The 72,089-nt window shown below is 47.1% G+C and overlaps 1 protein-coding gene across 1 annotated transcript; it reads left to right on the top strand.

Moving 5' to 3' along the window:
* Nucleotides 1–14,004: 14,004 nt before the first annotated feature.
* On the top strand, nucleotides 14,005–42,572 carry LOC123090231 (uncharacterized). Its single transcript, XM_044511635.1, has 7 exons — nucleotides 14,005–14,193; nucleotides 14,436–14,729; nucleotides 15,304–15,495; nucleotides 15,579–15,725; nucleotides 16,005–16,124; nucleotides 22,034–22,044; nucleotides 42,389–42,572. The coding sequence occupies exons 1-7, from the start codon at nucleotides 14,005–14,007 to the stop codon at nucleotides 42,570–42,572; spliced, it is 1,137 nt and encodes a 378-aa protein (XP_044367570.1).
* Nucleotides 42,573–72,089: the final 29,517 nt, after the last annotated feature.

Raw genomic sequence — 72,089 nt, 5'->3', positions numbered from 1 at the left:
CCCAGCATTCTCTGTTAGTGTGGTTCGCAGGTTTCTCGGGCGTGCCGTGGATCTGACATGATTTGTCTAAAATTTTGTTTAGGCTGGACGGTCCATCTCTTCTGCCTTTAAATGGCTTTTTCCGTTGACCGGGTCGACAACCCCTGAATCCGGCATTTATCGCCGTGTTGTCTGGGTTGTCTTCATTATTTTGACGCTTGTTTTTATTGCGTCGTGGTTTCCCATTACCCTCCCTGATTTCGGACGTGCTTGGGTCACTGGTGCCGCTACGGGCCAACCAACTGTCCTCGCCCGTGCAAAAGCAGGTCATAAGGCTTGTTAGGGCCACCATTGTCCTCGGCTTTTCCTAGCCAAGGTGTCTGGCGAGCCATTCATCCCGGATACTGTGTTTGAAAGCCGCTAAGGCTTCGGCATCCGGGCAGTCGACGATTTGGTTCTTCTTGGTGAGAAATCTATTCCAAAGTTTACGGGCTGACTCCCCGGGCTGTTGGACTATGTGACTTAAATCGTTTGCATCCGGAGGTCGGACATATGTCCCTTGAAAATTAGCCCTGAAAGCGTCCTCGAGTTCCTCCCAACTTCCAATGGAATTTTCGAGGAGGCTTTTCAACCAGTGCCGAGCTGATCCTTTCAACTTGAGGGGTAGGTATTTGATGGCATGGAGATCGTCTCCGCGAGCCATATGGATATGAAGAATAAAGTCCTCAATCCAGACTACTGGGTCTGTTGTTCTGTCGTATGCCTCGATGTTCACAGGTTTGAACCCCTCTGGAAATTCATGGTCCAGTACCTCATCAGTGAAGCACAGGGGGTGTGCGGCGCTCCTGTATCTGGATGAGTCGTGGCGTGGGTCCGACAGATGTAGTGTTCGATGTTGATTCCGAGCTGGTGGTTGATCAGTATAGACAGTTTGGTTGTAGTGATCTTGCGTAGGTACACGTTTCCTAGGCCCATAGATGGACCTAGCCATACCATCTCTCTTGCCAATGTGCTCATGTAGATCGTGTGCTGACTTGTCTGCGGCGTCATCAACCGCTCTATCTCAGCCACGGGGTGGTCGGTCTGGCCGATCGGCCGTATTGTTTTTCGGCGGGGTGGGCTCTACAGCCTCGTCGTCGAATTCGGGCAGCAGCTTGCGCTTTGGGTAGCTCTTTGTGTGGCAATCACCACCGTGTTCTTCGTTAGTGTCAAGGACTTTGTTCCATCTGTGGTTGAGTGTATCCTGCGTGGCCTTGAGCCTTTGCTTCTGCTTCTTCAAGCTCCTCGCGGTGGCGATAAGCCTTATGTGGAGGTTCTCTTGTTCCCAATGCTTTTCTGGGCTGGTGCGTGCATCGTCGTCCGGACTGTTCTCCTCTCCGGAGATAGGTTTATAGGTTTTTTCTTCGGCATTGCCGTGATCGGACTGCGGCCCCAGACTGTGTTCGCTGTCCCTGGCTCATCCTGCTCTATTGCTGGGTCTACGGGGTCGTCGTTATCCTTAGAGTCATCTGGGGTATTATTCTTTCTTGTGCCGTCATTGCTGTTTTTGCTGTGGCGGGCTTTGGAGCGGTGCCGCTGACGTTGGCGCTTTGTTTGCCTTTTAAGGGGATTATCCTCCGTTGCATCATCGCCATTGCTTTCTTTGGGTGTGTCCACAATATATATATATATATATATATATATATATATATATATATATATATATATATATATATCATATGATGAGGTGGTTGTCCAGCGCCCTGTGGGCGGTGGTTCCTGTTCTTCTCCGGCATCGTCGTCTATACCGTTGATGTCTTCAGAGTCGAAATCTAGCATGTCGGTTAGATCATCGACAGCGGCTACTAAGTGGGTGGTGGGTGGGTCACAAACTTCTTCATCGTCCGCTTCCCACTCAAGTCGGACATAGTTCGGCCAGGAGTCTCCTGATAGGGAGAGAGACTTTAACGAGGTTAGCACGTCGCCCAAGGGCGAGTGCTGAAAAATATCCGCGGAGGTAAATTCCATGATCACTGCCAAGTCAGATTCAATGGGCACGGATGCGCACGGTTTGGAGCCTGTGGCCGTAGACGAGTCCGAGGGTCCGATGACACAGACCTCGCTGGAGGCGAAGTCTGTGTTCGGCTCTATCGCCGATGAGTATGCGGCCTCCGTGGAGGGGTCTATCCACTTGTCCCCGGATGGCACGATCTGCTCCGGATTTAGAGCCAGAGCAGCTGTAGGTGCGATCTCCTGGACACAGTCCGATGGCAGATCTAGGTCATGCTCACCGTGACTATATGGCGCACCTATCATGGGCTCGAATCCGTCGAAGATCAAGTCTCCGCGAATGTCGGTGGTGTAGTTCAAGCTTCCAAACCTGACCTGATGGCCAGGGGCGTAGCTATCGATCTGCTCCAGATGGCTAGGCAAATTGGCCCGCAGTGCAAAGCCGCCGAATACGAAGATCTGTTCGGGGAGGAAAACCTCACCCTGAATCGCATCATTGTAGATGATTGAAGGAGCCATCGAGCCTTACCGTGACGACACAGTGGAACTCTCAATGAAAGCACCAATGTCGGTGTCAAAACCGGTGGATCTCGGGTAGGGGGTCCCGAACTATGCGTCTAAGACTAATGGTAACAGGAGGTGGGGGAAACAATGTTTACCTAGGTTCGGGCCCTCTCTATGGAGGCAATACCCTACTTCCTGCTTGATTGATCTTGATGATATGAGTATTACAAGAGTTGATCTACCACGAGATCATAGAGGCTAAACCCTAGAAGCTAGCCTATGATTATGATTGTTATTGTCCTACGGACTAAACCCTCCGATTTATATAGACACCGGAGGGGGCTAGGGTTACACAGAGTTGGTTACAGAGAAGGAAATCTACATATCCAAATCGCCAAGCTTGCCTTCCATGCAAAGGAGAGTCCCACCATGACACGGGATGAAGTCTTCAATATTGTATCTTCATAGTTCAACAGTCCGGCATAAGCATATAGTACGACTGTCCGAGGACCCTCTAATCAAGGACTCCCTCAACGGGGTCAGAACGGAGCTCTCTAGCGGCGGCGGCGGGCGGAGCTCGTCGGAGATGGTGGTTCCGGCGAAGCATGGCCACTCTAGCAGCTCCAACAGCACCAGCACGCACCAGTGGGCCACCACAAACACGCCGGAGTGGTCAGTGGAGCTCCAGTGGCTCTGGAAAGGGAGGGGGCCGAGGACAGGGATCACCGGTGAGCTCGAGATAGGGACAGCGGCCAGAGGCCTACCCGGTCGGGCTGCAGCTTCCTACGGTGGTGTGGAGGTGTGTTTAGTGTGTGTGTGCGGAGATAAACGAGCTCAGGGGAGCTATATTTATAGGAGAAGCCGAGGCGGGGATCGAGAGCTTGCCGAAGCTCTCTAGAGTGTCGCTCAGCGATGAATGGCGTCAGTGACAGGGGGATAAGACGCCGGAGATCACGTGGGGGCTGTAGACGAGATGCGACGAGCACAGGAGCACGGTATGCGACGAGCACAGGGGCACGGGCGCATTGTTGCCTTGTCCGCGTCGTGCCCGTGTTCGTTGCGGCAAGGTCCGGCGTCGGCGAGCGCTAGGGTGGAGTTAATGAGGTGCAAACAAGGATGGGGGTGCGGTTTGGCAAGGTGTGGCAGCCTGGGCAGCGAGCACGTGCGAAACAGAGGAGCTGGCGCACTGCAGAGTGTGTCGGCCGCATGCCAACCCCCTTGGACGAACGTGGTTACCGCGTGAACTTTGGCATCAGGCTGAGCTAAGCGCAAACACCATGTCTTCCAGGTAGTCCTTAGTGGTTTTCGTTGTTTTGCACGGTTGGCTGGGTCACAGGTGAACTGTGGGAGTAGCTTTCTTCCTGGCAAGTTCTTGGACAGAAACTTGTGAGCTTCACTAAGAAAAATGTAGTGAGAACTAAAGGCTGTGCTTTGGGGTTTAGCAATCTCTTAGGAGGGTAATCAAGCTCAGAAAAGATCAGCCCCAAAAGATCAAGCAAAAATATACTTGCTGTGCAAAGTGATCATTCTGTCCAAAACAGAAATGATTTTCTGTAGCAAAAATATTCCCAAAAGTTATGCAATATTTTTTCTTAGAAAGGTGCCCTAGGGTTCAAAGAATATTTGTGAATTTATTCAAGATTTTTGGAGCAAGAAATCTAGGGGTTGCTTTGGAGCATACTTCTCTGAAGTGATTTTCAAGGAAGAAAATGAATATTTTTCTTTTATGAAAAATATTCCTTGGGCTTTTGTGGGAGTTTTTCAGAGAAGGAAAGGTGATTTAGAGGTGTATGCGTCACTTGGGTGAAAATCAAGGGTAGGCCCAAGTGTTCAAGTCCATTTGAATTGATTCAAAACTCCAAATCCAAAGGAAATGCAAAAGAAAGTCCGGAAAAAGAGAGAAGGCAAATCCAGGCTGTCACAAACCTCCACCACTTAAGATGAATCTTGTCCTTGAGATTCGGTTACTTGGGAAAACAATTGTGGGTAGGTTGTCCTTAAAAATTCCTCTCTTTCCCAGGTTGCTTCTTATTTGGTGCGATGCTCCCACTGGACCTTGTAAAATTTTATTGCTTTGCTGCGTGTGACCCTTTCTGCCTCATCCAAAATTCTGAACGGTCTCTCCTCATAAGTTAAATCTTTGGCAAGCTCAATTTCTGACATATCAGTCCTCTTCTCGGGTAGTGAAATACACCTTCTCAGCTGTGATACGTGGAACACGTTGTGTACTTCCGACAATTCTGGTGGCAATTCCAACTAATAAGCAATTGTGCCAACTCGTGTCATGACCGGGAACGGACCAAAATAACTTGGTGCCAATTTGCCTCGGGTCTGAAATCTCTTGACTCCCTTCATGGGTGTGACTCGGAGATACACGTGTTCACCAGGTTTAAAACTGACTTGCCGAAGTTTGGCATCATAATAACTTTTCTGTCGTGACTTAGCCAGTTGTAGTCTATCTCAAATTTCCTTGACTTGTTTCTCTGCCTCTAATATCAGATCAGTACCGAAAATACGGTTGTCTTTGGTTTGAGACCAATTTAATGGAGTGCGGCACTTACGGCCGTACAAAGCTTCAAAGGGTGACATTTTTAGACTGGTTTGAAAACTGTTGTTGTATGAGAATTCCGCATATGGCAGACAATCTTCCCATTTGGGTACATGGGCTAAGACACATGCTCGAAGCACATCTTCAAGGATTTGATTTACCCACTCGGTCTGACCATCTGTCTGTGGATGATAGGCGGAGCTATATTTGAGAGCGGTCCCCAAAGCTTGATGGAGTCGGGACCAAAATGTGGAGGTAAACAATGAACCTCGGCCCGAAGTGATTGTTTTGACACTCCATGTGGACTGACAATCTGAGATACGTATAACTGTGCAAGTTGATCAGCACGAAAGGTGGTGCAGATGGGAATAAAGTGAGCCACTTTAGTCAAAGTGTCCACTATGACCCATATAGCATCATTACCTCGGTGAGTCCTGGGAAGACCGGTGATAAAGTCCATGCAGACATCATCCCATTTCCATTGCGAGACAGGTAGAGGTTGGAGAAGTCCGGCGGGTTTCTGGTGTTCTGCCTTTACTTTGTTGCAGATGTCACAACAAGCGACAAAATATGCGATGTCCCTTTTCATCCCAGCCCACCAAAATATTTGTCGAAGGTCTTCGTACATTTTAGTGCCGCCTGGGTGTATCGAATATGAGGATTCGTGTGTTTCTGGCCTTCTGCCAAAATTTTCTTCCTCAAATCTACATGCTCAGGTACGCATATCCTTCCTCGGAACCTGAGTGTACCCAGTGCGTCCTTTCAGAAATCCTAAGTCTTGCCTTCGTGCAGACGTTTGAGATATCCTTGCAGAATCTTGTCGTCAGCCTGTGCCATGCGAATCTCCACTTCTAGAGTAGGAGTTACATCCAAAATATTCGCAAGACCGGCATTTACAATTACCAAGTTGAGCTGAGCGATCTCTTGCTAGAGTTCTAGAGGCAAAGATTCCAGCATGGTGTTTAAACTGGCAGGCTTGCGACTGAGGGCATCATCAACCACGTTGGCTTTTCCCGGATGGTAATTTATTCCCAGATCATAGTCCTTGACCAACTCGAGCCATCTTCACTGTCGAAGGTTTAAGTCTGGCTGGGTAAATATATATTTGAGACTCTTGTGGTCGGTAAATATTTGGCATCTCTTTCCAAGGAGGTAATGTCTCCAAATCTTTAGAGAGTGCACAACAGCGTCCAGTTCCAAACCATGTGTAGGATAATTTCCTTCATGAGGTCGTAGCTGGCAAGATGCATAAGCTACCACCTTGCCATCTTGCATAAGTACGCACCCAATACCCTTTGTAGATGCGTCACAATACACATCAAAGCTGTGGAAAATGTCTGGGAGAGTCAGTACTGGTGCTAATGTCAATCTGGTTTTTAGCTCGTTAAAGCTCTGCTCGCAATCCTTGGTCCATTCAAACTTCTTGTCTTTCTTGAGGAGTTCTATCATTGGCTTGGCAATTTCGGAGAATCCTTCGATGAACCGACGGTAGTATCCGGCTAATCCAAGAAAACTCTGGACTTCGGATACCATTGTGGGTGCCGCCCAATCAAGCACATCTTTCACTTTGCTGGGATCTACTGTGATACCTTCTGTTGATAGAACATGCCCCGGAAATCCGACCTGTTTGAGCCAAAACTCACACTTGCTAAATTTTGCATACAGCTGATGGTCACAGAGTCTCTATAAGACTGCTCGGAGGTTTTCCTTGTGTTCTTCGTCACCTTTAGAGTACATGAGAATATCATCGATGAAAACCACCACAAACTTATCCAAGAATTCCATGAACACCTTATTCATCATATGCATGAAAAAGGCGGGGGCATTTGTCAGACCGAAGGACATCACCGTATATTCATAGAGACCGTAACGGGTAGTGAACGCGGTCTTAGGAATATCTTCCTTCTTGATCTTCAGTTGATGATATCCGGTCCTTAAATCAATCTTGGAAAATACTTTTGCACCACTCAGCTGATCGAACAAATCATCAATCCTTGGTAGCGGGTTTTTGTTCTTGATGGTGACATTGTTCAACTGACGACAGCCCCTGCACATTTTGAGACCACCGTATTTCTTGCCTACATATATTGGAGGTGATCCCCATGGTCATGAGCTTGGGCGGATATATCCTTTCTGCAGCATCTCATCCAACTGCTTCTTTAATTCCATGAGTTTGGAGGAAGGCATCCGATAATACTTTTTGTACAGCGGTGCAGTCCCAGGTACAAGATCAATTGCAAACTCAAGCTCTCTATCAGGGGCATTCCGGGTAATTCCGCAGGGAATACATCGGGAAATTCACTGACCACAGGAATCAGATCCAATTCTTCCGCTACTGCAGTGAAGACCATCTCCCTTTTGGGTATGCTTTTGTGGGCATAAAATTTTATGGCTCGCCCTTCCTGATTTGTCAGGGTGACTTCTCGGGTCACACAATTTATGCATACTTGATATTGAGTCAACCAGTTCATTCCCAAAATAACATCCAGCTTGGCAGACCCGATGACTATCAAAGTGGTTGGAAAACGGACTCCCTTGATTTCAATTTCCAAATTTTTGCAGACCAAATGGCTTTTGATCATGGATCCCGGGGATTTAACCAGCATACTTTTTCCCAAAAGCGAGCAAGGAAATTTGTTTTGGGCAACTCCGAGAAATAAAAGAATGGGAAGCCCCAGAGTCAAATAAAATTATTGCAGGTATGTTATTAACGAGAAACATACCAATGACGACTTCGGGGTTTTCTAGGGCTTCATGTGCTAGAGGTTATGAACTTGCCCTTGGACGATCTTCTGGGTATGATATGGCCCCATGTGATTGACTTGCGGCCAGAATGGAGTATTTGACTTCTTGGGACACTTCCTGGCTTAATGTCCGGTCAGGCCACAATTAAAGCAGGTGTTTTTGCGCTGACGCTCCTCGTGCACTGGGCTGGTCACAACATTCTTGACTTGAGTAGTGGTCTTGTTCACATTCTACTGTCAATTTGGTTTATACTCCACTTGAGTCTGTTGCCAGGTACGGGCCTTCTCTATGGGTTGTCCGTCCTTCTTTGGCTCAAATTTACACTTGTGTTCATTATTTGTGGGTCGGCTGTCTTTCATAGGCTTGTACTCTCTTTCTGCAATGAGGGCCTTGTTCACCAGAGACTGAAAATCTGGAATGTCGAGCATACAGAGAGCACTCCTGAGGTGTTGATTTAATCCTCCAAGGAACCTGTCGATCTTCCTTTCTTCCGTGGCCACATCATAGAGGGAATAACGGGCCAGATGGTTGAACTTGTGCAAATATTCGCTTACTGACAGACTTCCTTGAGTGAGACCAAGTAATTCGCGTTGCTTGACCTTCATGATACCAGCTGGAATATGATACTTGAGAAATTGGTCCTTGCAATTAGCCCACGTAATTACTTCTCCCGCAGGCCTCGGAGCTTTAGCATTATCCCACCATATAGCAGTGACTCCTTCAAGATAGTGGGTAGCAAACGGAACCTTGTCAGCTTCGTCGGTGCGAGCAATCTCAAGTTTCTTCTTGATAGTTCGCAACCAATCATCTGCTTCCAACGGGTCAACCACTTGACCGAAACTGGGAGGCTTGGTCCTTTGAAAATCTGATAGCTTGGAGTGATGACCATTTTGATTTCCATTCTGCCCAACCATAGCTTGCACACTTTTTAATAGCTCAATTGGATCATTGTTCCTTCTTTCCTCAAACATGCGCATAATTTGCTTAGTGGAGGGTGGATTTGGCGGTGGTTGCGGATATGGCTCGGGGGAATGTCCTGCCTGTCTTGCTGAGCGACGAACAGGGACATCCTCACAAGCATGCGTATTGCTGCCTCCCCGCATCATCCTACTGTTTATTTTTTCCAATAAGAGCAATCGTGATGAGAAACATCCAATCATGGGAAGAAAAGCCAGTGGCAAACCCGAAAAAGTAAACGAACGAACCGAGAAACACAACGCTCAAATAAAAAGTTCCAACATAATTATACATAGACTCATACATGAAAGGTAGACATCATGACGGGTGCGACTACTCCCATTCATGCATAATGGCTCATACAACTACATACGTACACATGACCACTGCTGACGCTCAGACGCTCTAGGACTCTGCCGGTGCTGCCGGATCCTCTCCCGAGTCAGACCCAGATCCTCAACCGACATCACCAATCAAAACCTCCGGGTTAAAGGTAATGTGATGACGCTGCCTCGAGGGCTCTCCCTCGGGGGTAGGCACGGGATGAGAAGGGATCATGGGAGCTGCGGGGGTAGCAAGAAGAGACGCCCACTCAGCAGGAGCACTGTGTGGGTTCACAATCGAGGTGCCCGAGCTACTCGGGGGAGTAACTGGAGAAATAGGTGATCTAGAACTGGGCACAATATAAGGAGTAAATCCCATGGGAGGTGGAGAAGGGTAGGATCTAGCAGCGGCTAAAGCAGAGCGAGCACGATTCCTCTCTCGAGCCAACTCGTGAATCAGAAGATAACTGGCAGTGACATATTGAGAAAGGTGGTTAGTGTCACTATCAGACGCCGGATCAACGGAATGAAAACGAACATGACCATCATCGTGCAGAGATGGGTAGAAACGAAAACCTGGGTGGTTCTGCATCCGAGCCTTAGCATAGCGTAACTCAAAAAGAATCTCGAATGCAGCATACTGGACGGCCTGAGCGGCTGTGGATGCATAACCACTCCGAGAGGAACGAGTGTAAGAACCCAATGAAGAACTGGTGCACAGAGTAACCACGACGTGATACTCATACACGGAGTCGGCTAGACGCTCCCAGTACACCCGATATGTTGGGTCCTCACCGTGAGGGTACAGTTGACGCCACACGCTACGAAGGAGATGGGGATAAGTGTAGGGCATCAGCTGCAACTGACATGGATACAGCACTGGAGCCATCTACACTCACAACCATTAACCGGTTAGAAATAACAATAAGTCTAATGCATGCAATGCATCATCCAGATGCAAATACTAATGACACTCAATTAGCAAACTAACTAATGTTTACTTCGCGTATTAGGGTCTAGCGTGTCCTACAGTCAGCGCGGCTATGATACCAAGCGTTGTGGCACCCCGGCTCGGAGCGACCAGTTTACCTTGCATTGCCAACCCAGAGATCATGTCTTCTGGCAATACACAACATCTTGGTACAGAAATCACTGCTTTATTGAAACTCGTGGAAGCATAGTGTGACATTACATCAGATAGTGAGGCCAAGCGGCACACTCAGTGCGGCTGAACAATATGTACATCATTTAGTGAACATAAAGGGGCCTCGAGCACGACATCTACACCAGTGGCGAAGCCATGCATGAGCTGTGTAGTCAAATGACTACACAGTTTTTTGGCAATAACATCATACAGTAAGTATAGATTAAGAATAAAAAGTCATAAATACATACATATGACTACACAAGTTTGAATTGACTACACATGAATGAATTCCTGGCACCGCCACTGATCTACACGGCAGCGAAACAACAACGTAGCGGGACTCCGTAGCACAGGGACACCGATGTGGACACGGTCTAGACACGGCAGCACTCTGATCCAGTTAGACTTTCCTGAAATCTGGCATAACACACCAGGTCAGTACATTGAATGTACTTGCAAGCTCACAACAAACAGAACCATAATGACAAAAATATGATGCATTTAATCAAGTTAAATGCAAACATCAACATGCTACTCATGCAATGAAACCATACTTGTGCATTGAGTCACTCGGACTCTCTCTTACCAACAGGCTGCCTCGCAACCGAACAATGATCACAATGGATCACGAACGGAACCATACTTTGTTCAACGGGTTACCTCGTAACCAAACAGTGATCACTCCCAGATCACAAGTGATACCACAACAGTCAGTCCTACTGACATCATCATGATTCAACCAGTGCAATGCAAATAACTTAGTGTCCAAGATTTATTTATAAAAGTTGATCCATGGTGTGACTTTCTTACGAACTAGGTGCTTATTCGCGGGCACGGCTATTGATAAATTAATACACTCTACAGAGGTAGCGCACTTTACCCACACCACGGAACCCATGGCCTCGCACTCTCATTTGGGTGGACCAACGGCATTCCGACAGAACTCTTCCATTGCCATGACACTCCTACGGCCACTCCGACCAACTCCCCACTGGGATTAGTCATGGGTGACCGAGCCTACCAAAGGCAAAACAACCACCGCTGTAGCAAATAAACAGTCCCAAATAGGGACAAGGTACCGTGACAACAATAGGTCCACAAGGTTATGTCTGCTTACCGGGCCAGAGTAACGCACACCCATAACCTTCCCTCGTTTGAGGTACCGACAAAATGCATGACAATGGCATGACTAACGGCCTCCCCATACTAAGGCAATTGTGGTTGCACTTGTCAGCCTGATTCAGTGGTACCATGACCCGACCAACTTTATGTTCAAGTTCAATTATCATCAGGTTTAACTTGAGAATAAAAATGCTCGAGTCACTATATGCCATGCATATGCAACCATATATCATACATCATATATCACTAAGAAATAACAGATCAACTTTATTCAAAGGTCTACTTGCACAAACTCAACTTTAAACATTTCTGGTTCTTTCTTACTGTTTATTTATACTCATCACTTTAGTTGGCATTTAACAAATAAAACTCATTATGCATATAGGAAAAATAATACTGATGATCATATTATTATAGCCATGACAAACTTACTTAGTTCAACTACTCAAGCGATATCTCACTAGTTCAAGCATTCATTTATGTTAACTAAGCATTTTGATCATGACAAACTAAATAACACAAGCATTCTTTATTTTAATACTATATGCAGTGAATATCATATAAATTTAAGTAGAAAATCATGGATATTGCAGAGACACCATGACAATGTTGTTGGGCTTGCCTTAGTGCAGAGGAGCTTCACACTCCTCCTGGATGCCTTCAAGACAAGCTTCACCTTCTGAAAATAAATCAAATGACAAAAAGAAAATATCGAGAACACTTCTAAAAATTACTAGAAATTCTAGGCAGCAAAGAAAAATCCCATCTTGGGTGTGCTGCTAGGATTTTCCAGTAAGAACAGAATGCAATAAGAATCAACTCATTTGGACTTGTAGAATAAAAGTTACAGCTAGTCAAAGTTTTGGTCAAATTTGAACTAAATTTGAATTAAAAGAAAACCCAGAGGGGTGACGTCGAAGGTGTAAATAAGCTGAGTGCCACCACTCATACCGCTTCGGCCGCGACCTGAGTGACTGATAGCGGGCCCCAACGGTCAGGTCAGAGGGGGAGGGGGAGAGAAGCAGAGTCGGGCAGCACAGCGACAGCGCTTCCTCCGGCGAGGAGTGCCCGGCGACGAGATCTAGGAGGATAGGGTTGTAGAGGAGATTGAGGCGCACGTGCCCGTACCCGTAGCATGGCTAGGGGCGTCCGAACAGGGTCGGAACGGAGCTCTCCAGCAGCGGCGACGGGTAGAGCTCGTCGGAGATGGTGGTTCCAGTGAAGCAGGGCCAGTCCAGCAGCTCCAACGGCACCAACATGCACCAGTGGACCACCACGAACACGCCAGAGTGGTCAGTGGAGCTCAAGTGGCTCTGGAGAGGGAGGGGGCAGAGGACGGGGATCTTCGGCGAGCTTGGGACGGGGACGGCGGCCAGAGGCCTGCCCGACCGGGCTGCGGCTTCCTACGGTGGTGTGGAGGTGTGCTGAGTGTGTGTGCGGAGAGAAACGAGCTCAGGGGAGCTCTATTTATAGGCGAGGCCGAGGTGGGATCGAGAGCTCATCGGAGCTCTCTAGAGTGTCATCAGCGATGAATGGCGTTAGTTAGAGGGGGAGAAGACGCCGGAGATCACGCGAGGGCTGTAGACGAGCTGCGACAAGCACAGGAGGGCGGTACGTGATGAGCATGGGGGCACGGGCGCACTATTTCCTTGGCCGCGTCATGCCGTGCTCGCTGCGGCGAGCTCCGGCATCAGCGAGCGCCAGGGTGGAGTTAATGAGGTGCAAACGAAGATGGGGGCACGATTTGGCAAGGTGTGGAAGCATGCGCAACGAGCACGCGTGAAACAGAGGAGTTGGCGCACCGCATAGCGCGTCGGTCACATGCCAACCCACTTGGATGAACGTGGTCACCACGTGAACTTTGGCATCAACCTGAGCTAAGCGCAAACACCATGTCTGACAGGTAGTTCTTAATGGTTTTGGTTGTTTTGCATGGTTGGCTGGGTCATAGGTGAACTGTGGGAGTGGCTTTCTTCCTGGAAAGTTTCTCGACAGAAAATTGTGAGCTCCGGTGAGAAAAATTTAGTAAGAACTAAAAGGCTGTCCTTTGGGGTTTAGCAATCTCTTAGGAGGGTAATCAAGCTCAGAAAAGATCAGCCCTAAAAGATCAAGCAAAAATATACTTGTTGTGCAAAGTGATCATTCTGTCCAGAACATAAACGATTTTCTGTAGCAAAAATATTCCAAAAAGTTATGAAATATTTTTGCTCAAGAAGGTGCCCTAGGGTTCAAAGAATATTTGTGAATTTATTCAGGATTTTTGGAGCAAGAAATCTAGGGGTTGCTTTGGAGCATACTTCTCTGAAGTGATTTTCAGGGAGAAAATGAATATTTTTCTTTTATGAAAAATATTCCTTGGGCTTTTGTGGGAGTTTTTCAGAGAAGGAAAGGTGAGTTAGAGGTGGATGGGTCACTTGGGTGAAAATCAAGGGTAGGCCCAAGTGTTCAAGTCCATTTGAATTGATTCAAAACTCCAAATCCAAAGCAAATGCAAAAGAAAGTCCGGAAAAGGAGAGAAGGCAAATTCAGGCTATCACACTTGGTCGCACTCGCACCTGGTCGGAGCGACCGCGCACCTGGTCGGCCGCTCGCTTATCCTCTTCTTCTCCTCCCAACGCTAGCCCAACTCTTGTCCCCACCACGGCAGCCATTGCCGACATCGACGCCCTCCGCCGCTGCAGCCATTGCCGATGCCCTCCTCCATCGCCTCTGTCCCCATTGTCATGTCATCTTCCAGCTTCGTCTGCAATGCATTGCGTGGCCGCTCCGTTGTTGTACCATTGATCGGGTGCCCGGATTACGGCGAGCAGGTGAGGTTCTACCGGTCTAGCACCGATGAGCACGATAGATGGACCTTCTACAAGTGTGTCAACCACACTGTAAGTGCCCGTTCCTATATACTTGTTGATTCATGCCATGTCCATTCTTAGCAACAGTAGTACTGAAGTAGAGCACTGATTAAATTAGGCACATTAGTTGGTTAACTAGTCATTGCTCTGATTAATACAGTAGTTTAGACTGTCCTTGGTTGCAAAATTACTCATAGAACTAGTTGGTTAACTAGTCTACCATTGATTCATGCACTATGAACTTTACTGTCACTCTGTTATTTTTTTCTCAGGTCACTTGTGATTTTTGGCGCTGGGAGCTTGAATATGTGGTGCATCTGGTTGAAACAAGGCATCTGGTTGGTGATGCTGCTGTAGATGCAATTGGTGCAGCTGAGGACAGGAGGGAAGAGCTTGAGAGGCAGAGGACTGAATCAATGGCAGGCAGAAGCACTGTTGTAAGGGGCATGGCTAGAAGAGGCATGGCTGGAAGGGGCACTCTAGGCAGAACTAATTATGCCAGCTCCACTAAGAATAAGTATGCTACCAAGCGGCAAGTTGCTATGCTGTTTGGATTAGGTAGAGAGATTTTGCTGCTGCTAAAGCTGCTGATGGCTGTTGTTATAGTGCTTTGTGTGATGTGCTGCACCTTAATTATGAAGAAGTGAAGTGTTGTTAAATGAGTAGGTGTAGGTGTTCTAAGAGGTCTCTTGTTCTAAATTGAGCATACTAAAAGCCATTGTGGTTGTTTGCTCAGTATGAAGTCTTGGTTGTAATGCTTGCTATAATGGATAATATATCAATAATCTGAAGACTTTGTCCTAATGTTTGAACTGTATTTGATGTCAGAAGTGTAGTTAAACTAATTCTGACAGAAGTGTACTTTCTCCTAATTCTGTCAGAATTGTACTTATCCGCATTGCTTTGAAAGTACTGACAGAACTGCTGTCATAACTAATTGCTGACAGAAATGCACTTAACCTAATTGCTGGCATAACTGAACTAACTTATGTTAACTAATTGTTGTCATAACTGTAACTCATGTCAGCCCAGGTCCCCTTTCTCAACACAACTGAACTCAAAAGCAAGCATGTACTTGCACCTGCTGCAAACACCCACCCAGCAACTTGCACTCTACATGTAGCTTTGGTACACCACCACAACCACCACCACCACCACCAGATCCCCTTCTTCTTCCTCATATTTCATCTTCAATTTCATGCACCACCAGATCCCTTCTCTCCTCTGTCCAATAGCACCACCAGATCCCCTTCTCATCTTCATCCAGCAGTAACCATGGTGTCCTGGGATGATCTTCCTAGTTCTTCTGAAGATGACTATGTGACCAGCAAGGTTAGTGTGCTCCCCACCCAGTCTAGGGTTTCCCAGCTAGGGTTTCTCTATCAATTGATTCCAAATGTCTCTCTTTTGTTTAGCCACCTACCACAATTTCCTGTGAGGAATGGATTGGCTTGGCTACAGATCTGCCTAGCTTTAGATGTGGGCATGGATCTTTGTGTGAGAAGCATGTGGCATTTGAATCTGTTGATAGTGGCAGAAGGTTTCTAGCTTGTGCACGGAAGGTTAGTATTTTTTTTGCATTTGGCACTGCTAAACAGGAAGTCATTTGAAGTATGTTTTAAGTTTCATCATCATGCACACAACTGAATATTCCCAGTTAATTGAATTTTTTGTTTGGTCTAAATTGTTAGGGAGTACCTAAATGCAGATATGTTGAGTGGGTTGACCCTGAGTGGCCTGATGCTCTGAAGATGAGCCTAGATAGTTTATGGACCATGTATGAAAAGGAGAAAAAACAGAGGCTCAGACAGAATGTTGTGAGTGCTGAAGAAAATTTGAAGGTTCTTGAAGAGAAGAAGAAGATGGAGAATGAGTTGAGGCATTTCAAGCTTGATTTTGCTAAGATGGTGGCTGAGAAGGAGCAGACAATGAGTCAATTAGGCAGCACACAACTTGCTCTGGCTGATCTAAAGGAAGAACTTGAGAAGAAGAAGATGCCAGACAAGTCAGTAATTGCTACGTCTTGAGCTTGCGTTGGTTTTCCTTGAAGAGGAAAGGGTGATGCAGCAATAGTAGCGTAAGTATTTCCCTCAGTTTTTGAGAACCAAGGTATCAATCTAGTAGGAGGCTCCTCAAAAGTCCCACGCACCTACACAAACAAACAAAGAACTCACAACCAACGCAATAAAGGGGTTGTCAATCCCTTCACGGCCACTTGCGAAAGTGAGATCTCATAGAGATAGTATGATAAGATAAATATATTTTTGGTATTTTATATTATAGATGCAAAAAGTAAAGATGCAAATAAAAGAAGATTGAAAGCAAATATGATAAAAGATAGACCCGGGGGCCATAGGTTTCACTAGAGGCTTCTCTCAAGATAGCATAAGTATTACGGTGGGTGAACAAATTACTGTCGAGCAATTGATAGAAAAACGAATAGTTATGAGATTATCTAGGCATGATCATGTATATAGGCATCACGTACGCAACAAGTAGACCGACTCCTTCCTGCATCTACTACTATTACTCCACACATCGACCGACTCCTGCCTGCATCTAGACTATTAAGTTCATAAAGAACAGAGTAACACATTAAGCAAGATGACATGATGTAGAGGGATAAACTCATGCAATATGATATAAACCCCATCTTTTTATCCTCGATGGCAACAATACAATACGTGCCTTGCAACCCTTTCTGTCACTGGGTAAGGACACCGCAAGATTGAACCTAATGCTAAGCACTTCTCCCATGGCAAGAAAGATCAATCTAGTAGGCCAAACCAAACTGATAATTCGAAGAGACTTGCAAAGATAACTCAATCATACATAAAATAATTCAGAGGAGATTCAAATATTTCTCATAGATAAACTTGATCATAAACCCACAATTCGACGGATCTCGACAAACACACCACAAAAAGAGTTTACATCGAATAGATCTCCACAAGGGAGGGGGAGAACATTGTATTGAGATCCAAAAAGAGAGAAGAATCCATCTAGCTAATAACTATGGACCCGAAGGTCTGTGGTAAACTACTCACAACTCATCGGAAGGGCTATGGTGTTGATGTAGAAGCCCTCCATGGTCGATTCCCCCTCCGGCGGAGCACCGGCGAAGGCTCCAAGATGGAATCTCGCGGATATAGAAGGTTATGGTGGTGGAAATTGTGTTTCGTTGGCTCCCTGGATGTTTTCGGGGTACATAGGCTTATATAGGAGGGAGAAGTACGTCGGTGGCCGCCCGAGGGGCCCACAAGACACGGGGGCGCGCCTAGAGGGGGTGGACGCGCCCTCCTATCTCGTGGACGCCTCGGCTTCTTCTTGTCTTGCACTCCAAGTCCTCTGGATCACATTCATTCCAAGAATCACGCTCCCGAAGGTTTCATTCCGTTTGGACTCCGTTTGATATTCCTTTTCTTCGAAATACTGAAATAGGCAAAAAAACAGCAATACGGGCTGGGCCTCCGGTTAGTAGGTTAGTCCCAAAAATGATATAAATGTGTAAAATAAAGCCCATAAACATCCAAAAGGGGTAATATAATAGCATGGAACAATAAAAAATTATAGATACGTTGGAGACGTATCAAGCATCCCCAAGCTTAATTCCTGCTCGTCCTCGAGTAGGTAAATGATAAAAACAGAATTTTTGATGTGGAATGCTACCTAACATAATTCTCAATGTAATTTTGTTTATTGTGGCATGAATGTTCAGATCCAAATGATTCAAAATAAAAGTTCATATTGATAAAAGAAATAGTAACACTTCAAGCATACTAATCAAAGCAATCATGTCTTCTCAAAATAACATGGCTAAAGAAAGTTCATCCCTACAAAATCATATAGTTAGGCTATGCTTCATTTTCGTCACACAAAGATGTTCCAAAATTCTACACCCCCGATGACAAGCCAAGCAATTGTTTCGTACTTAAATAATCTCAAACTTTGTCAACCTTCACGCAATACATGAGCGTGAGCCATGGATATAGCACTATGGGTGGAATAGAATATGATGATGGGGATTGTGTGGAGAAGACAAAAAAAGAGAAAGTCTCACATTGACGAGGATAATCAACAAGCTATGGAGATGCCCATCAATTGATGTCAACATGAGGAGTAGGGTTTGCCATGCAACGGATGCACTAGAGCTATAAATGAATGCTCAACAAAAGAAAACTAGTGGGTGTGCATCCAACTTGCTTGCTCACGAAGACCTACGGCATTTGAGGAAGCCCATCGTAGGAATATACAAGCCAAGTTCTATAATGAAAAATTCCCACTAGTATATGAAAGTGACAACATATGAGACTCACTATATGGAAAACATGGTGCTACTTTGAAGCACAAGATATGAGACTCACTACATGAAGAACATGGTGCTACTTTGAAGCACAAGTGTGGAAAAAGAGATAGTAGCATTGCCCCTTTTATTTATTTTCTTTTTTTTCTTTTTTTCTTTTTTTCTTTTTTTTTCTTTGGACTATTTTCTTTTCTTTTGGCCTTTCTTTTTTTCTTTTTTTCTTTTTGGGCAATGCTCTAATAATGATGATCATCACACTTTCATTGATTACAACATATGAATTACAACTCGAAACTAGAACAAGATATGACTCTATATGAATGCCTCCGGTGGTGTACCGGGATGATGCAATGAATCAAGAGTGACATGTATGAAAAATTATGCATGGTGGCTTTGCCACAAATACGATGTCAACTACATGATCATGCAATGGCAATATGACAAAAGTAAAGTACGTCATGATAATGATGAACGGAACGGTGGAAAGTTGCATGGCAATATATCTCGGAATGGCTATGGAAATGACATAATAGGTAGGTATGGTGGCTGTTTTGAGGAAGATATAAGGAGGTTTATGTGTGATAGAGCGTATCATATCACGGAGTTTGGATGCACCGGCGAAGTTTGCACCAACTCTCAAGGTGAGAAAGGGCAATGCACGGTATCGAAGAGGCTAGCAATGGTGGAAAGGTAAAAGTGCGTATAATCCATGGACTCAACATTAGTTAAAAGAACTCATATACTTATTGCAAAAATTTAGAAGTCAACAAAAATCAAGCACTACGCGCATGCTCCTAGAGGGATAGATTGGTAGGAAAAGACCATCGCTCGTCCCCGAACGCCACTCATAAGGATGCACAAGCCAGGTACACTCCATGTTTCAAATTTGTTACACAACTTTAACCATACGTGCATGCTACTGGACTTGCTAACTTCAACACAAGCATTCTTTAAATTCATAATCACCCAACTAGCATGACTTCAATATCACTACCTCCATATCTCAAAACAATTATCAAGTATCAAATTGATCATAGCATCCAATTCACTTCCTATGATAGTTTTTATTATACCCAACTTGGATGCCTACCATTCTAGGACCAATTTATAACCATAGCAAATACCATGCCATTCTAAAAGACTCTCAAAATAATATAAGTGAAGCATGAGAGACTAGCAATTTCTATAAAATCAAGCCACCACCGCACTCTAAAAGATATAAGTGAAGCACTAGAGCAAAAACTATCCAGCTCAAAAGATATAAGTGAAGCACATAGCAAATTCTAATAAATTTAATAAAATAGGCTTCTCCCAAAAGGTGTGTACAACAAGGATGATTGTGGTAAACTAAAAAGCAAAGACTAATATAATACATGACGCTCCAAGCAAAACACATATCATGTGGCGAATAAAAATATAGCTCCAAGTAAAGTTACCAATGAACAAAGACGAAAGAGGGGATGCCTTCCCGAGGCATCCCCAAGCTTAGGCTTTTGGCTATTCTTGAATATCTTGGGGTGCCGTGGGTGTCGGTGTCAAAACCGGCAGATCTCGGGTAGGGGGTCCCGAACTGTGCGTCTAGGCGGATGGTAACAGGAGACAAGGGACACGATGTTTTTACCCAGGTTCGGGCCCTCTCGATGGAGGTAAAACCCTAATCCTGCTTGATTAATATTGATGATATGGGTGGTAGAAGAGTAGATCTACCACGAGATCAGAGAGGCTAAACCCTAGAAGCTAGCCTATGGTATGATTGTTGTTCGTCCTACGGACTAAAACCCTCCGGTTTATATAGACACCGGAGAGGGCTAGGGTTACACAGAGTCAGTTACAATGGGAGGAGATCTACATATCCGTATCGCCAAGCTTGCCTTCCACGCCAAGGAAAGTCCCATCTGGACACGGGACGAAGTCTTCAATCTTGTATCTTCATAGTCCAGGAGTCCGGCCAAAGGTTATAGTCCGGTCCTCCGGACACCCCCTGTCGGTGTCAAAACAGGCGGATCTCGGGTAGGGGGTCCCGAACTGTGCGTCTAGGTGGATGGTAACAGGAGACAAGGGACACGATGTTTTTACCTAGGTTTGGGCCCTCTCGATGGAGGTAAAACCCTACTCCTGCTTGATTAATATTGATGATATGGGTAGTACAAGAGTAGATCTACCACGAGATCAAAGAGGCTAAACCCTAGAAGCTAGCCTATGGTATGATTGTTGTTCGTCCTACGGACTAAAACCCTCCGGTTTATATAGACACCGGAGAGGGCTAGGGTTACACAGAGTCGGTTACAATGGGAGGAGATCTACATATCCGTATCGCCAAGCTTGCCTTCCACGCCAAGGAAAGTCCCATCCGGACACGGACGAAGTCTTCAATCTTGTATCTTCATAGTCCGGGAGTCCGGCCAAAGGTCATAGTCCGGCCATCCGGACACCCCCTAATCCAGGACTCCCTCAGTAGCCCCTGAACCAGGCTTCAATGCCGACGAGTCCGGCGCGCAAATTGTCTTATGCATTGCAAGGCGGGTTCCTCCTCCGAATACTTCATAGAAGATGTTGAACCCAAGGATAGTGTCCGGCTCTGAAAATAATTTCCACATACCACCGTAGAGAGAATAATATTCGCAATTCTAATCTGCTGACGTATTCCGTAGCGTGACATCATGCCACAGCCAAGCCTTTATTCGAATCGTTTTACTGTCCCACCTCAGCACGTTTAGCGAGGCGGTTTCCTTGGCACATCTTGTCAAAGCAGAGATCGTGTCCTCTTATTCCGGGATTCTCATCAATACGGGCGTGGGTAATCTAACCACGCCATTAATCACGGCGCTTGGGAGATAAGCGAGTTTTACTAGGCTGGTGGGGGCACATAGTTTCGGCCACCCATATAAGGGGATAAGGATCCACCCTTTCCATCTACGCCTTCCTCCTCCTTCGCTTATCCATTCCTGCGCACTCGAGCTCCAGCGCCCAAGTCCGCACTCCCCACCTCGACCTTCTCCAACCATGTCCGGAGCGGGAGGCAGGTGGATGGCCTCCTCTATCACGGAGGGGCAAATCAAAAAGCTGAGGAAAGCCGGATACTTGTCTAACGACATCACGCACCAGCTCCCAGATGAGGGGCAGCTCATCCCCACCCCCAGGCCCCATGAGAGGGTCGTGTTTCTCCCCCATTTCCTCCGTGGACTGGGCTTTCCTCTTCACCCATTTGTCCCGGGGCTTGTGTTCTACTACGGCCTGGATTTCCATGATCTGGCCCTGAACTTCATCCTCAACATCTCGGCGTTTATCGTCGTGTGTGAGGTCTTCCTCCGCATCCAGCCCCACTTCGTCTTATGGCTGAAGACCTTCAATGTCAAGCCAAAGGTTGTGGGCGGCTGACAAATGGAGTGCGGAGGCGCCATGGTGGGCAAGATGGCCAACGTCACATGGCTCGAGGGCTCCTTCGTGGAAACCATCAAAGGGTGGCAATCGGGGTGGTTCTACATCACCGAGCCGCGTGACCCTGAATGGGCAGCGGCCCCTGAGTTCTGATCTGGCATCCCCACACGGCTCACCACATGGAAAGAGACGGGCCTGTCGTGGGGTAATCTGGAAGAGGCGACTGGACTCCAAACCTGCATCCAGAACCTGATGGACAAGAAGGTTAAACTCGTCAATGTAGTCCAGGTCATGCTCTTCCGCCGAATCCTCCCGTGTCAACGGCGGGCTTTTAATCTGTGGGAATACGACCCGGCCCAGCACCAAACTCTATCCAGGCTCTTCGACACAACGCACGAAGATGCTTGGAAGGTGCTTTTCAAGAGCTCCGAGGTTCACCCTCCCACTACCGAGGATCGCGGATTCTGCGCAAAGCGCCAAGCCAGCGCGGTAAGCTTAGTTTACCCATTACAGGGTACTTGTTTTTCATAGTTTGACTCTATGCGGGATCTAAACTCCCATTCCTTTAACAGGAGTGGCAGAAGAAGGCCGGACAGATCGACTGTCCGGCTCCTTTGCCCGAAGGCCCAGCAGACGCACGCTTGACGAAGTTGCTGGTCTCGCCACCTCACGTGGTGCAGGAGAAGAAGGCCAAGAAGAAGGCCACGAGAACTCGAAGTAGCTCCCGGCGCCTGGTGGTGTCGGACTCATCGCCCGACGACCCTGAAGCGCACTCCTCCTCTGAAGACGAGGAGGAGGAAGAAGAAGCCTCTCCCCCTCCAACGGGGGGAGGAAAGAAAAGGAAGGCCGCCCCAACTTGGGAGGCCAGAGGGTCCAAGAAGGGGAAGACCCTTCTTCCGGACTACGCCTCCGACACCGAAGACGGCGGAGAGGAGTGGCCGTCCAGGGCCAAGCCCCTGGACAATTCGTAAGTATCCGTATACCAGAATAATTCATGGTGTTCCTTTATTTGCACAGTACCTTCTGACACCGAATATAATCATGCAGTCCGCCCAAGGCTCAGCTCGACAAATCGTCGAGCGGCTCCTTGGATTCGTCGGATGTGAATAGTCTTTCACTCCCGACGGCTACCTCCCCCTCCCTACGGACGAAACCGAGGTGGAGTCCCAAAAGGGGCTAAGCCAGGAGGAGGTGGTCCTGGAGGCACAGCAAGGCGACCTCCCGGACTCCAGGCCCAAAGGAGATAAAACCCTGGAAGGATCTAAATCCGTCCCTGAGCCGGACACTGTACCGGAACCTTCAGCAGTTCTGGAGTCCGGCAGGCGGCCCCTTCGTAAGAAGGGCAAGCCTACGACGCCGGCGGCCTCCGTCCAACTGGAGGCGCCGGACAATTTGCTGGAGGTGCTTAACGGCGCCTCCATCAACGAGGGGCACCGCACTGTTATGAGTGCGGTGATCCAGAAGGTTCAGTCTGCCAAAAGCGGGCTGACAGAACCCTATGCCAGCTTTCTAACAGGCTTTGAGGTATGTATTTAAAACATGAAAAAATGTTACCGCATAGACAGTAGCCCCTGATGCTCAGTTTGGTGTTCGGAAAGAAAAGCCGGACTGAGGATCTAAAAAGATATACGCAAGAGTCTAACATAAATATGTCAATATGGGAATGCAGGCTGCGTTGCTGACCTCTGCCGCACTGATTGCAGAGGTCGATGCATTGAAGCAGAGCCTCGAGCGTCCGAGAACGAGCTCGGCCTTGCCAAGAAGCAGCTCGATGACAAGGAAGGTAGGTAGTGCCTTATGTAAGTATATATAAAAATACCTTGTTGCAAATAGTGACAGGACCAACGTGAATGTTATAGGGGCCACAACCGAGGTGGCGACCCTGAAGGAAGCGTTGTCCAAGGCCGAAGATAATGCAGCCATGGAGCGCACCGAGTGAGAGAAACAAGAGGCGTGGGTGGCGGAGGTGCGGCAAGAGCTCAATGCACTCATGAAGAAACACGAGAGTTTAGAGCTTGACTCAAAGACGGGAGAGTCCGAGCTTGCCTCGGCACTTGAAAGCGCCAAATCTGCCAAGGCCGAAGCCCAAAAAGCCCTCCAGGATATTGAGGCGATGAAAAATATAGCGGCGGGTAAGGCATTCTTTATGCAAATCAAGCATGTGAAAGTGAATTACGTGTTACTTACCTGAATCCGGAGCTCTCTAGGAGCATTCGCAGATCTGCCCCGCAGTGTGTCCGACGCCGCCGCATTCTACCGAGCCGAAGAAGGGAGCTCGACGGAGAAGGTGTTCTGGTCCCAGTATGCTGAGGCCGGACACCCGATGCCCTTGAGCGACTAGCTGAAGCAGCTGGTCGAGCTCCATAAGGTAGCCGAACAGGCCATGAAGGGCCTTATAGGCCGGCTGTGGCCTGGGGAGGTCCTGCCTGAGATCTACTTTGGGCTGGTGAGGCGGCTGGTGGATGCCTGTCCGTGGCTTGAAGTCATCAAGCGCTTCGTATGCATTGAAGGCGCCCGTAGGGCCCTTGCCCGTGCCAAGGTGCATTGGGGCAAGCTGAATGCTGAGAAGCTGGTGACGGAAGGACCACCGGAGGGGAAGGAGCATCGTAGGCCCGAGATGTACTATGAGGGCGTCCTGAAGGGTGCCCACCTTGTGGCGAACAAATGTTCCAAGGATTTAATTTTTGAGTAAACTCGCTCGTGTTTTTATCCTGTGCGCTGAAAACTTGTTCATATGTGTGAAGCAACGCTTTTTGAATTTAACATATTACCTTCTGTGCGGCTGTTTATTGAATCTGAGAGGTGCAAGTCGTTGGCTTCTACCCCCATGCCACGAGTGCAGGGGTGTTCGGGATAAACCTGAGCGCTCTTGTTCCCATTCTTGGGTCCTTCGAGGGAGGCGCTCAGCACAACGAACAAGGCAATCAGACTTATAATGCTTTATCACTCTCACTTAGCCATAGAATTCTATAATTTTAAATTTCGGCGAAGCCCCTAGTATTCGGAAGATCGAGTTCGGGGCGCTATCCACGCCTAGGCTGGACAAAGCCAGCTCCTCGCTCTAAGCGGCATCAGTCTTTAAGGACTCAAAAAACCTCTCGAACAGCGACCGGCTCTCGCCCTATCATGACGGTCAGTTTTAGCTTTCTCTACTGAGGTATTAACCCAGCTCAACTGGGGCACAATCGCAGTAGTTCTCCCAGCGCTACCTTAGCCGATATAGCGGAACATAAGGTACCAAAACATGGGAGCCGGTCAAACCCAACTATTGACCCAAGACATGATTCGGAGCCGATGCATATAATGTTATAAGTTCGGGGTGCCGCACTCATGAGAGTGTTCGGTCTTCTCACACCGTATTCTGGGGAACTTAAGCCCCTGGTGTATTGGCCATACCAAAGTGTATGGTTGCATAATGTCATAACTGAACATATGTACATAAAAAATGAATGCAATAATAGACAAGAGCTATGTATTGTTTATTAAAGGGATGCTATGAAAGCAGAATGATACAAATAGTGCGATAAGCAAGAGATGGGATTATTTGACATGTCCCCCTCCAGGGGCAAGCTGCGAGACTTTAAGTAAGACAGGTATTTTAGCTCGTTATAGAGACCACCTGGACGTTCGACGTGGCTTGCTGTCTCCCTGGCTGTTGCATCGTGTGTTCGGCGATTGTACTGCCGGACAGGCCTTCCTGAAAGTGGAGTCCTGAAAGTAAGAAAAGAGAAATTACAAAATCGGGAGCCCCTAGTCGGTTGAGCCGCATTCTGGGCATGCCGTGGTTGTGCCCCTCCCCTTATGCCCATGGTATTTCCAGAGCGTAATTATGTACGCGTGGTACTAGTTTCGCGAGTTTGCGAGGGCTGGGGTTGGGGCCGCACTGCTATGCTAGCTCGGAACATGCCAGACGGTCTTGTTGTAGGTTACTTTGGGCGCGCTTGACGGTGTCCAGACGCTTAACAGCCGGACTGGAGAATTGCCTTGAGAGGCTACTTTGTACTCCGCCGCGAGGGCCGCCGTGTCCTCCTCTGTTGGGACAGAGCGTTCGGTGTTTCCATTGACCGTAATGACTCCTCGAGGGCATGGCATCTTGAGCTTGAGATATGCATAGTGCGGCACCGCATTGAACTTTGCAAATGCAGTTCGTCCGAGCAGGGCGTGATAGCCACTGCGGAACGAGACTATGTCGAAGATTAACTCCTCGCTTCGGAAATTATCCGGGGATCCGAAGACCACTTCGAGTGTAACTGAGCCTGTATAGCTGGCCTCTACACCTGGTATGACGCCTTTAAAGGTCGTCTTTGTGGGTTTAATCCTTGAGGGATCTATGCCCATTTTCTGCACTGTATCCTGATAAAGCAGGTTCAGGCTGCTGCCGCCGTCCATGAGGACTCTAGTGAGGTGAAATCCGTCAATTATTGGGTCTAGGACCAATGCGGCGAATCCGCCGTGACGAATGCTAGTGGGGTGGTCCCTTCAATCAAAAGTGATCGGGCAGGAGGACCATGGGTTGAACTTTGGGGCAACTGGCTCCAACGCATATACGTCCCTGAGCGCACGCTTCCGTTCCCTTTTGGGGATGTGGGTTGCGTATATCATGTTCACCGTTCGCACTTGTGGGGGAAAGCCCTTCTGTCCTCTGTTGTTCGGCGGCCGGGGCTCCTCCTCGTCATTGCTATGTAGCCCCTTGTCTCTGTTTCGGCACTTAACTTGCCCGCCTGCTTGAACACCCAACAATCCCTGTTGGTGTGATTGGCTGGTTGTTCAGGGGTGCCGTGTATCTGGCACGAGCGATCGAGTATCCGGTCTAAACTGGACGGGCCCGGAGTATTTCTTTTGAATGGCTTTTTCCGCTGACCGGGTTTGGAGCCTCTGAATCCGGCATTAACTGACGTATCCTCAGTATTGTCACCGTTAATGCGGCGCTTGTGCTTGTTGTGACGCGACCTGCCATTGTTGTCCTTGGTATCCGAATTACCAGGGCTCTTGGTCATGTTATTGCTACGAGCTAGCCGACTGTCTTCTCCCACGTAAAAGCGGGTCATGAGTGTCGTGAGGGCTGCCATGGATTTCGGCTTTTCCTATCCTAGGTGCCGGGCAAGCCATTCGTCTCGGATGTTATGCTTGAAGGCTGCGAGGGCCTCTGCGTCCGGCAGTCAACTATTTGATTTTTCTTGGTTAGGAACCATGTCCAGAATTGTCTGGCCGATTCCTCTGGCTACTGAATTATGTGGCTTAGGTCATCGGCGTCTGGTGGTTGCACATAGGTGCCCTAGAAATTGTCAAGGAATGCGGATTCCAGGTCCTCCCAGCAACCAATTGACTCTGCTGGCAAGATGTTAATCCAATGTCGAGCTGGTCCTTTAAGCTTGAGTGGGAGGTATTTGATAGCATGTAGATCATCACCGCGGGCCATGTGGATGTGAAGGAGATAATCCTCGATCCATACCGCAGGATCTGTTGTGCCATCGTATGATTCGATGTTTACGGGTTTAAAACCCTCGGGGATTTGATGATCCATTACTTCGTTTGTGAAGCATAGTGGGTGTGCGGCGCCTCTGTACTAGGCTATATCACGATGTAGCTCAGATGAGCTTTGTATGTTGTGTTCGGCTTGGCCATATTTGCCATATCCGGCGTGACGGTTATCGTCACGTGTCGTGGGGCACCCACATGATCCGTAGATCGATCTTGTTTGCCTTGCCTTGTCCTCCAATATGTCTCGCAGGTCTGGTACGTTTCCCCGTGCCTTGGTACTTTTCGAGTGGCGTCGGGGTGCGGCTTGAGTCGATGGCTGAAAGGCCTCTTTGTCGCGGCCACATGGTGGCCGGTCGGCCGCATCATACGCTGGTGATGTAGGTTTAGTTGCTTCCTCCTCTAATTGGGGTAGCAGCCTGCGCTTTGGGTAGCTCTTGGAGGGGCGTTCGAGTTTGTACTCTTCGGCAGCGAGAACTTCAGTCCATCTGTCGGCTAGCAAGTCTTGGTCAGCTCTAAGTTGCTGCTGTTTTTTCTTGAGGCTGCTTGCCGTGGCCATAAGCCTGCATTTGAAACGCTCTTGTTCGACGGGGTCCTCAGGCACGACAAATTCGTCGTCGTCGAGGCTTGCTTCGTCTTCGGAGGGAGGCATGTAATTATCATCCTCGACCTCTCTGTCTGCCGCTCTCTCATGAGGGTTGGCTTCTCCATCCTCCTGCGCTGAATCCTGCTGGAGGGGGTTGTCTTTGGCACTGTCCGGGGTGTTATTGTCTCCGGTGCCGGAATCGCCGTTTTTTCTTTGGCGGGATTTAGAGCGGCGCCGCTGACACCGGCGCTTAGGCTGTTTCTTGGAGGGGTCATCCTCCGTTGTTCCATCGCCATCCCCTTCTTTTGGGGTGTCCACCATGTATATGTCATATGACGAGGTGGCTTTCCAGTGCCCTATAGGCGCTGGTTCTTGGTCGTCTCCTTCATCGGCGTCCATACCGTCGATGTCTTCGGAGTCAAAGTCGAGCATGTCGGTTAAATCATCGACAGTGGCTACGAAGTGGGTGGTGGGTGGGCTTCGAATTTCTTCGTCGTCCGCATCCCAACCTTGCTGACCATAGTCCGTCCAGGGCTCTCCTGACAAAGAGAGAGACTTTAGTGAATTCAGGATGTCGCCAAAGGGCGAGTGCTGAAATATGTCCGCGGCGGTGAACTCCATGATCGGAGCCCAATTGGGTTCGATTGGAAGGGGTGTGGAAGATTCGGAGTCCGGAAAGGAGTCCGGCACCTTGGAGTCATGAGCTTCGTGAAGGACAAGACTGGTGTTCGGCTCGATCGCCATAGAGATTGCAGCCCCCGAGGCGGTGTCCAACCATCCGTCCTTGATTGGCGCAGTCAGCTCCGAGCTAAGGGTTAGAGCAGACACCTGAGCGGCCTTCTGGACACTGTCCGGCGGTAGAGCTAGATCATGCCCCTCATGATAGTGCGGCGTGCTCAGCCGCGGCTTGAATCCGTCGAAGATCAAGTCTCCGCGGATGTCAGCCATGTAGTTCAAACTTCCAAATCTGACCTGATGGCCAGGGCGTAGCTTTCGATCTGCTCCAGATGGCCAAGTGAATTGGCCCGCAGTGCAAAGCCGCCGAATACGAAGATCTGTCCGGGGAGAAAAGTCTCACCCTGGACCGCGTCGTTGTTGATGATCGAAGAAGCCATCGGGCCTAAAGGTGACGACACAGAGGAACTCTGAATGAAAGCACCAAGTCGGTGTCAAAACCGGCGGATCTCGGGTAGGGGGTCCCGAACTGTGCGTCTAGGCGGATGGTAACAGGAGACAAGGGACACAATGTTTTTACTTAGGTTCGGGCCCTCTCGATGGAGGTAAAACCCTACTCCTGCTTGATTAATATTGATGATATGGGTAGTACAAGAGTAGATCTACCACGAGATCAGAGAGGCTAAACCCTAGAAGCTAGCCTATGGTATGATTGTTGTTCGTCCTATGGACTAAAACCCTCCGGTTTATATAGACACCGGAGAGGGCTAGGGTTACACAGAGTCGGTTACAATGGGAGGAGATCTACATATCCGTATCGCCAAGCTTGCCTTCCACGCCAAGGAAAGTCCCATCCGGACACGGGACGAAGTCTTCAATCTTATATCTTCATAGTCCGGGAGTCCGGCCAAAGGTCATAGTCCGGCCATCCGGACACCCCCTAATCCAGGACTCCCTCACCCCCTAATCCAGGACTCCCTCAGTAGCCCCTGAACCAGGCTTCAATGACGACGAGTCCGGCGCACAGATTGTCTTCGGCATTGCAAGGCAGGTTCCTCCTCCGAATACTTCATAGAAGATTTTGAACACAAGGATAGTGTCCGGCTCTGCAAAACAAGTTCCACATACCACCGTAGAGAGAATAATATTTGCACAAATCTAATCTGCTGATGTATTCCGCAGCGTGACATCACGCCACGGCCAAGCCTTTATTCGTTTTACCGTCCCACCTCAGCGCGTTTAGCGAGGCGGTTTCCTTGGCACGTCTTGTCAAAGCAGAGATCGTGTCCCCTTATTCCGGGATTCTCACCAATACGAGCGTGGGTAACCCAATCGTGCCTATTGGTATGTCTCCTCAATCGAAGGCGAGTCCCAAACGGTCACGGGGAGGGCTCTTGGTATTCAACCTCTTTATAAAGAGACCAAGGCTCGACTCCTTTCTTTCAATCTCAATCAAATCCGCCTCTCACCTTGAGTTCCACCACCGAAAGCTCCAGATTCAGGCACTTCGGACCTCCGATGATGTCCGGCTCCGACCTTCAAGGCTGGTGGATGCCTTCCTCCGTTACGGAAGAAGACGTGCTAAAGCTAAGAGATGCCAGGTATCTAACCGGCGAAATCTCGCATAGGCTGCCTGCTCAAGGGCAGATTATTCCCACTCCCAAGCCTTGTGAGAGCATGGTGTTCGCGTCTCACTTCCTTCGGGGGCTAGGCTTCCCGACGGACCCCTTCGTGAGGGGGCTCATGTTTTATTACGGGCTGGAATTTCACGACTTAGCTCCGGAGTCCATCCTCCATATCTCATCATTCATTGTCGTGTTCGAGGCCTTCCTCCATATTACTCCTCACTTCGGATTGTGGCTTAAGACCTTCAAAGTAGAGCCGAAGATGATCGAGGGGTAGCACGCAGAGTGCGGAGGCGCTGTTATAAGCAAGAATGCCGACGCTCCATGGCCCGAGGGCTCTTTTCAAGAGGAGTTCAGCTTATGGCAACGAGAGTGGTTTTATATCACAGCTCCCAGGGGCACCAAATGGGTGGCTCCACCTGCCTTTCGCTCGGGTCCCCCACCACAGCTAGCATCATGGGTCAATAAAGGGCTTAACTGGGGGCCGTCCAAGAACGTGCCTTTGTTGCAGGGCCGCGTTCAAGATCTCCTAGAAAGAGATATCAGTCTGGCTGTAGTGATGCAGGTTATGTTGATTCACCGCATCCTGCCCTGCAAACGTCGCCCCCTCCGCCTGTGGGAGTTTAATCCGGAAGTACCACGAGCCCTCCAACATTTTGTGGGCGTGACGCCCATGGAGATGTACAAATTGTTCTTCGGATCACAAGCAATGTGTCCGGACTCGTACGAGGACGCAGGTCTGAGCTACAATCGCCTGGATACTCAAGTAAGTAGCCCCGTACCTGGACACGCTATCCCTATATTTATCATAAAATTGCCCTTAAAAGAGTTGTCCCTTAAACAGGAGTGGATAGCGAAAGCAAAGCTAATCAGGTGTCCGGCCCCCCTTCCTGAGACTATGCCGGATCCCGTGTTAACCAGGATGCTGGAGGTTGCACCTTTGGAAGAAGGCGAAGAGGGGAACAAGGAAGCTACCGCCTCCCCGAAGGAGGCTATCAGGAAAGGAGGAATCGAGAATTCCTCTAACCAGGGGAAGAAGAGGACCGCCTATGAAGACCCGGAGGCCATGGTCTCAAAGCGGGGGAAGAAATCTTTGTCAGAGGGTCCAGCACCGGGGGGTGCCTCGGTCGCATTGCGCCCCCAAGGGGATCAGCTCTCCACCGAGCCGTAAGTAAAGAGGGGGATTTTTAAATGAGAGACATCCATGTTCTATTTCTGAGGAAGATAACCAAAATTTTACCATGTAGTTCGGATCTCAGCCCTTCTCAGCAGAGCTCATCTTCAGGGGATCTTCGTCCAGAGATGATGGAGAGCGGAACGCCTCCCCCTGCCGTACGGCCTTGCGAGGCGGGCGACCCTGAAGTGTCGTCACGGAGGGTTTCTCCGAATCTGGCAGGGCCGGAAGGCAGTCGTATGCCCCCCCAAGGCCCTCCATGTTTGGCCTTCGAAAAAGGCCATCGGACGAGTCCAGCACCGTCCGGTGCACGGTCGGAGGAGCTGAAGGATCTGCTCGGGTGAGCGTCTATCTCAGAAGAACATCGTGTGTTGATGGATACGGTGATTGGAAGGATTTCATCCATGGAGAGCGGGTTGTATGAGGCCGTCAGGAGTTTACTAACAGGTTTTGAGGTACGCAAAATGATGTACCTTGTGACAGATCCGCATATATAAGATGCGCCCTGTATAGATAGTAGCCCCTGAGACTCTGTGCGTTGTCAAAAATGACATTGAGCTGAGGATCATAATCCCATGTATAATATGTCGCCTTTCCTATGTAGGTGGCGAAGTGTTCGGTGGCTAGCCGGACTTGACGTGGCAGATGCCGACATCGCGCTTGTCAACAAGCGGTTGGACGAGGCACAAGGTATGTAATTTCTTCGAAGACACCTGGTAAGAATAGCTTGATGCTCGTACCTTACAACATGTGTGCTTGATGCAGATGGTGCCGCTGCCATGGAGAACCTTCGGGCGGAACTTGCGCGAGCCAAGGAGCAGGCCAGGAAAAGCGATGCGGCTGCCTTAAAGGCGGCTGAAGAGCTGAAAGCCGAACAGGCTGCTCACTGCCAAAGCAAGAAGGAAATGGCCGAGATGGCTGTAAAGTTGAAGAATGCTGCCGACCGCAGCAAGCTTCTTGAAAAATAAGATCGGGTGGCACAGAAGGACCTAGAGAAGGTCACTACCGAGGCCAAGGATACTCGCTCTGCGATGAGAGCTATGAAGGAGGAGCTACGTCAGGCCGGAGATATCACGGCTGGAAAGCCCTTTATGCTGCGGATGAAGTTCGGGGATCCTAAATATGCTCCGTTGGACCGGCAGTGGAGTGCGGCGAACACTTATCTGGACTTGGCGGCGAGTGCCGCGGACGCGGCCGAACACTTCCGCGATCAAAAGGACCACGAAGTGGAAAAGCTTTTTTGGTCGCAGTTCCACAATCCAGAGCGCCCACTTCCATTAACCGATCGTTTGGCCGCATGGGCGGAGCTGAATAGGTTATCCGGACTCGCCATGAAGTATGTCGTGAGTCATCTGTGGCCGAAAAGGCCCGAGCCGAAGAGTTATTTTAGCTTGGTGCAGCAGTTCCTCGGTGCGGTGCCGCATATTAATGCAATGAAGAGGTCAGCGTGCATAGAGGGTGCGCAGATGGCTCTTGCCCGTGTCAAGACATACTGGGCGGAGATGAAGGCCATTGCTGTTGCATCCCAAGATTCGGACGAGAGCCGAGTACCTGCCGAGCACTATTTTCAGGAAGTTCTGCAGGGCGCTCGTTTAATAGAGACGCAGTGCTCGAAGGATGTTATGTTCGAATAACATGTATTATTGTAAAACAATGTTTCGATGGAATATAAAAGCTTTTTATACTTGTGCCTTCAAGAATTAGAATACCTCCTGTGCGGCCGTTAATGTATATGTGTATATAACCTGAAAGATGGCAGTCTTCGGCTTCAGCCCCCACGCATATAATGCGGGGGTGTTCGCAGAAGGCGCATTTTCACACTTGATCCAACGTCTTGGTCCTATTAAGGAGGTGATAGCGCAGCGAACTAGGCAACCGGACTATAATGCTTTATCACTTTCACTTAGCCATAGGAGTTTGACAGTGGGGCTACTATATAGCCCCTAGGGGCACCGCGCTCACCCGAATTCGGGGCGCGTGTGTGCCTGGCCGGGAAACGGCCCTTCGTTAATGCGGAGGAATCCTAAAGATTCCGGCGGGTCATCGAGTGGTTGACCAGTCTCACGCTATATCATGACAGTCAGTTTTCGGCTTTCTCTACTGAGGTGCTCGCCTGGCCGAACCGGGGCACAATCGCAGTAGTTCTCCTGGTGCCGCCTTAGCCGATAGAGCGGAACGTAAGGCAGCAAAACACAGGAGCCGGGCAAACCCAACATTTGACCAAAGACATGATTCGGAGCTGATGCATATAAGGCCAAACTCGCGACGCCGAACACTCCCTAAGGTATTCGGTCTTTATGAAAACGGGCTGAACAACGCCCTTGGTAAGAAGCCCCTGGTGTCCAGGTACGCGCAAAATTCTGACGTGGCCACATGCCAAGACGCCAGCCTCCTCCTCGGTTATAACAAGAAACCGGGGGATGTGTATCAACAAGAGACAGTGAAAAAGGTTTACGCAGGGTCTTAATCTGAAAAGAATCCTTGGAACGGGTCCCTACTGCACGTCTGCGCCTGTGTCTCCGTTGTGCCGTATCCTGGACGGGTGTAGCACGGTGTTCATCTGTAAAAGAGAGGAACTTAGTTGAAAAAGATCGTGCGAAAATCTATGTTATATTAAATAAACAAAGTATAATTCAGAAAATGGGTAGAATTGAGCTTTATTGTCTCTTGTTGTACACGCGCGGAGCCCCTTGTACGGGGGTATGCGGCTAGTAAGCCCTTGTATGTTTACGCCGGACTCGTCTAGCCATGTCCGGGGTCTGAACGACCTGTTTAGGTGCTTTGATTAGTGAAGCCGGTTTAGTGTGTGGCTGTCAAGGCAGCCGCACAGTCTTCCGCGCTCGAGGAACACTCGATATTTCCCTTTAATGAGATGATGCCTCGCGGACCGGGCATTTTAAGCGTAAGGGATGCATAATGCGGTATTGCGTTAAAGCGGGCGAAAGCTTCGCGTCCCAGTAGTGCTTGATAGCTACTTGTAAATGGGGCGATGTGGAAGGTTAGCTTTTCGCGGCGGAAGTTGTCGGGGGAGCCGAACATAACTTCTAACAGGAGAGAACCCGTACAATGGGTATCTGGGCCTGGCGTTACCCCTTGAAAGGAAGTGTTGCCATGGCGAATTTTTGTTGGGTTTATCCCCATTTTGCGGATTGTGTCCTGATATAGCAGGTTTAGACCACTGCCGCCGTCCATTAGGACTTGTGTAAAGTGGAGTCCGTCAATTATCGGATCTAATATCAAGGCAGTCCAGCCTGCGTTCCGGATACTTCTAGAGTAATCCTGATGGTCGAAGGTGATTGGTTTTAACAACCAGTGGCGGGACTCCTCTGGGACAGGCCGTATGGCGCGTATCTCTATAGGCGCCACTCTGTTTTTCCCTTTTGTCACGTGAAGTGAGTTTACTGTTTTGACTTCTTGTGGGAACTTCTTTTGTTCTCCGGTGCTCTGCTTGTGGGGTTCGTCATCGTCCTCGCTTGGTATGTCGAGCCCCTTGTGTTCGGCGTTGAGTTTGCCGGATTGCTTGAAGACCCAACAATCTCTGTGGGTATGGTTTGCAGGCTTCCCGGGAGTACTGTGGATTTGGCATATTTTGTCCAAGATTTTGTTTAGGTTAGATAGCTCGTCCCTGTTATCCTTGAGGGGCAGCTTTTTCTGATTCTGCCGAGAGCTTTTGAATCCGGCGTTGACTGCCGTGCTCTTCGGGCTGTTTCCCTTGGTCCGGCGCTGGTCCTTGCTACGTCGCGGTTTCCCGTTTCCATCCCTAACTTCGGATGTACTTGGGTCGCTGGTACTGCTTCTTGCCAACCAGCTATCCTCTCCTGCGCAAAAGCGGGTCATGAGGCTTGTTAATGCGGCCATTGTTCTTGGCTTTTCTTGGCCGAGGTGTCTGGCGAGCCATTCGTCTCGAACGCTGTGTTTGAAAGCTGCTAAGGCTTCGGCGTCCGGACAGTCGACTATCTGGTTCTTTTTAGTAAGAAATCTGTTCCAGAGTTTCCGGGCTGACTCTCCGGGTTGTTGAGTTATATGACTTAGATCGTCTGCATCCGGAGGTCGGACATAGGTCCCTTGAAAATTTGCCCGAAAAGCATCCTCGAGCTCTTCCCAACTTCCGATGGTGTTTTCGGGAAGGCTTTTAAGCCAATGCCGGGCTGGCCCTTTGAGCTTGAGGGGTAAGTATTTTATGGCGTGGAGGTCATCTCCTCTAGCCATGTGTATGTGGAGGATATAATCCTCAATCCAGACTCCAGGGTCTGTTGTTCCGTCGTATGCCTCTATGTTTACGGGCTTGAATCCCGCTGGAAATTCATGGTCCAGCACCTCATCGGTGAAACATAGGGGGTGTGCGGCACCCCTATATTTGGGTGTGCCGTGATGTTCGGATACTTGTTGCGTTGCATTGCTTACTAGAGCTTGCTTTCTTGGCCCGTAGATAGATCTGGCTGGGCCGTCTTTTTGATGCGAATCCTTGTGCGGATCGCGTGCCGGCTTGTGTGCGGCGCCATTTGCCGCTCTATGTTGGCCATGGGGTTGTTTATCCGACCGGGTGGCTTCCTTATTTTTTGATTGCGGGGGCTCTAAGGCCTCCTCATCAAATTCCGGCAGTAATTTTCGCTTCGGATAGCTCTTTGTGTGGCGACTGTCGCCGTATTTGTCTGCGGTGTTGAGTACTTTGCCCCATCTAATTCTGAGTGCATCTTCCGCTGTTTTGAGCTTCCGCTTCTGCTTTTTCAGGCTACGCGCAGTGGCGACGAGCCTTTTGTGGAGGTTCTTCTGCTCCAGCAACTTGTCCGGCGTGAGGTCGTCCGGACTATTATCTTCGCCGGGACGGGTTGTTCGGTTTGTTTACCCAAGTTGCCCTGTTCGGACGGTTGCTCGATGGCATGTTCGTCGTCCGCCGGTTCGCCCTGCTCTGTGGCTGGGTCTGTATGGCTCTTGTCTCTATCGAGGTGGGGTTTGGAGCGGCGCTTACGCCGCTGCTTTGACTGCTTTTCGAGGGAACGATCCCTCGTTGCGTCCCTTTGTTCCTCGTCGTCGTTTCTTTTAGGTGTGTCCACCATGTATACATCGTGAGATGAGGTGGTTGTCCAGTGCCCTATAGGCGCTGGTTCCTGTTCGTCTCCTACATCGTCGTCCATACCGTCGATGTCTTCGGAGTCGAAGTCGAGCATGTCGGTTAAATCATCGACAGTGGCTACGAAGTGGGTGGTGGGTGGGCTTTGAATTTCTTCGTCATCCGCATCCCATCCTTGCTGACCATAGTCCGGCCAGGGCTCTCCTGATAAAGAGAGAGACTTTAGTGAATTCAGAATGTCGCCGAAGGGCGAGTGTTGAGAGATGTCCGCGGCGGCGAACTCCATGATCGGCGCCCAATCGGATTCGATCGGCAGGGGCGCGGAAGGTTCGGAGTCCGGGGAGGAGTCCGGCACCTTGGAGTCACGGGCTTCGCAGAGGACAAGGCTGGTGTTCGGCTCGATCGCCGTAGAGATTGCAGCCCCCGAGGCGGTGTCCAACCACCCGTCCTCGATTGGCGCAGTCGGCTCTGAGCTAAGGGTCGGAGCGGACACTGGTGCGGCCTCCTGGGCACTGTTCGGCGGCAGAGCTAGATCATGCCCATCGTGACAGTGCGGCACGCTCGGCTGTGGCTCGAACCCGTCGAAGATCAAGTCTCCGCGGACGTCAGCCGTGTAGTTCAAACTTCCAAATCTGACCTAATGGCCAGGGGCGTAGCTTTTGATCTGCTCCAGATGGCCAAGCGAATTGGCCCGCAGTGCAAAGCCGCCGAATACGAAGATTTGTCCGGGGAGAAAAGTCTCACCCTGGACCGCATCGTTGTTGATGATCGGAGGAGCCATCGGGCCTAAAGATGACGACACAGAGGAACTCTCAATGAAAGCACCAATGTCGGTGTCAAAACCGGCGGATCTCGGGTAGGGGGTCCCGAACTGTGTGTCTAGGCGGATGGTAACAGGAGAGAAGGGACACGATGTTTTTACCCAGGTTCGGGCCCTCCCGATGGAGGTAAAACCCTACTCCTGCTTGATTAATATTGATGATATGGGTGGTACAAGAGTAGATCTACCACGAGATCAGAGAGGCTAAACCCTAGAAGCTAGCCTATGGTATGATTGTTGTTCGTCCTACGGACTAAAACCCTCCGGTTTAAATAGACATCGGAGAGGGCTAGGGTTACACAGAGTCGGTTACAATGGGAGGATATCTACATATCCGTATCGCCAAGCTTGCCTTCCACGCCAAGGAAAGTCCCATCCGGACACGGGACGAAGTCTTCAATCTTGTATCTTCATAGTCCAGGAGTCCGGCCAAAGGTTATAGTACGGTCATCCGGACACCCCCTAATCCAGGACTCCCTCAATGGGCATCCCCAAGCTTAGGCTCTTGCCACTCTTTATTCCATAGTCCATCAAAGCTTTACCCAAAACTTGAAAACTTCAGAACACAAAACTCAACAGGAAATCTTATAAGCTCTGTTAGTGAAAGAAAACAAAACCACCACATAAGGTATTGTAATGAACTCATTCTTTATTTATTTTGGTGTTAAACCTACTGTATTCCAAGTTCTCTATGGTTCATACCCTTACGTACTAGCCATAGATGCATCAAAATAAGCAAACAACACACGAAAAACAGAATCTGTCAAAAACAGAACAGTCTGTAGTAATCTGTAACTAACACAAACTTCTGGAACTCTAAAACTCCCACAAAAATAAGACGTACTGGAAAATTTGTATATTGATCAGCACAAAAAAGAATCAATGCAAAATCACGTTTCTGTGATTTATTGAATTTTTTCTAATGAGCACAAAGTTTCTGTTTTTCAGCAGAATCAAATCAACTATCATCATAGGTTATCCTATAGGTTCTACTTGGCACAAACACTAAATAAAAGATAAAAACACATCTAAACAGAAAGTAGATGCAAAATTTATTACTAAACAGGAACAAAAACAAAAAACACAAAGAAAATTGGGTTGCCTCCCAACTAGCGCTATCGTTTAACGCCCCTAGCTAGGCATAAAAGCGAAGATAGATCTAACTAGTGCCATCTTTGGCACTTAATTCATATGTAGCTCGCATGATAGATTCATAAGATAGTTTGACTTTCTTTATTGGAAAGTGCTCCTTGCCTTTATTTAATGGAAACTGGAATCTAATATTCCCTTCCTTCATATCAATAATCGCATCAATCGTTCTAAGGAAAGGTCTACCAAGAATAATAGGGCAAGAAAGATTGCAATCTATATCAAGAACGATAAAATCTACGGGCACCAGATTTCTATTTGCAACAATGAGAACATCATTGATCCTTCCCATTGGCTTTTTAATGGTGGAATCCGCAAGGTGCAAATTTAAAGAGCAATCATCAAGATCTTGGAAAAACTAGAATATCACATAAAGTTTTCGGAATCGTGGAAACACTAGCACCCAAATCACACAAAGCAAAACACTCATGATCTTTAATTCTAATCTTTATATTAGGTTCCCACTCATGATCTTTAATTCTAATCTTTATAGTAGGTTCCCACTCATCATTAAGTTTTCTAGGTATAGAAACTTCCAAATTAAGTTTTTCATCATAAGATTGCATCAAGGCATCAACGATATGTTTGGTAAAAGTTTTATTTTGACTATAAGCATGTGGAGAATTAACAACGGATTGCAACAAGGAAATACAACCTTCTATAGAACAATTATCATAATCAAATTCCTTGAAATCCGAGATAGTGAGTTCAATGCTATTTAAAGTCATGACCTCTCCAATCCCACTTTTACCAATTTTAGCATCAAGATCTAAAAACTCCGAATTATTGTGATGCCTTCTAACTAAAGTTGACTCATATCCAGTCCCATTATTATCAAGATTCATATTGCAACACAAAGATCTAATAGGAGACACTTCAATAACTTTAAGATCTTCATCATTATTTTCATGGAAACTAGAAGAACACGCCTTTACAAAGCAATCTTTCTTAGCACGCAATCTAGCGGTTCTTTCCTTGCACTCGTCAATGGAAATTCTCATTGCTTTGAGAGACTCATTAATATCATGCTTAGGAGGAGAAGATCTAAGTTTAAGAGAATCAACATCAAGTGAAAGTCTATCAACATTCCTAGCCAAATCATCAACTTTAGCAATTTTTCTTCAAGCAAGGCATTAAAAATCTTTTGAGAAATCATAAATTCTTTCACACTATTCTCAAAATCAGGGGGCATATTATTAAAATTACCATAAGAACTATTGTAGGAATTTCCATAATTATTAGACGAATTACTAGGGAACGGTCTAGAATTAAAGTTTCCTCAATAAGCATTGTTACCGAAAATATTCCTACCAACAAAATTCACATCCATAGATTCATTATTATTCTCAATCAAAGTATACAAAGGCATATCATTGGGATCAAGAGGAGTATTTCTAGTAGCAAACAAATTCATAAGTTCATCCATCTTTCCACTCAAAACATTGATTTCTTCTATAGCATGCACTTTTTTACTAGAAGATCTTTCGGTGTGCCATTGAGAATAATTAGCCATAATATTATCAAGAAGTTTTGTAGCATCTCCTAACGTGATTTCCATAAACGTGCCTCCCTTGGCCGAATCTAAAAGATTTCTAGAAGCAAAATTCAAACCGGCATAAAAAATTTGTATGATCATCCATAAATTCAAACCATGAGTAGGGAAATTGTGAATCATCAATTTCATTCTTTCCCAAGATTGGGCAACATGCTCATGATCAAGTTGTTTAAAATTCATAATATCGTTCCTACGACTGATGATCTTAGCAGGAGGAAAATACTTAGAGATAAAAGCATCTTTGCACTTGTTCCAAGAATCAATACTATTTTTAGGCAAAGACGAGAACCAAACTTTAGCATGATCTCTAAGTGAAAACAGAAATAACTTAAATTTAACAATATGATTATCCATAGCTTTCTTCTTTTGCATATCACACAAATCAACAAAGTTGTTTAGATGAGTAGCGGCATCTTCACTAGGAAGGCCGGCGAATTGATCTTTCATAACAAGATTCAGCAAAGCAATATTGATTTCACAAGACTCAACACCATTAAGAGGAGCAATCGGAGTACTAAGGAAATCATTATTATTGGTATTGGAGAAATCACACAATTTGGTATTATCTTGTGCCATGGCAACAAGTAATCTAACACACAAGCAAACAGAAAAAGGCAAGCGAAAAGAGAGAGAGAGAGAGGTTGGGAAAGAGAGGGCAAATAAAACGGCAAGGGTGAAGTGGGGGAGAGGAAAACGAGAGGCAAATGGCAAATAATGTAAATGCAAGGGAGATGGGTTTGTGATGGGTACTTGGTATGTCTTGACTTGAGCGAAGACCTCCCCGGCAACGGCGCCAGAAATCCTTCTTGCTTCGTCTTGAGGTTGCGTTGGTTTTCCATGAAGAGGAAAGGGTGATGCAGCAATAGTAGCGTAAGTATTTCCCTCAGTTTTTGAGAACCAAGGTATCAATCCAGTAGGAGGCTCCTCAAAAGTCCCATGCACCTACACAAACAAACAAAGAACTCGCAACCAACGCAATAAAGGGGTTGTCAATCCCTTCACGGCCACTTGCGAAAGTGAGATCTCATAGAGATAGTATGATAAGATAAATATATTTTTGGTATTTTATATTATAGATGCAAAAAGTAAAGATGCAAATAAAAGAAGATTGAAAGCAAATATGATAAAAGATAGACCCGGGGGCCATAGGTTTCACTAGAGGCTTCTCTCAATATAGCATAAGTATTACGGTGGGTGAACAAATTACTGTCGAGCAATTGATAGAAAAGCAAATAGTTATGAGATTATCTTGGCATGATCATGTATATAGGCATCACGTCCAACAAGTAGACCGACTCCTGCCTGCATCTACTACTATTACTCCACACATCGACCGACTCCCGCCTGCATCTAGAGTATTAAGTTCATAAAGAACAGAGTGACGCATTAAGAAAGATGACATGATGTAGAGGGATAAACTCATGCAATATGATATAAACCCCATCTTTTTATCCTCGATGGCAACAATACAATACGTGCCTTGCAACCCTTTCTGTCACTGGGTAAGGACACCGCAAGATCGAACCCAAAGCTAAGCACTTCTCCCATGGCAAGAAAGATCAATCTAGTAGGCCAAACCAAACTGATAATTCGAAGAGACTTGCAAAGATAACTAAAATCATATATAAAAGAATTCAGAGGAGATTCAAATATTTCTCATAGATAAACTTGATCTTAAACCCACAATTCATCGGATCTCGAGAAACACACCGCAAAAAGAGTTTACATCGAATAGATCTCCACAAGAGAGGGGGAGAACACTGTATTGAGATCCAAAAAGAGAGAAGAAGCCATCTAGCTAATAACTATGGACCCGTAGGTCTGTGGTAAACTACTCACAACCCATCGGAAGGGCTATGGTGTTGATGTAGAAGCCCTCCACGGTCGATTCCCCCTCCGACGGAGCGCCGGCGAAGGCTCCAAGATGGGATCTCGTGGATACATAAGGTTACGGTGGTGGAAATTGTGTTTCGTTGGCTCCCTGGATGTTTTCGGGGTACGTAGGCTTATATAGGAGGAAGAAGTACGTTGATGGCCGCCCGAGGGGCCCACAAGACAGGGGGCACGCCTAGAGGGGGGTGGGCGCACCCTCCTATCTCGTGGCCGCCTCGGCTGCTTCTTGGCTTGCACTCCAAGTCCTCTGGATCACGCTCGTTCCAAAAATCACGCTCCCGAAGGTTTCATTCTGTTTGGACTCCGTTTGATATTCCTTTTCTTCGAAATACTGAAATAGGCAAAAAAAACAGCAATACGGGCTGGGCCTCCGGCTAGTAGGTTAGTCCCAAAAAAGATATAAATGTGTAAAATAAACCCCATAAACATCTAAAAGGGGTAATATAATAGCATGGAACAATCAAAAATTATAGATACGTTGGAGACGTATCAGTAACCAACATTCATTAGGTCTTCAGGGTTAAAGCAGAGAAACAGAGGGACCAAGCAGTGCAGGAGGGGGGCCAAGTGATTCAAGAGAGGTATGATTTGAAGCATGAGAAAAGGAAGCTTGAATACATGACTGGTGACCTATTCAAACACAAAGAGGCCACTAAGGAGAAGATAAGGAAGCTGAAGGGCATGCTGAATGAATTTGATTGAATTTGTGTCATGTAAAAAATGACTTTGTATCTTTCCTAGAATGTGTATTTTCTGTCAAATGAACATGAACCTCCTCCTGGATTTGTATCTCTTTTCCTCTTATTTGTAACTTAATTTGATTGAATTTGTGTCAGTGTAGTTAACCAAAGGAATTTTTGTTATCAAGCCATTTTTGTTAACTCAATTTCTATCTTTCGTGACATGTGTAGTTAACCTAGGGCATTTTTGCTATCAGGACATTTTTGTTGTTAAGAAGGGCTAGTTACCAAATTTAGTTAAGTTAATATATCTAATAAAATCAGATAAATGTAGTTGCTGCAGTTGTTGCCATTTTTGTTAACTCAAATTGAAGTTATTTGTCAATTAACTAAATTGTATTGCTGAATTTGCTGCAAACTGAACATATGTACCAAATTATGATTGAAGAAAAAAATTAACTGTAGTTATCTGACAAAGTTAAGTTAAGACAAAGTTCAGTTAAGATAACTGAATTTTTACAGTTAACTGAATTTTAATAGTTGATTGAATTTAGTTATCTAAAAAATTCAGTTAAGACAAAGTTCAGTTAAGACAAAATTCAGTTAAGTCAAAGATTCTTCTTTTGGATTGTTGCCTTATATAGCAACAAGACACTTTTGGATTGTTGCCTTATATAGCAACAAGACAGCATCAACTAGACAGCAGCATCAACTAGACAAAGAGGACAAGACATCATTAACAGCCAAAACTACACTATTTTGTAGCACTTCATCAGCATCAACATCAACATCAAAAAGGGACAGCCACTTACTTAGTTCAGCTTACTTAGTTCAGCAAGACAGCATCAACATTGCCAACACATAGTACTTCAACATTGCCAACAGAAATTACAAATAACTTATGTGCTTAATATACAAGCACACCTAACAAACTACACTCTTTTATAACTTATATGCTGAAAATTTGTGTATTTTAGCATACCTAACTAACTGCATCTTCTTCATGTTGGCTACTGCATCTTCAGTTCTTCATCTTCTAGAGGCGCTCCAAGCAGCGAACCTCCATGGCAACTGTCACCTTCCTCTTCTTCTTCCTCTCTGGCTGTACTGTGACGTCAACTTGTGCTTCCAGGCCCAAGACCACCTCCACCTCCTTCTTGACGATGTCAGGAACATAAGGAAGCAGCTCGACGTCAATGGGCCGGTGCTTATCACCCTCCCTGGTGAGGCACGCCACCATCTAGACCTCCGGCTCGTGGACGACAGGCACCGCCACCTTGACCTCCGGCTCATCGTCAGAGAGGACAATCACCTCCGGCTCCTCCCAGCCAGTCGAACAGGACGAGTCAACATCGTAGCCAAAGGTGTCGTCAGAGTCGTACTCTAACTAGGACGAGCCGGTGTCGAAGACATCGTCGCGCAGCAGCAGGTCGGGCTAGAAGCGGTCCCAGTACGCCATGTTGACAGGCGCGGGGAAGACTAGTTCGACATCCTTGACGCGCTCCATCCTGGAGGAAACACGATGTAGATCGAGCTGCCGCGGCGTGGTGGCGGACCGGTACATACACCACCGCGCGTGCTGCCATGGGTCGTCAGAGCGCGTCTCCTGCATCCCGAAATGGAGGACCACACCTGGAGAGATACCTTTGGGGTTGGTGATGGCGCAGTCCAGCTCGTCCTCGGTCATGACCTTGAGGAGGCCACGCGCGTGGTGACGCATCATTCCGATGCTCGGGAACCACCGCCCGATCTCCGTCAGGTCGGCGCGCATGGCCCTGTCATTGCCTGCCAGGTCATCGATGAGCCTCTGCCCGGCGGGGCTGTTCTCCATGGTGTCGACGGCGGTGTGGTGCTCGGCGGCGGGGGTTTCTTGATGGTGGAGTGGGAGTTTGGTAGCGGGGTAACCGAGGCGACGTGAGTGGACTGTGGACTGGAGGTGAGTGGAGAGTGGAGCGGTGGGTGGGTGGGCTTAAATAGTAGAGAAGGAAACCGAAAAGGCATGGGCCATTGGGCCACTAGCAACTACTAAATAGTTAGTTTAGTACCTGCCCTTGATCAAAGCACTAGTACTCAAGCCACTGGCACTGCCCCCAAGGTTCAATACCACAAGTCCTGGGTTCGAGACCCAGGCCACCCTTTTTTGTTTTTATTTTTTTATTTTATGCAGTTAAGTACAAAACCAATGAAGAGATAAATGAACCACTGATTCATTGCAGCATTCATTTTGAATTCAGTGAATAAAGCCACTGATTCTGCACTGAACTCTAACAGTTTTTATTTTGAATTTAGTGAATCAAGCCATTGAATGAATACAAATATTACAAGTGCATTGTAATTTTCATGTTGGCAACATTACTGAATCATCTGAACTCTAACCGTTTCAAAGAGTCTCATTGTAGCTTTTGCCAAAAAATTACAAGTGCAACAACACTGAATTCAGTTTCATTCATCTGAACTCATCAAACATGTTCACTCTCTTCAGCTTCTTGGGCACATGTCCACTTGGCCCTGCTTGCTTCCTCTGCTCAGCTCTTATTATCTTGGCCTCTTCTTGTTGTTTCTTCCTTGCTTCTTGATCTTCTTTTCTCTTCAGTGTTGCCATAGTTCTCTTTGCTTCTTGATCTTCTTTTCTCTTCAGTGTTGCCTCTGCTTTAGCTGCCATTTCTTCAAGGGCTCTGGCCTCCTTCTCTTCTTGCAATGCAGCTTTTCTTGCTGCTACAGCTTCCAACCTTTCTGCAGATTCCACAACTTTCTTCTCTTGTGCTGCTCTTCTTCTTTCCAACTTCTCTGCTTTCCTCCTTGCAATTTCTTTCCTTTTTGCTGTTGCCTACTCCGCTTTCTTCTTCGCCATCTCATTCATGGCCTCAAGTGCTGCATCTCTCCTGGCTGCCATATGTCTTTCTTTCTCTCTTTTCATCTTCATCAACTTCATGGTCTGGTTGCCTTCATTTGTAGCTATTGTTGTCTATGCTGAAGTGTGAGAACTTGCTGCCAGTGAGATGAATGATGAATCTAGCAAAATGCTTTTAGTATCTTCTCTAGGAACAGGTCTGGATTGTTACATCCTATGAAGCATTGTAAATCCAAAGTCCTACACGTGTACAAAAACAATCATCACATGCTAGCATCAGTACAACAAAAAAGGAATGGGCCTGAAAAATACAACTAAAAAGGAAGGGACAAAAGTGGAGAATTTGCCTGAAAAACAATCGGTGTATCTGCTCCATCATCTTGTGTGACAATGACCTCCTCATGTGTATATTAGCCATCAACATGGACCTCCTACTATGTAACTTGACCATCATCTTGTGTGACATGAACCTCCTCCTGCATACCTTGGCCATCATCTTGTTGTGGCAGAACAAGTTCATCGTCTGACCGATCTTCAGGAATGGCCCTTGGACCCCTTCTTATTGTTCTCTATGCTAGATTTGGCAAAATGCCAGCCTTTCTTTGAGTAGATCCTTTGATGTTGTGGCCAGATTCATTGCAGTATGAACATGTTATCGTGATTCCATGTCTGCTCATCACCTTGGTTCCATCTTTCTTTTCAATCTCATAAGGCTCCTTTCTCCTACTCTTGTTTGAAGGCCTCCCTACAGGTGGCTTGATTTCACAACCATTCATCCTCTGTCACTCACTCCTATCTATGCAAGGCTTGATAATGGGTTTGTCTACTAGCTTGAATGCTTCTATACTATAACAGGAGTGCACCAAACTCTTAGGATCAATCCTCTCATGCCTGCAGCATGCAATTGCATGGTGACATGGAACTCCACTAAGATCCCACCTTTTGCATGTATAGCTTTCTTCCTTAATGTCAACAATGTATGTCTTGTTCCTGTTGTCAACCTGAAAGATGCCATCACCAGCCCCTGAAACCATGCATGTAGCTGACAGCTCTATATTCTTCTCAATTCTTTTCCTAATTTTTGGGCATATTGAGCCAGGCCATGTCTCTGCCTCCTTTCTTTTGTTGTAGAATCTGACCATGAGATGTGTTTTGATCTTGTAAATCATTGATCTGAGATGCCTCTCCCTAGACTCAAGAATATATTTGTTGAAAACCTCACAGTTGTTGTTCAGAAGGATATCACACTTGATCGATTCTCTTTGGAAGCCCCTAACCCAAGTGTTGGGTGGTAGCTGCTCAAGCCATTTTTATGCTTCTAGGCTGATTGCCTTCATTTCCTCCATGCTTTTAGCCCACAGTTTTGGTGTTGTGCTCCTTGCACACTTCCACAACTGGTTCTTAAGAACATCTCTTCTGTGAGTTTGCTGAAAATTCTGCCATATATGCATAACACGGTATCTGTGCTTTGCATCAGGAAAGTGTTGCCTCACTCACTTGATCAGCCCCTTTTGCTTGTCTGACATTATAGTTCATGGCTATGTGTTTAGAATTCCCAAGTCACTCTTCAAATTTGACAAAAACCATTTCCATGTGCCAGTGTTCTCTACCTCAACAACTGCAAAAGCTAGAGGGTAAATGTAGTCATTAGGATCCATGCCAACAACACACAGCATAACACTTCCATACTTCGTCTTCAGGTGGCATCCATCCAAACAAATGACAGGCCTACAGGCTTGCATGAAACCCCTTGACGGTGTCCTGGACTAGGGGGTACTCAACGCGTCATCTCCCGATCTGTTAGATTGGGCCGAGGACCCCCATGGCCGTATACTCATGGGCCAGTCCGGACGGCTGCCGCATACAAGGAAGAATCCACAAGACTTGGCGATCAAGACAAGGACACCTCCCCACCGGCGTATTCGGCTAGGACTCTTGTTATCCTAGGCCTCTGGTGCATTATATAAACCGGGGCCAGGCTAGTCGATAGATATACAACAATCATACCATAGGCTAGCTTCTAGGGTTTAGCCTCTCTAATCTCGTGGTAGATCAACTCTTGTACTACCCATATCATCAATATTAATCAAGCGGGAGTAGGGTTTTACCTCCATCGAGAGGGCACGAACCTGGGTAAACATTGTGTCCCTTGCCTCCTGTTATCATTGATCCTAAGACGCACTGCTTGGGACCCCCTACCCAAGATCCGCCGGTTTTGACATCGACATTGGTGCTTTCATTGAAAGTTCCACTGTGTGATCGGCGAAAGGATCAATGGCTCGACTGCAGGTCAAATGCGACGTCGGCTTCTTCGTCACCAGCTCGACTGGTCACCTTGGCTTGACCGAGGACTGCGCCCTACCTCCTATCGTCATGTTCGGATGAGGTCCTTCATCAACACCAACTCCGATCTCTATCAAGATCATGGAGGAGTCCTCCATGGAGCTCGGGGGCTCAACGTCAACATTGCCCTCAGACGACCGTGCTGTTTTTCTGGACAGCAAACTTGTATCCGTCACCACCGCCTCCTCGAGTGTCGCCTAAAGTCTTACTTCTGTGGAATTATGTAGAATTAAGTCTACAACAACCCTGCAAAAATTTCATCGAGTTTCGATGCAGGAATCTCCGGCAATCTCCGATATACCGGAGCCCTGTTGAATCAGGACGAGAATCCGGACAAGTTTAGGGCGTGGTATCCAGCATCTAGCTCGGATGTCCTTTGGAAGATCCAACCGTTGATTTGCTGCGTAATTCCCATATCTACCACCTACCAAAAATTCAGCTAGATCCGACCGTCTAAACTCCGGGAAACTTCCGATTAGTGCGTCACTTTTTGGATCTACTTTCTGCGCGAGAACGAATCCGACCCGAATTCATCTTCTTTATGAACGGGATCTCAGACATCCTTTTTGAAGGAAGTTTTCGTATGGGGTATTGTGTTTTATTCTCAAACACATTCCAGTAGTATTAAAAGTATTCTTGCAATACGAACTTCACCGTCGCGCCGGTGTCAAACCAGCCCGACAACATCACTCCACGACGGCCGACCTGCGTTAGACACGTCGCCGCTTTGTTGAGCCAAGCTCAATTTCTTCGGATCATCATCTCGGCCAGCCGAACAATAGTTCAGCATCGCGAAGGATAAATCGTCACCAACATCGCCGCCCCACGGATTACACGGAGCGGGCAGACCTGCATCGCCGCACGGTCACTTCATCAAGCCGACATCGACCACATCATGACTTGCATCGGCAGGGCCGCACTGTTGTTTTTTCAAGTTGGTGTCCATCACGCCGACCTAATTCGACTCATCGGCTGACACCGAGGCTTCATCACGTTAGCTGGACCGGGGCTTCATCATCTCTTCATCAACCTACTCCAGAGACTTCGGCATCGCTGGCCGACCAGCTCCGTCACGTTAGCTGGACCGAGGGTTTTGCCTCGGCGAGCCAACCTTTGCCAGCATCGCCATGCCCTTGCTTTATCGCCCATCAGGCGATAGGTGTGAGGATCAAGTACCAATTTTGGGAATCACCTTTCTTCGGATTGCTACAACAAATAAGCCAGGTCTATCAAATGGTGGCCGCATTAACGACGGTCGCATGGTGGTTTGGTCAGTTTTCCTACATAGTCCGGCGAACGCCGCATCCGGAACTCGAACCGACCTGTGAATTCAGGCCTCCCCATGCCTTTACCGCATCACGCCGCCGCCCTGCATCGACATTGACTTCAGCGCCAGGCCATATTTCTTTTATTACTCACTTTGCATAAATTATTTGTTATGCAACGGTTTTTTTACTATTATCTCCGGTTTGCACTATTTTTTGTGCACAGGAAAATGATCCAGCCGGACTATATACTTTGGCGTCACCTCGGCTGGATGGGGGGCTTCGTCAACACTTCATTACCCCATGTCGGGGACTTCGGCATCACCCTGTCGTCCTGCATTGACCGTGCTATGTCACCACTTCGGAGTGCCAAGCTCTTTGCTCCGCCACCTCGGGACCGGCTTGGGGGATGGAACCTTGTCCCGCATCAAGCTCGGACCGCGTCATCAATACCGAACACATTAACCAGCTAAGTTGCCTTCATGCTCAAAGTTTTAAATTTTTAACTTGTGTTTGGCTCGACCAAGCATTATACTTTTTTGGAAAAATGTTGCTTGTAAAAAATTTCCTTGTCCAAACTTTGTTTGTGACGCATAAATTCAAATACCCAATTCATTTGGGGGCTTCCTTCATGAAGCTTTTCCTCTTGCATATGATTATACTTGTACGACTTCGTTCCTTGTTCATGTATTACGCCACAATATGCACCATATTGACTTAAGCGATTTGCAAGCTGGGTTGCCTCGCTCCTGTGTTTACCCCTACGTTCTCGATTGTTCGGCTAGGGAGTAAAGGGAGCACCTCTGTGATTGTCACGATCGGGTCATCCGAGCCGGACCTCAGACTGGGTGAAGTCGAAAGCTAGCGCTCTTATAGTTTTCAATGATGGTCGGCACACAACGGAACTCATGAGTACAAAAAATATATTACACAAGTCTCATAATAACAATGAGCAACGAAGAAAGGTATCGGTGGGGGTACTATTTTCTTTGAAGATGCTTCTTTACACTTTGCAGTAATATAGCATAAGTTCCCTGAGCGCGCTTTGTCTGTTATAGCCTTATGGCATGATTGCCTGGTTATTGGAAACACCGTCGATATTCTCGACAGATGGAGTACATAACACTTTTCGGTCCTTGACCGAAGAGGGAGAAGCCGATGGTCGGTTAAGACACGTTTAAAGTTCGGTTGAACATAGATATGATATAAGTACTTCAGTACATGCAATCATTCTTTTACCCAAGTCACTTGGGGGCTCTTAAATTTATATGAGCCATTTTATGATAAGTGTTCTTCTTCTTAGTCGTTGCAAAGTTTTATTATTACTATTATTATCTATCACTCCTTTTTTCGACACGAGCGTGTGGTCACTAGCCGGGGAGCCTAATTTCTCTCTCAAAGCCGCTAGAGTTTAGTTTGCTAAACTGGCCTAATGAGAAGTACTCCACCCTCAGGATAGGAGGTTGAAGCCGTAGGCTGACCCGCTTGAAGTCTTGAGATAAGATGTATCATGTTAAAGCACGACAGAAGCACTTCTTTTGCTAAGGCCAATTTTCGGATTGGCACCGAACACTTGATCTTGTTCGGACGTCAAGTTTTTACTGATGTTTTTCTTGGTTTTCCAAGCTTATGTCACTTTTAAACTATTTGTGTGTTTTCAGCACAAGTCTCGCAGTGCAACGCCGGACACCTTTAGAGATTCGGCAAAAACATTCTCGGATATTGCTATATATGCATCGGTTTCGAATTGTGTCTTCGGTCAATAGTTGGGTTGCCCGAAAGCCGAAAACTGACTAGCACAATAAGCGTAAACTGGTCAGCGATCCGATGACGGTGTTAAACGACGGGCCATTCATAACAATGGCCAAAGTGTTTATGGCTTGACCTCGACTGTCACCGAACACTACCGGGGGCTATTAACTGGCCTCCCAAACTAAATCCTCGATATTTTGCTCTTACATTGGAGCTGAGGTTTCATGATCATGCTTAGCATGACAACCCAAAGAAAGGAATCGATAGCGGGACTATTTTCTTTGGCAGACATTTCTTCTGTTAAACAGTAATATAACATATCTCTCCATGTACCTTTGTTTATAAAACCATATGGCCAGATTGCCTTGTTTGTTGTAAATCTTTCCCCTCATAAAGGCTTTATAAAGTAGGACAAACACTCCTCGGCTATTGGCCGAGGAGGTGGAAGCCGATGGTCGGTCAACAAAGTTTTGTACAATGCGGATCCGAGCATTAATGATGTAAAGTACTTGGATACATAGAGTCATTACACATAATTTGTGATTTTACTATGGATATCGATCCTTAATTCGGCCTCCCGTGCCCGCATTAAGGCTCGGGGGGCTACTAGGCTTCGGGCTTATTATTTACAAATATTAAAGGGGCACATCGATCCCCTAATCTGGTGTTGCCACCCGACCAGTGTCTCGGGGGCTACTGCATTGCATGTTTTATGCAAAAAACTTTAAGTGCAATACAGTTTCCGATGAGATTTTGATCCTCAGGTTGGTCGGCCGCACCCAACCCGAGTCTCGAGGACTGAGCACGCCGCTTTTTGTGTCCCGAAGTATTCTGCCGAGCTAGGACTTGATCCTCAGACCGACTTTGCAAATCAACCTGAGTCTCAGCATCTACGGGGATTAGCGGTCTTATGTCATCCTTCATGTGCATCTCAGGTTTTAGACCGATACCCACCTTGAGGGCTACTGCCTATGTATCTCGGCAGAGAATAAATTGCACCAATCAAAAATATTGACAAAAATCGGCCCACATTCGGGGTGGTGCACCACCTCGGAAGCAGTCCGGCATAAAGCTCGGGCGCTAGTGGCTGGCTCCATAGAGGGCATTTCCGGCATTAAGCTCGGCTAAACTCCTTCAAACTTCTTTGAATCAAGGTGATTTACGACACCTCGGATACAGTCCGGCGTTGGAGCTCGGATACATAGTCCAGCGTTGGAGTTCGGATACATAGTCCGGCGTTGGAGCTCGGATACATAGTCCGACGTTAGAGCTGGGAAGCAGTCCGGCATTGGTGCTCGGCTGCAAAAGATACCTCAAATGCAGTCCGGCGTTGGAGCTCGGACGCAAGAGGACACTGCCTCCCGGGAACAACTTCAAACCCGAGGTGTGGCATAACAAGGCATTGATAAAGGCCAGAAACTTAAAGGGGCTCCTCGGATACCCAACGTGTAAACTCGTCGAATGCATTTCGGCGATCCTCGAGATAGAAGATGAGAAGATTTGTTGAACCAGTTTTCAAGACCGGCAACCGAAGATGAAGAACAGTTCGGAAGAATCGAGGAGCATCCTAACTTGAAGACCGGTTCAGGGGGCTACTGACGGTGTCCTGGACTAGGGGGTACTCAACGCGTCATCTCCCGGTCTGTTAGATTGGGCCGAGGACCCCCATGGCCGTATACTCATGGGCCAGTCCGGACGGCTGCCGCATACAAGAAAGAATCCACAAGACTTGGCGATCAAGACAAGGACTCCTCCCCCACCGGCGTATTCGGCTAGGACTCTTGTTATCCTAGGCCTCTGGTGCATTATATAAACCGGGGCCAGGCTAGTCGATAGATATACAACAATCATACCATAGGCTAGCTTCTAGGGTTTAGCCTCTCTGATCTCGTGGTAGATCAACTCTTGTACTACCCATATCATCAATATTAATCAAGCAGGAGTAGGGTTTTACCTCCATCGAGAGGGCCTGAACCTGGGTAAACATTGTGTCCCTTGCCTCCTGTTACCATTGATCCTAAGATGCACTGCTTGGGACCCCCTACCTGAGATCCGCCGGTTTTGACACCGACACCCCTTTTGCAGGCATCTAGAGAGAAATAACAACTTACAAATATGCCATCACTAACACCCACATAGAAAGAACTACCTGGGTTTGATCTTCTGAATTCTTATGCATAATCCCACATGTTGTTGTACTGCTCCAACTCATCTCCTTCAATGACTTTCTTCACTAGCCTCTTAAGCCTTCTGAGCTTGCTCCTTGTTGCTATCATGTTCCAATCTTTCTGAACCACCCTTGCAAAAAAATTCATATTCATGTTTTCATCTGCTCTGAAAGAATCAACATATTTTCCAGCCATAAAAGGAGCAGTGAATGACTTAACACACCATTTCTTTATGCATGTATGCTTTGAGTTGTATTTCTTGATCATGAAGTAGTTGATTCTCTCATCAAATGATGCAGACAAGGTCCAAGGGCACCCATCTTCACAAATGGCATTGAGTCTTTTCCTATCATTTCTGGGGCATTTAATGTCAACTCTCTCCTGACAACTGTACTCTTGGATAGCTTTCCTCAGGAACTCAACAGATCCAAAGGTCTGGATAACTTGAAATTGTGGTTTAGTCAGGTCTTCCTCTCTAAAATTTTGAAATTTAGCTTCACCTTATCTTCATCAGAAGAAGGCAGACACATATCCACATCTTCAGTAGGATCATCATGTTCTTCTTGCACTGCTTCACCTTTACCTTTCTCACAATCAACATTTCTAGCAAATAATTCATCATCATCTTCAAGATCAACAAGGTGAGGATTGTATTCTTCATCTGAACCATGCATTACTAAATCACCAACTGCATCTGTTGCATCCATGTTCAAAAAGCTACAGGATTTTCTGGCCCTAAACCTAAACTGAGATGAAAGGTAAGTAGTTCCTAGCTGGGGTGGACTTGGTATGAAATCATCTTCCTCTGACTCTGCTCCAATTTCTGACTTTGTTTCATCTTGCTCATGCTCTTGATCATGCTGAGGAAGCTCATGTTCCACTTCAGGGACCTCAACCTGCTCCTGTTCCACTAGAGTGAGCTCAGCCTGCTCCTCTTGTTGTTGTTGTGCTTGATCCTTTTGTTGCTGGTGTGCCTTCTCCTTCTTAGGCCTAATGCCACTAAACCTGGCAATTGGAGGATCCTCATCATCAAAGTGAACAGGAACAGGAGAAATAAATGATCTCATGCTCTCATCATGATCAAGGAAAATCTGTTGGAAGTGGTTGCTATTCAGAGCACAATCCTTCATGTTTTCTGTCATAGTGTTATCCCCTATCTTAATCTCTCTTAATCCATTCTTGTAGACTGTCAACCCAGGAACACACCAATAAGCCCTGATCCTGCCCTCAAACTCATATCCAATTTCCTCCACTAGACTGGCAGCAACATTAGGTGTCCAATTATGTATGTCACGGTAATCATACCAAATGGAGTGACCTTTGTGATAATCCCTATGCTTGCCAGCACAAAGGAAATAGCCATCATGTATGACCTCAATAGAGAAGTGGTTGCTTAAGGGTCTTGCAAAACAATCAAAGTGAAAAAAGTTCAAACATTCAGACAAAGGCAAGTACAAAGAGGTTCAGACAGTACAGAATTCAGAATTTTTCAGAAAGAAAAGCAGAGATTCCTGGCCTCCAATTAACAAATGTATGATCTTACAGTTCATAAAGCAACCATTTTTGGTAAATCAGAGCTAATGTAATTACAAATTAAAATAATTCTACACACCAAGTCAACTCTGACACTAAAATCAACCTTTACTGCTTAAACCCTAGGCCCCTGGACCCATGAAAAATTGGGGGAGAAAGAACCCTAACCACTCCAGGTCTCTGCAAACACTATCACAACTGCGAACCCCCCATCCTAACACAGGACGCATCCCTATTTTTGGCCTGCCACTAAGTTCATCAAGAACTTCTAAAACCCTACCACCCACACCCAATCCGTCAGAAAGTACAACAAAAGCCCAAACCCTAGCTTGTACGTGCAATTGATCCCACCAGGAACTCTTTACCGAAGCTAAATTATACAGATCGAGCACCGGAGCTGCTGGCGACATACCGTACAGGGGCGGCAAGGCATCATCACAACGACACGTAGGAGCAAGAGGGACGTCGCACAGGCCCCTCCCGAACGGCGCAGACAGCAGCGGCTCAGCGTCCGACGACGTGCTCATTGAGCCGTCGTCGACGCCGACGAGCTCGAAGGACCTCGGCAGCGATGACGAGCAGAGAGGGTGCGAGAGAAGAGGGAGACAGCGAGCGGGTGCAGGAGGAGAGGGAGACAGAGAGCTGGTGTGGTCTGACAGGGTGGGCTGGTTTAATGGTCGTGGCGTTTTTGCAACCCCCCCCCCCCGGATCGACTAGTATTCACCCTAGGATCGACTACGTGGTGGTCAAAGCGAGCTGGCGGTCGCTGACTCGGCTAAGTCAGCAAATACATAGACGAAATCATATAAATGGACCAAAGTGAACCCCTTGCGCAAGTACTTGGACCGTTGTTTGGGTATTTTGCATTAGTGGTACAAATTTGTCACCCGGCTCAAGTTTGGTGACGTACAGTGATTTTTTTCTCTTTTTAGGTAGATGCTAGTTTAGTAGTGCCAAAATTGACCGTACGCGCGCAAAATTGACCAAAAGTAAGAAGGGCAACCTAACCCGCACCTCACCCCCAGCCCTGATGCAATCCTCTCCCTCTCCCTCGTCTGCTGGCAAAATTTTGTGTTTTAACCCTTTTCGCATAACATTTCAGGATCTGACCCCGGTTCGATTTTTTTTGGGATTTGACCCTTTCGCTACCGCCAGGGACCCTGTTGGTAGGGTGCAACACCCTACCGCCAAGGTCCCTGGCGGTAGGCTGTATAACCCTACCGCCAGCTCTTGGGTGTGCCAGGGTTTTTGCCTCAAAAATTCTCTATAATGAAATTTGCTAGCGCCCTAGCGATAAGGTCAACCTACCGCCATGGGGGCTGGCGGTAGGCTGTTTGATCCTACCGCCAGGGTCCTTGGCGGTAGGGTCTTGCCTATATCCAAGTTCAGTTTCTTTCTTTTTTTCAAAAACAACAGATCTCAAACAATGATATAGAGTCAAAAACAGCAATGATATAGAGTCAAAATAACAGATCTCAAACAATTAAACTTGGGCATCACATACACATGTCATACGGAGTTCCACATAAACTTGTGCATAATAAGCTAATGAAGTTCAACTACTTAGTTCCACATAGTAAACGGAGTTTCACAAATATCAAACACATAGTTCAAATAGCAAACACACAGTTTCACAACCACTAGAATTCTCAACTACAGCCAAGTATCGAATAACAGAATTTAATACATCCTTCCCCTCTTGCTCTTGGAGGCACAGTCCTCATTCCTCTTTGAACGAGTCTCTTTAGTGTTCTTCTTGGACCATCGAGGAACTGGTCTCTGGAAAGGGTCCGGACTCAGCAAATCCTTCTTCTTCGGATTCCTCCTCGGCAGCTGAGATGGTTGAGATGATTGAGTTGGTGCAGGTCTGTAATCTTCATCGTACTCCTCCTCAGCATCGCTCTCATTCTCCTCTTCCTCATGATAGGCCTCCTCCTCCTCTCCTTCATTTGTGGCCTCCTCATCCTCATCCTCCTCATCCTCCTCCTCCTCAACCAAGCTAGGCGACAAGGGACCATGGCTCGATGAGGCGATGTGACCCTGTGTGGCTCCGGGATGGTAAGCTTCAACCGACCCAGCTCCAGCACACCCAAGCAGGCCTACCAGCTTGCGACAATGCTTCACAAACTTCTGCACTCACAATGAAACAAGGGCATAATAAGTATCAGATTTATGATTGCAAGTGAACAAGATGCATCTGTTCCGAGGAGGCTGAAATTGTACCTTCATCATCCCCCTCAATTTGTTCTTAGATTGTACGCTCCCGTGGATATCACCTAGTGCACCAGAGGCATCAAAGATGCATCTATTCATCTCATCGGACTGTAGAGGCATAAGTCAGTCACGATGACGAATAAAATAATTTAAATACAACTGCCAGTTCAAACTTACCACTCTGTTGATGAGGGGTGCAAACTCCCTAAATCCACTATGCATGTCTCTGATGCCGGTCTGGTAGGCCTCTTCCTCGAGTCATCCCTCTCCAGCTCCGCGATGTCTTCCGCCGTCCACCGAGGCGTAAGACGAATATGTTGCTTACGACCATCATCGTACCACCTCATGTGTTGGTCCTCGTAAGCATTCCAGTCAATCACTCTCCTCTCCACATCTTTACGGGAGTTCCGTTGGTTCCACACCGTCACATGAGATTTATGCTCCTCTCCCCAGTCTGTGATCGACTGATTCTTCTGCCGGCTCATCCTGCAAGGCATTAGCAACAAGAAACATCATAATAAAGTCGAACTCAATGAAATCATGGGCACGAAGAACAAGCGCGGGCACTCACAAGTGGAGCGCGTGGCTGCCAGTATCGGTCGGTTGGCACGGTGGGGTATGCTGATACATCCCAAACTGCGCGGCCATGCGGTGTGGCAAGTGCCACTCGACGGTGTACACACATATCATGGGCACGATGCACCGCCAAAGAGCATGGTCCGCATCGCACATCACGTTCAGATCGAAGTCCCACTCTCGATCATGATACGGCCACCAGTTTACCTATTACATATACATGTGTAAGTCCCCACTCTCGATCAAAAGTGAAATCAAAGATAAAGATGGTGAGAGAGTTCATATACCTGCATAATCATCAAAGCATCGATCTCGTTGGTGTAGGCCTTGTATGAAGTCTTGTTTAGGCCCGTGTAGAGTTTGACAACGTCCCACTCATAAGCTACGGTGGGGTGTCGAGTATCGTCGCCGCCCTCACTATAGGTGAAAGTGCAATCATGCCCTAAATATTATTTTGATGTTGATGACAATATACTCGTAGGGGACTAACAAAGTTTGTCAAGTATATCTCAGGTTTCTATCCCCTCGGAATCAATTGTGTGTGTGGATTATGACTTCGGAAATGTTTAACCTCATCAAGAACGAAGAAACACGACTATCTTATGTTTACTCTTGAGTATAGGACCCCGCACTATTAAGAGGGGAACATGGGGTATCACTAAAGTCTTGCTCAAACAACTTCTTTAATGTCAGTATCTGATCTTCATCCTTGTCCAGAACCAAAACATTGGGCGTCCGGTGTGGACTGGACAACCAACCATTCCTATACAGCACCAAAACATCGGTCGTCCGGTGTGCACCGGACTTCCGACCATTCTCATAAAGAACCAAAACATCGGTCGTCCGGTGTGCACCGGACGTCCGACCACTTCCATACAGAACCAAAACAGCGGTCGTCCAGTCCCTGACGGATGTCCGTTGTGTGAAGAGCCCTTGGTCATCCGATACGCCTCGGACATCCGGTACCCTCTCCACAGAACCTAAACATCGAACGCCCGGAACCTCCAGTCATCTGATAACCAGTAGACCGTAGCAAAACATCGGACATCCGGTGTCTGTTATGCTCTCGGACGTCTGTTGTGCATCGGAAGTCCGACGTTTCTGTGTTGTTTTGAGGACCAACGGCCACTTATGGGAGCACACTATAAATATCCCTCTCCTATTCCATGAGAGGGTTGACCATTCACTTCAAGCATCCTCTAGAACACACCTTCACTCTCTCTCACACACACTCCAACACCAAATCTTAGATCCCTAAGGGATTTGAGAGCATTTGAGAGAAGTTGTCCACCCAAGTGATAGATCCACTTCTTCCCCTTCTTTGCACCAAAGGAATCCGTGATTTGAGCAAGTCTTGAGTTTTTCCCATTGTTTTTGTTACTCTTGGAGGTTGGAGACTCCTAGGCGATAGGAGTCATACGGAGAGGAATCGTTCTTTGTGATTAGCCCCCGGAAAGTTTGTGAGGGTTTGGAGACCACCCCAAGGTCTACCACTAGTGGTTGAGAAACGCCTTCGTGGTGTTGTCTCAAAGAGAGAATAGGGTGGGCCTTCGTGGCGTTTGTGTGCCTTCGTGGTAACATCCACCTCTCTAAACAGTGACGTAGCTTCCCTCCAAGGAAGTGAACTTCGGCATACATCCTCATCTCTCAGAGTTGTGCTTATCCCTAACCCTAACTCCCTACTTGTGGTTACTTGTCTCTTAGTCTTACTTATATCATATTGTACTTGCTTACTCTCCTACTTGTGCACTTGGTTACCTTGCTTAGTTCATAGCATCATACTTGCAATTGTTAGACTAAACTTCATATTCCGCATTATTGACTAAAATTGCTAAGTAACAACTACAATTTGTAATTGCACCTATTAACCCCCATCTAGGTCCATCTCGATCCTTTCAATTGTTATCAGAGTCTCATGCTCTATTCTTGTGGCTTAACCGCCCTAGAGCAAGATGAACCCCGATGGGACTCCCCTTGTTGCAGATCTGAAGAGTACGCGTGCGGCTTCCACGGAAGCCAAGTCCTTCACTTCATAGGATCTGGAACGAGCTCTTGCTAAGAAAAAGGAGGAGCATGATGCCTATCTTGAGGCCTTGGTTCAAATGAGGATAGCCACACTAACCATGATGCTTGCACCACTTTCTAGTGGTGCACCTCGAGGCCAGCTGTGGCTACTCCACCACTTGGACAACAACCTCCTAGTAATGAACACTCTAGTGTTCCTTGGCTTTATGCAAGACCTCAAATAGAGAAACCTAAGTATAACCCTCAAGGCAAACCCCCTCTACTTGATGACACTACCGATTTTGCTTTGTGGAGAGTTGCTATGCAGGATCATCTTCGTTATGGAAATGATGAGATGTTGGAGATCTTGGAGTATGGTTACCAAGATGTTGACCCAAAGAATCTTACTCCAAGAGAGGTTTATGACAAGAATCTCAATGACACAGCAACCATGTGCATAATAATAGGTATGACTGACAAGCAAAGGAGACCATACATACATATCACAAGTGCCAAGGAACTATGGGATAGCATTGTGAGGACCAAGACCGGTACTTCCACTCTCTGGCTTGCTCAATATGAAATTGCCAAGGGCCAATTGCAAAACTTTTGTGTGGAGAAAGGTGAATCTCCCAAGAAACTGCTTGAGCGTCTCATGACTCTCACCGCCGACATTGAGTCATGTGAATGTGACAAGACTCAAGATGGATTCAACTTGACTAAGCAATTTCTCATGGATAAGTTGCTTCATGCTCTTGATCCATATCATCATAAAATGGTGTGGTACATAAGAAAACACCATGGATTCAAGGAAATGACTCTAGATGACATCATATCCACTTTCCAACTATTTGAAGAATCAAAGGCAAATTCCACAAAACATCTTGCCATGCATGGTACCTTAACATCAAAGATCAATCTTGCATTGAAGGCCAAGCATGTATGTGAATAAGAGCAAAGTGAAGAAGAAGAAGATGATGATGACGAGGATGGTGATGAGATTGACTCAAATGAGAGCCCGTCATATGAAGACATTACTCTTTTTGTCAAGAAGTTTAGTGCGGGAAAATTCAAGGGAAGGTTCCAGAAGAAGAAACTGAGGAAATGCTACAACTGTGAAGAAACCAACCACTTCTCCAACGAGTGCCCTTATGAGAAGAGAGAAGATAAACCAAGGTTTCCCAAGAATAAGTTGCCAAATCCTTTGGACTCTAAGCTCAAGAAGAGAGATGGGAAAGCAATGGTTGCTCATGAAGAATCCGATCCGGATGATGTTAGTGGCATTGCCGGAGTTGCTCAAGATTCTCAAAACACCTTGAGGCTAGTGAACAAGAGTGGTGATGTGGTCACCTACAACTACATGAAAGACTACAAGGGCAACGCTCACAAGTGCCTAATGGCAAAGGCAGTGGTAGAAGATGGAGAGGACCAAAGCTCTCCGGATAAGGTCAAGGTAACCCCACAACCAAATCCTCCTCTCTTCACTCCTTCTACTCCTAGTGATGAGTATCTTGATGAGGAGGATAGTTATGAGGATGATGATATAGATGATCCTATGCTTGCTAAACTTAATAAGTTCATGTGCTCCCTCAAAGGAAAGAAGCTCACTATGTTTCGTATGCTTATGGAGATGGTGAGTAAGCACACCATCACCATTAAGGAACTCGAAACCCTCGTCACCGAGGAAAAGGAAAAATATGAAATCCTTGAGCGGAAAGTCCAATATGAGGAAGCACGAAATGATGAATTATGCTTGAAAATTGGTGCAAACATTGATGTTCATGCTAAAGATCTTGCCTCCTTGAAAAAGGCTAAGGACTCTTGTGTAGAGTTGATGAATGATAAAAGTAAGCTTGTGAAGTCTCATGCTTCTCTCTCTAAGGATTTTGAGCTCCTATCTGTGTCCCTCAAGACTAAGGAAGAAGAGCTCACCCTTCTTATAAAGAGTTTTGAGACGCTCAAGCTTACTTATCTTGAAACTCTAGCCAAGGCCTACTCTTTTCCTATTATTAATGTTGAGGCTTGTACTACTAACTCTAGTAGTGATCTAGCATCTATTCTTGAGGAGAATCGCTTTCTCAAAGCTCAAATCGAGAAAGGTCTCATGACATGTGCTCAAGGACAAAAGAACCTTAATGAGGTGTTGAGCCAACACAATGAGGTGTTTGCCTAAGAGGGGCTCGGGTTTGACCCAAGCACAAGTAAGAAGAAGGGATCCTCTCAAAAGTGCACAACCCCTCTAAAGGAGATATTTGTACGAGAAGGGCACAAGGAGAAAGGTAAGGTTGTTAGTGGGAAGGCTACAAGGGGCATGCCCACTCTCAACAAGCCAAAAGAGTTCATGCCTCCATCCTATGTACTTCATAAGACTAACGATGGAGAAGTTTATCCAAAATTAGTTGGTCCTCAAAATGCATTTCGATTCTATGCTATTTGGGTCCCTAAGACCCTTATGACTAACTTGAGAGGTCCCATTGCAAAATGGGTGCCTCTAACCAAGTCATAATTGTGTGTAGGTTGCCTTCTCCGGTGGAGTAAAATGGGTGATTGATAGTGGATGTGCCAATCATATGATCGGAGATAGCAAATTGCTCTACGATTTCATGGAAGCTATTCAACCATTCATGAGCATTATGTTTGGTGGAGGTTCAAAAGGACAGGTACTCGGGTTGGGCAAGGTGGCTATCACAAATGACATGTCTCTAGCAAATGTCATGCTTGTCCAATCCCTTAAATACCACTTGCTTTCCGTTCGCCAATTGGTTCTGTTGGTTATGATACACTCTTTGGACTAACGGATGTGAAAGTCTTTAAGAGAGATACTCTCGAAGTGGCCTTTGTTAGAGAGTTGGATGGCCACCTTTACACGGTTGATTTCTCGAAAGAGAGCACATTCCATGCAACTTGTCTAATGGACAAGGCCGACAAGGGGTGGCTCTGGCATCGCCGGCTAGCCCATGTCGGCATGAGAAATCTTCAAGATCTCTTGAAGGGTAATCACATCCTTGGACTAACCAATGTCTCATTTGAGAAAGATCACGTGTGTAGTGCATGCATAGCCGGGAAGCAACATCAATTAAAGCACCCACCCAAGAATATCGTGTCTACTTCAAGGCCTTTGGCGCTCCTTCATGTGGATATTTTTGGGCCTCCTTCATCGAATAGTCTTGGTGGGAAAAAGTATGGGCTTGTCATTTTTGATGATTACTCAAGGTATACATGGGTGTTTTTCCTCAAGTCCAAGGACAAGACGAAGATCACAATCATTGATTTTGCCAAGCAAGCACAATGCAAGTTTGACAAAGAAATCTTGGCAATAAGAAGTGATAATGGCTCTAAGTTCAAGAACTATACCTTGGAAGAATCTCTTAGTGATGAAGGGATTGAGCATCAATATTCAGCTCCATACACTCCTCAGCAAAATGGTGTAGCCGAAAGGAAGAACCGTACACTTGTGGAGATGGCAAGGTCCATGTTGGATGAATACAAGTCGCCACATAGTTTTTGGGCCGAGGCTATCAACACTACATGCCATGCATCAAACCGGCTCTTCCTCCGCACTATATTGGAAGACTCCATATGAGCTCTTAACTGGGAACAAGCCAAATGTTAAGTACTTTCGTGTATTTGGGTGCAAATGTGTCATCCTCAACAAAAGAGAACGGTTAGGAAAATTTCAATCCAAAACAATTGAGGGCATATTTGTTGGCTATGGATTAAACTCTCGCGCCTATAGACTCTATAACAAATCCAATGGATGTGTTGTAGAAACTTGTGACGTGGTGTTTGATGAATTTAATGGCTCCCATGGGGAGCAAGTTGATCTAAGTGATGTAGGTGAAGAAGATTCTTCTCAAGATATTTTGACTATGGGTGTTGGTGCACTTCTTCCAATGGAACAAGAACCTCATGATGATGAAGAAGAAGATGGAAGCTTCACACATCATCAAACTACTTCAACACCCATACCACCACAAGCTCCTATTGCTCAACCAATGCCCTTAGTCCAAGTACAAGAAGATGATCAAGTCCCTCTTCATGATAATCTTCAAGAACAAGATCACCATCAAGGGCAAGAACAAGAAAGTGCAATCATTGATGATGAACCTCAACAAATGCAATATGAAGAAGAAGATTTTCCACCACACATTAATGATCCATATGTTGAGGACGTGAATGATGGACATGAAGTTGAACCTCGAGAAACCCTAACCTCCATCATGCCTCGAGTGGCCAGCCGTGTTGATGTTGACAAAATTCTCACCGGCATATCGGAAGGTAGAGTCACTCGTAAACATTTGACAAACTTTTGTGCTCACTTCTCGTTTGTGTCTAGTGTTGAGCCTCTCAAGGTACAAGGTGCATTGATGGACAACGATTGGCTCGTTGCTATGCAAGAAGAGTTGAACAGTTTTGAATGCAACCAAGTGTGGTCATTAGTCGAGAGGCCAACTACGGAGCACAATGTCATTGGAACAAAATGGATTTTCAAGAACAAGCAAGATGAGAATGGTGTAGTCATCCGTAACAAGGCAAGGTTAGTGGCACAAGGGTACTCACAAGTTGAAGATTTGGACTTTGGTGAGACCTTTGCCCCCGTTGCCCGTCTTGAATCCATTCGCATCTTACTTGCTTATGCTGCTTTCAATGGTTTTACATTACATCAAATGGATGTGAAGAGTGCTTTCCTTAACGGTCCTCTACAAGAATAAGTATATGTGTCACAACCACCTGGGTTCATTGATCCTGATCACAAAGACTATGTGTATAAAACTTCATAAGGCTTTGTATGGCCTCAAACAAGCACCTCGTGCTTGGTATGATCATCTTAAGAAGTTTTTACTCGATGATGGTTTTGTGAGAGGGGTGATCGATCCCACTCTTTTTACTAAGATTTGATCTTATGCCAAATCTATGTAGATGATATCGTTTTTGGTTCTCCTAACATTCATTTGTGCAAGAAGTTTGCGGCTTCCATGACCAAGAACTTTGAAATGTCACTCAATGCGGATTTGAAGTTCTTTCTCGGATTTCAAATTCAAAAATTTCAAGAAGGAATTTTCTTGTCTCAAGCAAAATACCTCAAGGATATCCTAGAGAAGTTTGGCATGACTGATGCTAGTCCATGTAAGACACCCATGCCAACCAAATTTATACTCACTGAAGACACCAACAGTATTCCTTTTAACCCATCTAAAAACCGCTCTATGATTGGTTCATTGCTTTATCTTTATGTATCTAGACCAGACATCATGTTCAGTGTAGGCATGTGTGCTAGATCTCAAGCTTCCCCTAGGGAAAGTCATCATAAGGCGGTTAAGCATATTCTTAGATACCTTGTTCACACCCCAAAGTTGGGTCTATGGTACCCCAAGGATCCTAAGTTTGATCTCATTGGGTACACGGATGCGGATTGGGCTGGAGACAAAGTGGATCGTAAGTCTACCTCCGGTGCATGTCAATTTCTTGGACGCTCCTTGGTAAGTTGGTCCTCGAAGAAACAAAATTATGTTGCTCTCTCCACCGCCTAAGCTGAATACATTGCAACCACCAGTTATGCAACTCAATTACTATGGTTGAGGCAAACTTTGAAGGATTATGGTATCACCTATAGACATGTGCCTCTTCTATGTGATAATGAAAGTGCCATCAATATTGCTGAGAACCCCAAAGATCATACCCGCACCAAGCACATTGATATTAGGTATCACTTCTTGAGAGATCATGTGGAAAAAGGTGACATTGATATTGCTCATGTTGGCACAGATATGCAACCTGCAGACATTTTCACCAAGCCATTGGATGAAGCAAGGTTTTGTTAACTTAGGCGTGAACTTGGTATCTTGGAGCTTGACAACATTATGTGAAATATAGTACCCATTCATGCATTTTCATCATGTCTTGTTTAGATGTAGGCATATATTTAGGGGGAGACTCTCAACTCATGAGTACTCTCACCCTATATAATGCATAAATAAAACAAACACTCTCAAAGTTACCATGTTCTTTGAACTATGGTACTTTAAAATGATGGAGTCGTGTTATTGAGCCCAAGGACACTAGTTTTTTTTGGCATAATGACACGTACACTCACACATGGTGACCTATCGGTCACCGACTCTCCTCAAAACGAGCGGCTGTCCAATCATGTTTGGGGTATTTAATTTGCATGTCTAGTGGCTCACCATGAGGTATTTTTACATAGTTGTTTGTTCATCACATTTTGACATATACCTACTCCTGGTTTTTGGTTCCTATAGATATGTCATGTGTCATCTGTCGAACTTTTTTTTCCATCGGTCGTTCGACGATTATCGGATGTCCGATGACTCACCGCTTTTCGGTCGACCAACCTTTTTCGGCTATCCGGTTGCTGTGCAGCTTATCTTGCTCAAGCCCAAAAATCAACTCCTCCGCTAGGTCTCGGACGTCTGTGGTTCACCGGTCGTCCGACACCTGGCACGCCCATTAGTGCATGGACGTCCAACACTGGTCGATCGCCCAATGATTGTGTTGGTCACATATAAATTTTGGCATTGGGTCGAACGGTTGCCCTATCCCCACTTTTTTCCCTCGCTCGGGTGAGTCCGCCGCCGCGCCGCCTGGAGGGCCTCGCCGTCGCCCTCTCCTTCTCGTTGTCGCCCTTCCTCCAAATCTGGTACCCCTCCTTTGTTCTGGTCTTCAGTTCCTCCCCCTCTCGATTCCCTCGCCCTAACGTGCCAACGGTTGTGACCCCTATATTCTCTTGGACGATCTCTTAGGAGGGGTTTGTCCCAAGATGGTGAAAGTCAAGCATACCGCCCACAAGGATTCCGGGGGTACCTCTGCCCACGGTAATGATGTCCTTCTTAGTTATCCATTTTCATCATCTCGGTCTCCATTCGGATCTAGGGATCACTATGGTTGTACATGTTCTTTTTTTTCTCCTCTTGTTTTCAGCCTCCCGTCATGGTGGTTCTGATGACTCTCAGGAGGAGTTGCGTCCCCGCAAGCATGCTGGCAAATGTGTCGTGATCTCGGAGTCCTCCTCTTCTAAGGGTTCCGATTATGAAGAAGAGATGTAGGACGGGGAGGAGCATGGTACGCGTGTGACGTTTTCGTCCCGCCCCCGCGGTTCTCACCGGGCCTCTCACATGCCTGCTCCTCCTCCCGATCAGCCGCATGGTGATGGTCTCCACATTCCCCTTGAAGCTCCTCAACTTCATGGATGTATTCTCAAGGGCTTCACCTAAGTGCCCAAGCCAACATATTTTAAGTTCCGACGTGATGTTAATCAATTTGAGGTATTTCAGGATTCTTTGGATCAACGGTTTCACACCAATGTTCAGGCTGACATCTACACCTCTGTTGTCCTTCGTAAGGGCCTGTCTCTGCACCACTTCATTGACTTAGAGTATATTCGGCAACATCCCGTGAAGTATCCGGGTGCCATTGAGCTCATTGAGTCATTTGGTCTTGCTGCTCCGTTTGCCTTTCAGCATGACTTCAATGAGGCTGCAATCCATCAGTTCTATGCCACATGTTTCTTTGCTCCTAACAAGACCATCACCTGGATGACCTCTGACACCGAGCTCACTGCCTCTTATGCTCAATTTGTCGCTGCCCTTAGGTTTCCAGACACTGGATTCAAGATCCATCAAGAGGATCCAAATCACAAACCCAAAGGGGTTGAGGCGTGTGGCTATCTCCTAAAGGGAATTGATGAACTCACGGAGGAGGAAAAGCTGAAGGATCTGAATCAAGTGTCCATTTGGAGATCTCCATACTACATCATCTATCAATGTGTCATTCGCACCATCTATCCTAAGATGGGCGACAAAGGTTCTTGCAACAGCTATTGCATTAATCTCATGTCTTGTCTCTATGAGTCTCCCAAGGGCAAGATTAATGTTCCTCATTTCCTTTGGCATGAAATCCATCTTGCTAGCTTTTAGTATAAGCGTGCCTTTCCTCATGCTCCATTCATTCAGGCTCTTATTGAGAGTGTGGCTCCCTTCTCCCTTGTCTGCACTCATGTGCATGAGAAGTGGATTATTCCTCCTCACATGGCCAAAGATTTTGTTCCTAAAGGTTCCTCCAAGTCTGCTCCTGCTCGTAGGTCTGTCGCTAGTTCCCATCCTGCTCATGCCAGCTCAGAGCCCTTTGGGCGTTATGCTTGCTTTATCGGCAAGGCTCACTCTGCCATGATGAAGGCCTTCTCCTTCAACTGCACACAAAACCATGATGTTGTCACTCGCTTGATCACCTCCAAGAATGCCTTGAAGTCTCGTCTTTGTGACTCTGGGGCTATTGATGTGAGTGAGGATGAGCGCCTCCCAGCTGCTCCTCCCTCTGACTTTAGTTTTCCTTCGGGGCCTGAGTGGTCTGATTTCCTCGACGAAGCTGGTGGGAGTGGAGCTCAAGATGATGATGATGATGACCTGTGATTGTCTGCGGGTTCTCTATACCCCCTTTAGGTAGTTGTTGCCAAGGGGGAGAACTTGTTCTAGTCTAGCCCCTTCTATTATGTTGCTCTTATGTTGAATCATTTACCTTGACTGGGGTATGACTTTATATCTATATCTTATGATGTGATGTTGAACTTATTGAACCTCTATGCTATGATGAGAAACTTTGATATTATGTGGTTGTGCTTATATGATGGTTTCTACCTGGTTCTTGTGATATTGTGATCATATATTCTAGTTTGGTTGTCTCTGTGAGGGAGAGCTCTCCACAAAATGATGCAATTTTGATTTCTGTTGTGCTATGAGTATATTGTCATCAACTACCAAAAAGGGGGAGATTGAAAGTGCAATCATGCCCTAAATATTATTTTGATGTTGATGACAATATACTCATAGGGGACTAAAAAAGTTTGCCAAGTATATCTCAGGTTTCTGTCCCCTCGGAATCAATTGTGTGTGTCGATTATGACTTCAGAAATGTTTAATCTCATCAAGAATGAAGAAACAAGACTATCTTATGTTTACTCTTGAGTATAGGACCCCGCAATATTAAGAGGGGAATATGGGGTATCACTAAAGTGTTGCTCAAACAACTTCTTTAATGTAAGTATCTGATCTTCATCCTTGTCCAGAACCAAAACATCGGTCGTTCGGTGTGGACCGGACGACCGACATTCCTATACAGAACCAAAACATCGGTCGTCCGGTGTGCACCATACGTCTGACCATTCTCATACAGAACAAAAACATCGGTCGTCCGGTGTGCACCGGACGTCCGACCACTTCCATACAGAACCAAAACAACGGTCGTCCGGCCCCTGTCAGACGTCCGTTGTCTAAAGAGCCCTCGGTTGTCCGATACGCCTCGGACGTCCGGTACCCTCTCCATAGAACCTAAAAATCGGTCGTCCGATAACTAGTAGACCGTAGCAAAACATCGGATGTCCGGTCCCTATCAGACGTCCGGTGTCTGTTATGCTCTCAGTCATCCATTGTGCATCGGACGTCCGACGTTTTTGTGCTGTTTTGAGGACCAACGGCCACTTATTGGAGCACACTATAAATATACCTCTCCTATTATGTGAGAGGGTTGACCATTCACTTCAAGCATCCTCTAGAACACACCTTCACTCTCTCTCTCACACACACTCCAACACCAAATCTTTGATCCCTAAGGGATTTGAGAGCATTTGAGAGAAGTTGTCCACCCAAGTGATAGATCCACTTCTTCCCCTTCTTTGCACCAAAGGAATCCGTGATTTGAGCAAGTCTTGAGTTTTTCCCATTGTTCTTGTTACTCTTCGAGGTTGGAGACTCCTAGGCGGTAGGAGTCATTTGGAGAGGAATCGTTCTTTGTGATTACCCCCCAGAAAGTTTGTGAGGGTTTGGAGACCACCCCAAGGTCTACCACTAGTGGTTGAGAAACGCCTTCGTGGTGTTGTCTCAAAGAGAGAATAGGGTGAGCCTTCATGGCGTTGGTGTGCCTTCGTGGTAACATCCACCTCTCTAAACGGTGACGTAGCTTCCCTCCAAATATCGGCATACATCCTCGTCTCTCGGAGTTGTGGTTATCCCTAACCCTAACTCCCTACTTGTGGTTACTTGTCTCTTAGTCTTACTTATATCATATTGTACTTGCTTACTCTCCTACTTGTGTTACTTGGTTACCTTGCTTAGTTCATAGCATCATACTTGCAATTGTTAGGCTAAACTTCATATTCCGCATTATTGCCTAAAATTGCTAAGTAAAAACTAAAATTTGTAATTGTACCTATTCACCCCCCCCCTCTAGGTCCATCTCGATCCTTTCAATAGGCACCCCATGGGTGTCTTGGCAGCTTCTCCGGACGCCCCACCGGCAGCCGCTCCCACATCCAAATGGAGAGGCCCCAGACAAAGCCACCCATATTGGACTTGTCTCCCGTCCTCTGGGTTGCGTCGTCAAGCTGCAAAACATCAAATGAGGATCAGATATAACAAAATGTGATGGACATACTTTCGCAGGTAGGCAATGAGATACTCTCTTACCGAACGGTATCACTACAAAAAAAAGACACATCCGTGACATTTTGGGCCGAACAAAAAAATTTCTGTCATACATATGACACTTCTATGACGATAGTTGTGACAAAACCTGGTATCATCATAGATGTGGTGGGCTCCTACTTCTATGACAAAAAATCATGACAGAAAATGGGCTTTTCGTCCTGGGCGGGCCGGAGACGCAGCTGCATGACATTCTTTGGGCCGTCCATGATGGAAAAAACCGTGGTAGAAGCGAGGGGAAGGAAAATTTCTGGGAGTTGCCGGTTACGGTGGGAGGTCAGGGGCCGAGCGATGCGCGTTTCTCTCGTACACGTACGCGCGTGAGTGCGAGGCGTTGGCTCTAACTGAACCGGAGCGAGGCGTTGGGCTCTAACTGAACCCGAGCGATTGCACTGCAGGCTACGCGTTAGTGAACCCGAGCGATCGATCGATGGCTGTTAACTGAACCCGATGGAGCGATTCCTTCGCTACTACTGCTAACTGAAGCTGATCGATTGGATGAATAGTGAGTGTTGCAGGGGGGGTGGATGAACATGACCCCGTGGTGTGGAGGGCTGGATGAACAGTAGATGGTGGAGGGGTGGCCGTGGAGGGGTGGTTGAACAGGACCCTGTGGTGTGGAGGGCTGGATGAACAGTAGACGGTGGAGGGATGGTTGAACAGGACCCCGTGGTGTGGAGGGCTAGATGAACAGTAGACGGTGGAGGGCTGGATGAACAGTAGACGGTGGAGGGGTGGTTGAACAGTAGCCGGTGGAGTAGCACGCGGTGGAGGCTGGATGAACAGGAGCCCGTGGAGGCTAGAGGAGGTCGACGGTAGCCCGTGGAGGCTGGAGGAGGTCGACGGTGGAGATGAACAGTATCCCGTGGAGTCTCGTTTTGCGGTACACCACACCCCTCCCAATGAACAGGACCCCCGTTTCAACCGTAGCGCTCCAACACAAGTCCGTTTCGTCCATTTTGCAGTACACCACACCCCTCCGGATCAACAGGACCCCCGTTTCGACCGTAGCGCTCCAACACAAGTTAGTTTCGTCCGTTTTGCGGTACGCCACACCCCTCCCGATCAACAGGACCCCCGTTTCGACCGTAGGAGGTCTGTTTTGTCCGTTTTGCAGTACGCCACACCCCTCCCGATCAACAGGACCCCCGTTTCGACCGTAGGAGGTCTGTTTCCTCCATTTTGCGGTACGCCACACCCCTCCCAATCAAAGGACCCCGTTCTGAATGTAGGAGGTCCGTTTCCTTCGTTGTGCGGTACGCCAGGCCTCGTTTCCATCGCCTGTTCCGTCCAAGCCCTACCGATGAACACGACCACGCATTCCGTTCGGACCCAGTCAGTTAGCTCCCCATGAACACGATGACGACGTTGTTTCTCCGTTCCGACCCAACCGTGTACGTATGTGCGAGTAGGCGTTCGAGACCCTGCCCGTATGTACGTACGTGGCCGTATTTTCTTTCTTGCACCCTCGCCGCTGTACGTACGTGTAAATGCTACGTGCGCGCCTCTACTACGACACGTGTGCACCTCTACATCGACTAGTATGTACGTACACGTTCGCGACCAGAATGACAATGCTACGTACGCTTCGACCAGGTGGGTCCCGACTGTCAGGCACTTCCTTGCCTGCGAAGATGTAGCTGGTGGGTCCCAGCAGTCAGGGGGTCGAATCATTTTGTTTTTTTTTTGCCCGGACGCACTTCCTTGCATGCGAAGATGTAGCTGGTGGGTCCCAGCAGTCAGGGGGGCGAATCGTTTTTTTTTGCCCGGACGCACTTCCTTGTGTGCGAAGATGTAGTTGGTGGGTCCCAGCAGTCAGGGGGGCGAATCGTTTTTTTCGGACGCACTTCCTTGCGTGCGAAGATGTAGCTGGTGGGTCCCAGCAAACAAGGGGGAACGTTTTTTCACGAAATACGGTGGCCCGTCCGGTGGGTCCCCGCTGTCAGGTGGAGGAATAATTATTTTGCGTGTAATAAGGAGGCACTTCCTTGTTGCGGCCGTGGACCTAGCTGTCAGCCTCTCCACGTACAGTCCACGTCCGATGGAAGCCATTCCTTGACCATGTTGACCACGCCGCGCCGAGAGCACCAGGGTGGTGGACGATAGCGAGGCCTAGGAAGGGGACGACACGGAGCCGGGGAAGATGCGGCAGTGGATGCCCACGCATAGAGGAGTATGAGGGTTCACTCGTTTGGCTGCGGTGTGAGGCTGCCGTCGCCGCAGAATAACAGGGGGTGTGGGTGCATAGAGGGATGGCCTGGCCAGCGGTGGGAGTAGTAGGGGGCGGTGAGGCCTCCGCGGCATCACAGCCGGCCACGGGCGGCAGGAGCAGGCGGCATG

The sequence above is a fragment of the Triticum aestivum genome, chromosome 4B (genome assembly GCF_018294505.1).
Source record: "Triticum aestivum cultivar Chinese Spring chromosome 4B, IWGSC CS RefSeq v2.1, whole genome shotgun sequence".
NCBI classification, from domain to species: domain Eukaryota; kingdom Viridiplantae; phylum Streptophyta; class Magnoliopsida; order Poales; family Poaceae; genus Triticum; species Triticum aestivum.
The sequence above is the reverse complement of the archived record's forward strand: the minus strand, read 5'-3'. Positions and strand labels throughout refer to the sequence as shown.

Bases quoted from the DNA above. Each gene is read 5' to 3' on its own strand.
- LOC123090231 (XM_044511635.1), top strand. From the start codon at position 14,005: ATGCCCTCCTCCATCGCCTCTGTCCCCATTGTCATGTCATCTTCCAGC. The intron at 14,194-14,435 runs GTAAGTGCCCGT...TTTTTTTCTCAG, and splicing joins ACAAGTGTGTCAACCACACT to GTCACTTGTGATTTTTGGCG. The intron at 15,726-16,004 runs GTTAGTATTTTT...GAAAATTTGAAG, and splicing joins TTCTAGCTTGTGCACGGAAG to GTTCTTGAAGAGAAGAAGAA.